The sequence below is a fragment of the Lampris incognitus genome, chromosome 17, assembly GCF_029633865.1.
Source record: "Lampris incognitus isolate fLamInc1 chromosome 17, fLamInc1.hap2, whole genome shotgun sequence".
Lineage (NCBI taxonomy): Eukaryota > Metazoa > Chordata > Actinopteri > Lampriformes > Lampridae > Lampris > Lampris incognitus.
Window position 1 is genome coordinate 39,454,071 of NC_079227.1, and position 72,089 is coordinate 39,526,159.

At 44.8% G+C, this 72,089-nt stretch overlaps 2 protein-coding genes across 2 annotated transcripts; both read right to left on the reverse strand.

The window, feature by feature from the left end:
* Positions 1-17,967: 17,967 nt before the first annotated feature.
* Positions 17,968-25,025, reverse strand: LOC130128000 (H-2 class II histocompatibility antigen, E-S beta chain-like). The gene is made up of 6 exons (XM_056297711.1): positions 24,965-25,025; positions 24,564-24,836; positions 19,331-19,544; positions 18,636-18,703; positions 18,415-18,528; positions 17,968-17,993 (listed from the first exon to the last, which is right to left on the reverse strand). The coding sequence occupies exons 1-6, from the start codon at positions 25,023-25,025 to the stop codon at positions 17,968-17,970; spliced, it is 756 nt and encodes a 251-aa protein (XP_056153686.1).
* Positions 25,026-44,139: 19,114 nt separating this feature from the next.
* LOC130128004 (HLA class II histocompatibility antigen, DQ beta 1 chain-like) lies at positions 44,140-52,353 on the reverse strand (the record flags this gene model as incomplete). Its single annotated transcript, XM_056297715.1, has 5 exons — positions 44,140-44,165; positions 44,637-44,750; positions 44,858-44,925; positions 45,989-46,202; positions 52,068-52,353. Coding segments are annotated over 5 exons (708 nt in total), but the record flags the coding sequence as incomplete, so codon positions are not given.
* Positions 52,354-72,089: the final 19,736 nt, after the last annotated feature.

Consider the following 72,089-nt stretch of genomic DNA (forward strand, 5'->3'; position numbering starts at 1 on the left):
TACCAATCACAATGACTGTCAGTCAGAGTGACTATCAATCACAATGACTGTCAGTCACAATGGCTATCAATCACAATGACTATCAGTCTTAATGGCTGTCGGTCACAGTGACAATAAATCACAATGGCTACCAATCACAATGGCTACCAATCACAGTGGCTATCAATCACAATGACTATCAATCACAATGGCTACCAATCACAATGACTATCAATCACAATGGCTACCAATCACAATGGCTACCAATCACAGTGGCTATCAATCAGAATGACTGTCAGTCAGAGTGACTATCCATCATAATGACTATCAGTCACAATGACTATCAGTCACAGCGGCTACCAATCACAATGGCTATCACTCACAATGAATATCAATCACAATGGCAGCTTGTCCTTGTTTGGACATTCTGTCCTCTGGGGTATGGTGTGTAGATTGATGAGAAAAAAAAACAATTGAATCCATTTTGGAATAAGGCTGTAACATAGCAAAATGTGGGGAAAGTGACGGGGTGTGAATACTTTCCGGATGCACTGTATGTGTGTGTGTGTGTGTGTGTGTGTGTGTGTGTGTGTGTGTGTGTGTGTGTGCGTGTGTGTGCGTGTATATATATATATATATATATATATATTTATATATATATAATCACAGCAAGAAGGTCCTGGGTTCGAGCCCCGGGGTAGTCCAACCTTGGGGGTGGTCCCGGGTCGTCCTCTGTGTGGAGTTTGCATGTTCTCCCCGTGTCTACGTGGGTTTCCTCCCACTAGGGGTGGGACGATACACTGGGCTCATGATTACGATACTGCCCCGATACTTTGCCCACGATTATGATTAAATCCCCATACAGCGATTCTCGATGCATCGTGATTTAATTAATCTATGGTACGTCACAATATCTGTGTAACTGGAGAAACAATACCAGTAAAAAGGCAAAAACCAGGAATGACGTCTTTATTCACTGCATAGTCACTCACTGTGTCAGTTTCCCAGAATGACCAATAAAATAAAACGAAAGGCTGAACTGCCAGAAAGCAGATCAGTTCTGTGTACATTAGGTACTTTACACAACACACAAAACCCCAAAACACATGAAAGCAAAAACACAAGCTGCAGTGCATAACCAGCTTACCCAGCATGGCTCTATGCTGCATTACTTTATGGAAACCTGAACTCATTTCAGCTCCTAAACCTGCAGGTCCTTCTTCAGGAACAGCAGCTGATCAGCATGCTCAGGGGGGAGCGCCCTCCTCTGGGCGGGGATGATGTCACCAGCAGGGGAAAAGACTCTTTCTGCAGGACACTAGTCCCCGGGACACACACATGCTTTTGTGCCAGCTTGGCTAGAAGTGGGTACCCTTGTGCCGGAGATTTCCACCAATCCGGCGGATCTTCTGTCAGTGGTAGAGGTGGAGCTTCTTGGTCCTGCCCGGCCTCCTTTCCAGCTATGGAAGTAGCCGACAGCAAGGGAGCTCTGGTGGTCTTGACCGTCTGCCCGAGGAGGTCAGATAGTGCCGAGTTCCTCTTCTTTGGTGTGTGTGCAGTGGAAGGATCGTTCCCATCGTCATCACAGGTGTCGTCACTCTGCTCAGAGCTTCCTCCCTCAGTAGTGCTCTCTTCAGGACTATTCACCATCCCCAAGTCTGCATCCTGTCAGAAAATAAATCAGTGGCAAACCTTTCACTTTATTATTTAAACACATGTTCAGTCTTCACATCAAGTCAACCATTACCATTCATTTCAAATGTCCACACATGTCTTTTTGCACATGAAGAGGACATATGGATGGCGTCTCTAGCAACAGCCTGACGGTTTAAAGTCACAACTGAAACTAAGAATTCAGATGAGCTACTACTGTTGACAAGACGTACTGACCTTCAGAGCAGCAGCCTTTGACACCACCTTGGCATCCGTCTCCTGCATGACTTGTGGTGACAGGAAGAGCAGAGTTTAAACCTGGGGTACAAGGCTGACGAGACATCCAGGTTGTTCTTCTCCTCTGCGGAGTCATATCTCTTGGACAGGTCTTGATGGGTGGTGTTCTTTATCTCTCTGACAAGAGGGGGATCCTCAGTGGCTCCGACTGTGTCCCCCAGAAGTTGGGCCTGAAGCGGAGCGATGACAGAAATGGTCGGGTTCTTCTCCTCGCACATGATGCTTGCTGCAGCCAGCATCGGCTTGAGGGCTTGCACAACCTCTTCAGCATTTGTGACGTCTGTCTCAGTCAAGGTGCAAATGTCAGAGACGCTCTTTCTCATCTTTAATGAAAGAACGTGACAGAATGGAAAGTTCACTAAAAACATTCATTTAATGTATATTTTGTGAATGAGATATAGCCTAAAATATTAATGAATGTGCCACGGTGCTCTGCTCCTGCAGTACTTTAAAAGTAGGATGGGAATTATATAAATATTCAACTTGCCGAAGCTTTAATGCAGTAACATTATGAATTAATATTTTAGGCTAGGCTATTATATCATTCACAACCTCGTTATTAAAATATAATCCATATGACACATACAAACACATCAGATACATACAGACCTGAATACACTTAATCAGTAACAATGTAGTATCACCACGTAGGCCTACCTCGGGAGGTAGGAGGGCAGCACAGACAGCAGGCTGCTGCTGGAGGAACCGGGACAGCGTCTCATAGGCGCTGCGCCATCGGACGGCACCATGTGTGATGAGCTTGGGTGGAGGAGGCTCAAGCATCCTCTGCTTTCTCTTCAGTGCATCGGCGGCTGTGGTGCTTCTGTGGAAGGAGGCGGAAATCCTCCGGACCTTCGCAAGCAGTCGAGCTACAGCTGTCAGTTTCAGGGCAGGCTGCGATGCGAGGTTCAGTATATGCGCCCAACACCGGATGTGCTGATATCCAGTCAGCTCAACAGCTACAGTCATATGCAGTGCATTGTGGGTAACGACCACGGGGTCTTTTCAGTAAGCTTCCTCCCCTCTGTAGCCTTCTGCAACACACTGCCATATGAGCACCGGTGTGGCTCTCGTTCATCAGCCTGGTCTGAAGGACGTAACGTCTCCTCTCCCACCCCTTGTCAGTAGAATGAGCGGTGAAGGTCACATAGGCCTCGGTGGTCCTTGAAGTCCCCCCACCGCAGGTGGGTGCAGCCCTCTCAGCCGACTGAAGTGCGTCCTCCACCTCTGCTCTCGTCTCTGCACACTTGGCTGGAGCAGCTGTGTGGGTGGAGTATCTTCCAGACGGCATCTCGGACCTTGGTTCTGGTGTTTTAACCACGTGGTGAAAACCTGGATTTCCCACCACGCTGTACGGCCGAAGGTCCTTGCAAGTGAACCCAGCGACGGACTTGGTGATGCTCGTCGCCCTCGGCGAGGTAAAGGGAAACCGGGACTTGGACGTATTTTCCGGTGCTGCGGGACTACTTCCGGCCGGGGTGTCCTGTTTCTTGGGGGGCTCGGGATGATGGCGAAGCAGGTGGGTGTGGAGGTTGGTGGTGTTCCCAGTGTGCTTGAGTTTTACAAGACGGTTTCTGCAGATTACATGTTCTTGTCTAGTTTGTCCTTCCCCTCGTCACTGTCGTGGGACCCAAAGTGGCCCAGACTGTGGACTTGTAACGAGCCGGTGCGTCTCTGCTTGGCTTTTCTCTCCCGCTATCAGCCATCTGAGCTGGCTTCTTCACGCACGGCTCGCGCGCATGCTTCCTCCGTTCACCTACTTCCGTTCACGGATTTGACCCTCGTTCATTTGATTAGCGCCACCACGAGGAGTCTTGAAATAGTGACTTTGGTAAGATAAATGGTAGCAGGCGGGGGACTCCAGCTAAACGCTTGCATGTTTTAACAACAACATCCATCTCTGACGTCAGTGAATCGATTACGCATCGCGCGAGGAAGTATCGCGATGCGTTGCCGCATCGATATGTTGTCCCACCCCCCTACCCCCCACAGTCCAAAGACATGTAGGGCAGGTGACTCGGCCGTAATACATTGTCCCTAGATACGTGTGTGTGTGTGTGTGTGTGTGTGTGTGTGTGTGTGTGTGTGTGTGTGTGTGTGTGTGGGCCCTGTGATGGCCTGGCGGCCTGTCCAGGGTGTCTCCCCGTCTGCCAGCCAATGACTGCTGGGATAGGTTCCAGCATCCCCGCGACCCTGAGAGCAGGATACGCGGTTTGGATGATGGATGGATGATGGATGGATGGATGGATGGATGATGGATGGATGGATGGATGGATGGATGGATGGATGGATGATGGATGGATGGATGATGGATGGATGGATGATGGATGGATGGATGATGGATGGATGATGGATGATGGATGGATATTTCAGAAATGGGAATGAGTCCCCACTCCTCCTATCTCTAGTGTCTGTTTTCGTCTCTATATTACCGTATTGGTCTGAATATAAGAGATGTTTTGTTTTTTTGTTGGATTTTTTTTTCTGGAAATACGTCTGAAAAGTAGGGTCGTCTTATTTGAGGTCTGGACTTTTAAATGTCAGTATACATTCACAACAGCAGGTGGCGCCAAATATTTGTAAAAGAAGTGTTTCGATTCTTGCTGAAGCAATCCAGCCCGTTTTTGTTTTTTAATTCTGATTTGTTTCAAGAATGTTCTACAGTTCGACTTGACCTGGATGGTTATTGCAGTTATTGGACCTTTGATAGGCTACATGGTGGTTTTCTTCACTATGAGATGGAGAGTCTAATTGGTATTGGAAACACCAATAGACTACACGTTATTTTAATTTGTATGGTTGTTAAAAACATCAGCCTACCTGGTTTTATTCAATGGTTTGACATTATTTTCAAATAAAATCAATTTCTTTATGAAAAAAATGTTGGTTCTCAAAAAGTATTTTTCCAAAAATGAATCTTGAAAAGTGTGTGTGTGTGGGGGGGTCAGTTTATAATCAGGGTCGTTTTATTTTTGGGTTAACACGGTACACTCCCTGTCTTTAACAGGACAAGAGTCAGATGGACAGGCTGGACTGTCTTCATGCAGGTCTGTAGAGTCAGATGGACAGGCTGGACTGTGTTCCTGCAGGTCTGTAGAGTCAGATGGACAGGCTGGACCCTTTTCCTGTAGGTCTGTAGAGTCAGTTGAACAGGCTGGACCCTGTTCCTGCAGGTCTGTAGAGTCAGTTGGACAGGCTGGACTGTGTTCCTGCAGGTCTGTAGAGTCAGTTGAACAGGCTGGACTGTGTTCCTGCAGGTCTGTAGAGTCAGATGGACAGGCTGAACCGTGTTTGTGCAGGTCTGTAGAGTCAGTTGGACAGGCTGGACTGTGTTCCTGCAGGTCTGTAGAGTCAGATGGACAGGATGGACCGTGTCCCTGCAGGTCTGTAGAGTCAGTTGAACAGGCTGGACTGTGTTCCTGCAGGTCTGTAGAGTCACATGGACAGGATGGACCGTGTCCCTGCAGGTCTGTAGAGTCAGATCAACAGGCTGGACTGTGTTCCTGCAGGTCTGTAGAGTCAGTTAGACAGGCTGGACTGTGTTCCTGCAGGTCTGTAGAGTCAGATGGACAGGCTGGACCGTGTTCCCGCAGGTCTGTAGAGTCAGATGGACAGGCTGGACTGTATTCCTGCAGGTCTGTAGAGTCAGATGGACAGGCTGGACTGTATTCCTGCAGGTCTGTAGAGTCAGATGGACAGGCTGGACTGTGTTCCTGCAGGTCTGTAGAGTCAGATGGACAGGCTGGACCATGTTCCTGCAGGTCTGTAGAGTCAGATGGGCAGGCTGGACTGTGTTCCTGCAGGTCTGTAGAGTCAGATGGACAGGCTGGACCCTGTTCCTGCTGGTCTGTAGAGTCAGATGGACAGGCCGGACCATGTCCCTGCAGGTCTGTAGAGTCAGATGGACAGGCTGGACCATGTTTGTGCAGGTCTGTAGAGTCACAGTATAAGAGTTGACTGTTCTTGCTGTCGGGAGCAGATAAGTGTCTAATGGTTGACCTCATTTCAGCCGCTGCTGGCATCATTCTGTGGTAACATGGTAATCTAGGGTAGCATCCCATCAAGCATTGCCTGTCTATGCAGACAGTCTTCTACCTGTAGGTAATTATAACAAGATGTTGTATATTGACCCACATTCAATATACATATTGTAAAGACTTGGAGGTACTGTGTGATACAGCCTACATTGTTGCACAGCCTCATTAGCAGGCACTCCCAATTTTAAAAACAACTCAAATTTAGCCAAGAAATGATTTGGGGAATTCTTTCTAGGAAGTTTGAACTTTGATGATGTAGAGTGTGAAGAAGGTCCTCTGCCTCCCAGACGTCCATCTTTAACCTCTCTCTTCTCTCCCTCTTTCTGCCCAGGTGAAAAACATTTTGTAAGTTGTCATCTTTTGTTTTTAATGTGCTACGCTTATTTCAAGTCTGTGCTCGTGGTCCACAGATAAGTCTCAGACTTGGCTGATCACCGCAGCATCACCAGCAGCAGCAGGAGAACAACTGTGATTTTTACAATGATTAAACCCTGAAAAACGTTTAAAACTATCAAACGCTGAATCAGTTCCTCTGGACACCTTTATCGACCGATACGTTTCATCATCTAGTACCTGTCAGACATCTGTCAATAACATCTGTCAGACATCTGTCAGACATCTGTCGATAACATCTGTCAGACATCTGTCAGTAACATCTGTCAGTAACATCTGTCAATTGCACCTGTCAATTACACCTGTCAGACATCTGTCAGACATCTGTCAATAACATCTGTCAGTAACATCTGTCAAACATCTGTCCATAACATCTGTCTATAGTAAACGCTGCGTCCAGATGGACTGATTCAACCTTCTGTGGTTTTCTAAGCTGGGTTGCTGCGCATGCGTCAAGACGTTTAACACACAAAGCAGAACATGTCAGAACTCTTCATGAAAGCTCTTTCAGTCCGCAAGCAAACAGCGTCGCTGTTCTCATTTGTTCGTGTGTCTGAGTAGTTGGTCTGTTGTCGTTTCCCTCCTGTTGTGTTTGTTCTTGGCTCTTTTCATACGGAGTAGTTTTTCCTCTGGTGTATTTATTTCATAGTTTTGATATTTCCATGTTATTGAGCTAAAAACATTGATGTAAATGTGACTTGTACAGTTGTGTTTTTTGCCACATGGTGTCCAGTTGTGATACGGCTCTACTGTGATGGAGGACACACACCAGCTCGTGCCTGTAACTTTGGGAAGTGTTGCTGAGCTCTACTGTCCTCATGCCATAAAATACTTTGTATGAAAATGAACTGCCAAACTATTGTAAAGACGGTGTAAAGTTGTATTATGTGAAGACAAGAAGACCTATAAGGCTTATACACTTCAGCATCTTATTAAAACGGTATTCACTGTAAAGTTAAGGCATTTATACAACATCATGTCATTTATTTAAGAAACCTGTCTTGTTTCTCTTTGGTTAAAAAGTTACCATAGTGAACTTTTGGAGTAAATGATACAACAATGAAACACTATGTTGTGTACATATATACATATATACATTCACTGAGGTATTTTTTAAAACATGACTTGCTTCAATTTCAGATTTTAAGGTGCAAGTGTTACATGCTTTGTACATTGAAGTTCTAAAGGGTTTTACATTTTCCATTAAAATGGATTTATCAACCTTGTGGTTGCTGTGGTTTGCATACCGGCCAGTCAGGGACTGTGTCTCACTTGTCCCAAACCCGAGGAATGGATGTGTACTAACGAGTCAGAGGCTTTGGTACAGTGCAGAGTGCAGTACACTGCTGAGCTGATTTCTATACATGACTAGAGTGCTACAAAGGAAGGGACAGGGGTTAGCTTAGCCTGTTAAATTGCTAACTATGCATTATATACTACATAGCTGATGTTCGAGCTGTACTTTTACTGCTCACCCTTATTACAGCCGGGCAGCAAAAGTGAGCCGGGTGTCTTTGTCCAGTTAGTTTTTCCCACTCCTGCGGAATCCCAAGATGTGTTCTCAGGTTAACTGGCAGATTGAATCTCTCTCACACTTCCTGGGTCTTCCTCGAAGTGGACCCCTACATGGAATGCCGTTTCCAATTCAAACTGGCTACTGACCACCACCTTCCCGAGTAACCGAGTTCTACCATGCTGGGAAAACCCTCCTTCCTGCCGCTGGGATCCATCAGCCCAGAGTTTTGCTTTGAGACCGTCACAGTCAGATGTAATGCATCGCTGTAACCGCTAGTAGGCGTTTCTTGTATTTTGGGGGCGTGTCTTGTACGTTACGCCCCTGTCCTTCAGTCCGCAGACGTGCTGTTGGGTTATTAAGCTCTGCTGGGCGTCCAGCACACGTCTATCTGTCGTCCTTTTGATGGTACTGAGTAAAACTCGTGTTCGCGAGTATTCTCTCGCAGTACTAGAGCGCCACTTCGTTACCCTGCGTCGTATTGGCTACTGTGAAAGAAGTCTGCGTTTTTATTCAACAGTACCTGTCTGCGGACTGCCAGACAGCGACGTAGATCGAAACCGGTCTCTGCAGGACCGAATCGACGACCCCGAGATCGGTTCTCGAGGTCGTCGATTCGGTCCTGCAGAGACCGGTTTTGGGTTCGGAGCATTCTGATGGTGGATTCAGCTGCAGTTAAACGTTCAAAGTTGTCACTGGTTACAGACTCCACAGAGGCAAGGCGATTTCGGACTCTCAAAGCCAAACCCAAACCTGTGGTCTCCAGAGCTAGAAAGCTGGTGCTAGTCTCATCTAGACAACCAGAGGGGTCTTCATGTGTGGGAGGATTGGCTGGGCCAGGAGCAGACCACCCTCACCTCCTCTCTCACCCGGAAGCTGACCGGGACACCATGGAGACCACCCTCACACAGACACAGCTCCTACAGCCACGTTATGTGGCGGGTTGCTCTTTGTTCTGTCCAGCCGGGAGGTTGTCTTCCCGTGGAGCATACCCCGGGCCCCTGGACCCGGTACCACGGGAGTGGGGGTGTTACTCAGCCCGCCTGGAGGAGGGGGAGGAGCAGGTGGTGACAATATCTGGAGGGAAAAACTTTCAGAGAGAAACTGCACAACACTGAAAACACTGTCATTCTAGGATTCTGAAGATTCGTAGTCAACGTGATTCAGTGTTCTTCAGATACTTCCGCTATGATCCAGGTTGGTATCCGTTTGTTTCTTATGAAGTAAAAAATCAAAGAAAACTGTACAGAAGAAGGCTCACAACCATTCTAGATTTCAATTCCTCATTCCCACTACCCCTCTTTTTACACAAGAACAGAACACATTGTGTCAACCCATTTAACCATGAAGGAGAAGAGAAATAAATGAAATTATGACATGATCAGTTTGTATGTTAGTTGTTAGTAAACCAAAAACAATTTCATGCAGTCAAATGAATCGGACTTTCATTTCATCCAAGCTGTTTACAAATGTTCTGAAGTCTGTAATGTTGTACTTATCTGAAATAAATTCTCTCTAAAACTAAAACAGATGAGGGATGATAAAGATAGTTGTTGTCTCAGATCCTGAACGTCCAAATAAAACCTAAATTAATAAAACCATAAGGTATCTTGTAAACCATTGAAACAATGAGCTGTTTGAAGACAAGAAACAAATGCCCCCCACCTTAACTAAATGAAACAACAAGAAGCCCCTTTCAAGGCCCCAAAAAGAGGGGGGTGGGGTTTCAAAGAAAAGAAACGCTCAATTAACAATACAAAGAAATTGATGTAATCAGTTAAAACCAAATAAATCAAACCAAAAATGAGTCTTATGAGGAGGTTTAAACTCATGGTAAAAAATAACATTAACATAGCCGTAGCATAGACCTTTAAAACGCAGGACTCGGTAGGTTTCATTCATATTCAAATAAAATGTAATCGTCCTCCACACAAGAAATTGTCAAAGAAATGAATACCCTCTTTAAAAAAAAGAACAACATCCTAAAATTCACACCTTAGTGTTGAAAAACTAAACAAGTTCAATTTAACACAGAGGAAAGTCAACATAAAGACAAATGAACCAATGGGTGTCTTCAAATGGAAAGAGAAACAACAACAGCTTAAAACAACATAACTGTGGTTTACACTGTCCCTGTTACTCTCAAGGCAACCCCCCCATCCCCCTTAAGGTGTGAAGTGGGTAGGCAGTTGGTTCCCACCAGTTATTCTTTAAAAAGAATCCCAGTAACAGAAAGAAAAACAGAATAGGTAAAATTAAAAATATTGCAGCTGTGGCGTTGGACATAACAGAGTTCTGCTTAACAGTTCAGGAAATGAAGCAGGGACAGGAAATCCTTCGGTTTAGGGGAATCCTAAAGGAAGTGAGGACAGGATCAATTTAATGTGAAAAATACACCACAAAAACTTTTCAATGCAACAAAAACAAAAAACAACAACCAAATGGGTATATCACATTTTATATGAGGTACCTCAGAAAGAAAAGAAATAGATTTCTTGAAAGGATTTAAACAATTAATGCTTCAGGTTAGTGACTTTCTAAAGCCAGTTGTTTGTCACACAAGAACAAAAGCCGGGTTGGGTCTGATAAGGATGCTAAACGAGGTGGTCTCTGAAGACTCCTCTCACACCCCAGTTGTCAGGAAAACAAAGGTTTGGAAAAGCCAAAACAAAACCTCCCCCAGCTTTTATATCCCCATTTAAGCCCCTCTCAAGGACTTGCAACTTCTAAACAACACAAAATGGCCAGACGGACACACACCACAAAACAAACTATGAACACACACACAGGCAAGTCATGTCAAACACAAAAGCCAGTCAGGGTCCGTCAAGGTGCGGTTTGGTACCAATGGTTTCGTGTCATAGTCCTCTGTAGCTTTTCTCTTTCCCTACTTTCACACTCTTTCTTTTCCGAGTATTCAACATTATTCCGACCAGTACATCTATTTGTTCCCGTAAGGACTTCCACCGGTGCTTCTCTTCACCCTTTTCACCCGCCACAAATACCTTCCCAACGGAACGGCATCCTCCGCCTTTCTCTCTCTCTCCTTATAATAGCTTCTCCTAACCTCCTTTGTTCTTCCTCCCTTCGTCTCGCCTTTGCCTTGGGACCCTCATTCTTTTGTTTCGTCATCATTTGTATCAGTATGTCGCTCTGCTTCTGCAGGGACTTCCACTGCGGTCCGCTCCCGCTTTTTTCTCCTTCTTCTTTTTCCATTCTACCCTTTACGTCTCCTGTCTATCTGTTAGGGACTCCAACCCTCTATTTTATTTAATCTATCTTTTAGGGACTCCAACCCTTACTCTTATGTAATCTATTGTTCAGGGACTCCAACCCTTACTCTATTTAACCAATTGTTCAGGGACTCCAACCCTTACTCTATTTAACCAATTGTTCAGGGACTCCAACCCTTACTCTATTTAACCAATTGTTCAGGGACTCCAACCCTTACTCCATTTAACCAATTGTTCAGGGACTCCAACCCTTACTCTATTTAACCAATTGTTCAGGGACTCCAACCCTTACTCTATTTAACCTATTGTTCAGGGACTCCAACCATTACTCTATTTAACCAATTGTTCAGGGACTCCAACCATTACTCTATTTAACCAACTGTTCAGGGACTCCAACCCTTACTGTATTTAACCAAATGTTCAGGGACTCCAACCATTACTCTATTTAACCAATTGTTCAGGGACTACAACCCTTACTGTATTTAACCAATTGTTCAGGGACTCCAACCCTTACTCTATTTAACCAATTGTTCAGGGACTCCAACCCTTACTCTATTTAACCAATTGTTCAGGGACTCCAACCCTTACTGTATTTAACCAATTGTTCAGGGACTCCAACCCTTACTCTATTTAACCAATTGTTCAGGGACTCCAACCCTTACTGTTATTTATTCTATTGTTCAGGGACTCCAACCCTTACTGTATTTAACCAATTGTTCAGGGACTCCAACCCTTACTGTATTTAACCAATTGTTCAGGGACTCCAACCCTTACTCTATCTAACCAATTGTTCAGGGACTCCAACCCTTACTCTATACTCCAACCCTTACTCTTATTTAATCTATTGTTCAGGGACTCCAACCCTTAATGTATTTAACCAATTGTTCAGGGACTCCAACCCTTACTGTATTTAACCAATTGTTCAGGGACTCTAACCCTTACTCTATTCAACCAATTGTTCAGGGACTCCAACCCTTACTCTATTTAACCAATTGTTCAGGGACTCCAACCCTTACTCTATTTAACCAATTGTTCAGGGACTCCAACCCTTACTCTATTTAACCAATTGTTCAGGGACTCCAACCCTTACTCTATTTAACCTATTGTTCAGGGACTCCAACCCTTACTCTATTTAACCAATTGTTCAGGGACTCCAACCATTACTCTATTTATCCAATTGTTCAGGGACTCCAACCCTTACTGTATTTAACCAAATGTTCAGGGACTCCAACCATTACTCTATTTAACCAATTGTTCAGGGACTACAACCCTTACTGTATTTAACCAATTGTTCAGGGACTCCAACCCTTACTCAATTTAACCAATTGTTCAGGGACTCCAACCCTTACTCTATTTAACCAATTGTTCAGGGACTCCAAACCTTACTCTATATAACCAATTGTTCAGGGACTCCAACCCTTACTCTATTTAACCAATTGTTCAGGGACTCCAACCCTTACTGTTATTTATTCTATTGTTCAGGGACTCCAACCCTTACTGTATTTAACCAATTGTTCAGGGACTCCAACCCTTACTGTATTTAACCAATTGTTCAGGGACTCCAACCCTTACTCTATTTAACCAATTGTTCAGGGACTCCAACCCTTACTCTATACTCCAACCCTTACTCTTATTTAATCTATTGTTCAGGGACTCCAACCCTTAATGTATTTAACCAATTGTTCAGGGACTCCAACCCTTACTGTATTTAACCAATTGTTCAGGGACTCCAACCCTTACTCTATTTAACCAATTGTTCAGGGACTCCAACCCTTACTCTATTTAACCAATTGTTCAGGGACTCCAACCCTTACTGTATTTATCCAATTGTTCAGGGACTCCAACCCTTACTCTATTTAACCAATTGTTCAGGGACTCCAACCCTTATTCTATTTAACCAATTGTTCAGGGACTCCAACCCTTACTGTATTTAACCAATTGTTCAGGGACTCCAACCCTTACTCTATTTAACCAATTGTTCAGGGACTCCAACCATTACTGTATTTAACCAAATGTTCAGGGACTCCAACACTTACTGTATTTAACCAAATGTTCAGGGACTCCAACCATTACTCTATTTAACCAATTGTTCAGGGACTCCAACCCTTACTCTATTGAACCAATTGTTCAGGGACTCCAACCCTTACTCTATTTAACCAATTGTTCAGGGACTCCAACCCTTACTCTATTTAACCAATTGTTCAGGGACTCCAACCCTTACTGTTATTTATTCTATTGTTCAGGGACTCCAACCCTTACTCTATTTAACCAATTGTTCAGGGACTCCAACCCTTACTGTATTTAACCAATTGTTCAGGGACTCCAACCCTTACTCTATTTAACCAATTGTTCAGGGACTCCAACCCTTACTCTATACTCCAACCCTTACTCTTATTTAATCTATTGTTCAGGGACTCCAAACCTTAATGTATTTAACCAATTGTTCAGGGACTCCAACCCTTACTGTATTTAACCAATTGTTCAGGGACTCCAACCCTTACTCTATTTAACCAATTGTTCAGGGACTCCAACCCTTACTCTATTTAACCAATTGTTCAGGGACTCCAACCCTTACTCTATTTAACCAATTGTTCAGGGACTCCAACCCTTACTGTATTTAACCAATTGTTCAAGGACTCCAACCCTTACTGTATTTAACCAATTGTTCAGGGACTCCAACCCTTACTGTATTTAACCAATTGTTCAGGGACTCCAACCCTTACTCTATTTAACCAATTGTTCAGGGACTCCAACCCTTACTCTATTTAACCAATTGTTCAGGGACTCCAACCCTTACTGTATTTAACCAATTGTTCAGGGACTCCAACCCTTACTGAGCTCTAAGCTTCCCTCCTTTGGGGGTCCTCAATTCCTCGGGAGAGTTTCCCAGCCTTAATCTCACCCCCTCGTCAGAGAGTGAGTGGGTGCGCCACTACCTAGGATCTTAGACAGAGGACTCCAACCTCTTCTACCGATTATCTCCTTTTTACTCTTACCGTAGGGGACTCCAACCCCTCCTTTTTTATTAAACTGGTCGCCTTCTCCTTCCCGAGCTTAGTACAATTTAGTAATTCAGTCCAATATGCAGATTTCGTTAAAACAGGTTCTGCTTACATTATTCGTGTTGTGGGTCGACCCCAAGCTCGGGAGGTGTCGGCGGGCAGCCACACTATCCAATTAGGACTGCTTCTTCACATCCCGGACGAAGCCCCCAATTTGTTGAGAAATCACCTTCGTGGTCCTCGTCCTCGGGTCCGTTGATGTGAAGAAAACAGCCACACGTCTTAGGAGATTAAACTGATTTTATTGAGTACAGATCTGGAGACACACTGCCAATCCGTCGTGTGTGTCTGACTTCTTTGTGTGCCCTGGTGGGTTATATAGACCCCCTTGCTTCTCCTTTACGACACCTCTGGTCTTGATTATCCTATCAATAGAACCTTTTGGTGGTTGAGCTTTAAGAAGTGCTCATCCTGTTTCAACCTACTGAGCTTAGCAGGGGGTCCTCCTCGTACCAGACACGGTGTCTCTCCCAAGACCCCAGGGGAGGGCAAACCCCTCCCCTACCCACATTCTTGTGGGAGACCTGCAATATATTTGTCTACATGAAGGTGTCTTCTTCACCCTCTGTTCTGGTTACATACATTGGTTACATACAGAGTAATACAAAATACACTCGGATTATATTTAATATCAATCAACACCCCGCTGAACAACCTTTCTTTTCTGGGTCTAATATGTTTCTTGTTAATGTATGACGTCAGCGGACAGAGATTCTTTTTTTCCCCTTTTCCTCCCCAATTGTACCTGGCCAGTCACTCCACTCTTCCGAGCCGTCCCGGTCTCTGGTCCACCCCCTCTGCTGATCCGGGAGGGCTGCAGACTACCACGTCTCCTCCCATACATGTGGAGTCACCAGCCGCTTCTTTTCACCTGACTGTGAGGAGTTTCACCAGGGGGACGGAGCGCGTGGGAGGATCACGCTATTCTCCCCAGTCCCCCCCCCCCGAACAGGCACCTTGACCGACCAGAGGAGGCACTAGTGCTGCGAGCAGGACACATACCGACATCCGGCTTCCCACCCGCAGACACGTGTCTGTAGGGACGCCCGACCAAAGCGGACAGAGATTTTAAATGAGACAACACTTCAGCTTGTTTGAGCACATGGCTCATCCACGCACATTGCAGCTAGTGACAGTAGTGTCGCCACCTGGCGGAGGTAAACTAGGATGCATACCGAGTTTGAATAGTAGCGGTGTACACCCAAAATGCCCTTGTAAAACATTGATAAGAAGAATAAAAGTTAAAAAACAAAACAGGAGTCCCAGAGTCTCAACTGCCCAGTGCTACACACTGAAAAAAGTAAAACATGGCTGTTTTTTCTGATTGTGAAAACTTAAAAATATTAGATTGTTTATTTGACCTAAATGTTGTGATTTAAGCTTATGGATCAACTTTTTTTTTTTTGTTTGATTCAATATAAAATGTCGAAATGCCCTTTTTTATATTGAGCGTGTTTCGCGCATGCGCCTTCTCTGCTCGGCCCGTCAGGCTGTAGCACGTGTCTTTCCATCCGTCATTTCAATAAGAAGAAGAGGAAGAGGAAGAAGAAGCAGCGAGTGCCTTTCTTGCCGAGGTGAAGAGACTTGAAACTGGTAAGGGAGGTATACGAAACTAAACACGTAAACATTAACCTTCACTCTTGTCTAAAATGTATAGCTCATACAGTTTGTAGTAGATATAACCTGCAGTATCCGAAGGAGGTAAAAGTACTTTTGAAGTCATTCAGAAGGTGTTCATGGGCCTAGATGCAACAAAAATGACGCTCAAAGTTGAACGTTTGTGCAACCTTCTACACAGCCAGTATTGAAACCAAGCTTTGCTGAGGATTTACAATAATGCTGGTGACCCTTGTCCTTTAGGTGGTACTGTAATTAATCCAGTCTGTGGACTGCAGTTTTCCTCATACCAAACCTGATCAGTTAATGAGCTGTTTAAGAGTCAAATGCATTTGACTGGTAGCACCAATCGAATGCAAATGTCATGCTCATACACCCATACACACTTGTGTCTGTTCTGATTTGCTTGACTTGCGGTCATTAAAAGCTTACTTGTTAACTCTGAAAGGGTGTCTAAGAAGTCCATTATTTAACCACGTCACAATATATTTTTTGAATCTAATATTAGCTATTTTTTTTAATTGAGGTAATTTAAAATAATCAGATTTCTCTAACCTTTTAACCTATAAAAATCAATTGAATAGAGTAAATATTTCAGGTTGAGGAGAATGTATTATTTACATTGAGATAATGAAGGCAATCTGTTTTTTTCCAATTGGCTCAAGTTAAAGTAATTAGCTTGCCTGAAGTTAAAAGAGAAGTTTGCTTGGATTTAAAAAGATTAAATTAGGCTGAGTGTTTTTTTTAGGTTGAGCCAATGTCAAATAGTTTGTGTGATGGATTATTCTAATTTGACTAGGTTAAACCAACAAATTACTTTTTTCAGTGCAGAGTCTCCACTACCCAGCACCACGCTATGGAGACCTTTCCGGTTCCAGAGTGGTCGGCCTCTCCCTGCCGACGACCAGTCTGTTCCCGAGCCGTCGGCTGCCTCTGCTGACCACCTGTCTTTGCCGGCGATTGCCCTGATCTTTATCCGCCTTTGACGACGGTACCCCGAGCAGCCCTGCGCCTCCGAAGCAAGTTCCCTGAGCGGTCCCGCCTCTGACCTTTCTACGTCGCCGATCTCCCGAGCGGTGGTCCCGTCCATGCCGCCGAGCTCCCGAGCAGCTGACCAATCCACATCACAGGCCTCCAAGTCATCCACATGTCCATCCGCCGGGGCTGCTCCCTTCAGTCCTGCATTCTGGTCACCCTCCAGATCAGTTGTGTCCATCGGTCCAGCCCTCGGGCCATCTGCCTAAGATCTCTGGCCCCATTCATCCACTCCCAGATCCCTTGGTCCTGAAGCCCTACCCCAGACCCCCTCCGCCCACCCTGTTTGGGGCTCATGCTCCGTTTGTTTGGGATGTCTGGAATCCGTCCACTGAAGGAGGGGGGGGGTGGTCCTGTCATGGTTGTGTGGTCTGGGTCATCAAAGCTCCCCATTCCCTGACTAGCATTTCTGTTCCTACCCTGTCCTGCCCTGCTCACCTGCGCCCCGTTTACCTGGTGGGCTGCCCAGCAGGTATATTCCCCTGGGTTGCCCCGACTCTTTGTCGGATGGTTGTGTTTAACCTTTGGTGGCCGGATGCTGCACCTCTCGTCTCAAGTCTTCCTTGCTGCCTGAATCTACGTTGCTGTTTTGTAAGTCTGTTTGCCTTATTAGAACATTGTTCTAGCCCAGTCTGTCTCCGCTGTCTGCATCCTGGTCCTCAGTTCCTGCTACTAGCATGACACTTAGTATGTTGGTGATGTACATTGGAAACCATTAATGTTGAAAAACAGAAATATGAATCTGAATTTGAGCTCTGACCTTTCCTAAAAAACCAAAAAGCCACATGTTCACTGAAGTTAAAACAAAACACAACATAATGTTTGTGGTGGTTTATTTTAGAAAGAACAATTTGAATTGGAGAAACAGCAACAGACGACTGGTGATTTAAAAAGGAGCATTAAAATGATTTCCCTGTAATATAGGTCAGGGGAATGTTGTCGGTTGATTTTGATACAAAGTTGTGTTACAGGAGGTGAAGCATTGGGTCACATCAGAATCTGTAGAGCATTAGTAAGAATACGAGCAGGAGGCAATGAGATCCAGCAGGGGGCAGCACTGACAACCTGGGAGAAAACCTTCAGGTGAAAGCAACACACACTGAACTGCCACCAAAAAAACCAACGAGGAAGAAGCGTCACTTCCTGCTTCAGCTGGTTGGAACCAGAACACGCCCTGTTAAAAAAGACCAACGATAAGAAAAGTGGTGAAGAGTGAAGAGACTGAAATACAACCAAACAAGTCTGGCCCACTTCAAGTACTGATGACACACAACTTAACTATTGTTTCTTCAACTATCTATAAGTACTAATGTGTACAGTGTACTGTACATGTGTACTGATATGTATAGTATACTGTCTATATGTATAGTGTATGGTCTATATATACTGATATAGTGTAGTGATATAGAGTGTACTGTTTATATGTGTTTGTATTATAATGTAGTGATGTAGTGTAGTGTGTATATGTAGTGATATTATAGTGTAGTGTGTATATGTAGTGGTATTATAGTGTAGTGGTATTATAGTGTAGTGTGTATATGTGGACTGATGTGAACCAGTGTAAACCTGGTCTGGACTGATCTAGTGTTACTGACCTCTGGCCTTCCTCTTGTAGTAGATCAGACCTGCCAAAGACAAAATCAAACCCAGAAGCAGACCTGACGCTCCGATGGCGATCTTGTTTCTGTCTGATTGTGACATGGAGGGATCTGGAAAGACAGACACATGTCTCTATCTATAGACACATCTGCATGTTGACCTGTCTCTCTATGTCTTCATCACCTATCCATGGACAGAGACACACATAGATACTCACTCCAGTCCACTTTCTTAGGAGAGGGGAAACTGGCGTGTTCCACCATGCAGGTGATCTTCTCTCCAGATCTGAGACGAAATAAGTGAAGAAGAAGAAAACACACAGGAAATAAACAACATATCAACAATAAATAAGACGTGATGTGATTGGATGAGGTAAGTCTGAACTTTCCCGTCTGTCTGCACAGAAACTAGTCGAGTCTGATACTAAACATCAGCCCAGTTTAAAACACGGTATTAATACACAATAAATACTCAGTCGTCCATCTGGGATCTCACCTGTAAAGAGCCACGCATCCCACCTTAAATATACAGCTGGTGTCTAAAGAGCAGACACAGAGGAGACACGTTCCACCTTAAACATACAGCTGGTGTCTACAGAGCAGACACTGAGGAGACACGTTCCACCTTAAACATACAGCTGGTGTCTACAGAGCAGACACTGAGGAGACACGTTCCGCCTTAAACTTACAGCTGGTGTCTACAGAGCAGACACTGAGGAGACACGTTCCACCTTAAACATACAGCTGGTGTCTACAGAGCAGACACTGAGGAGACACGTTCCACCTTAAACCATCACTTTGTTCTTTGTTGTCCAGTCATTGTGTGTGTGTGTGTAAATGTGATTGTATAGTGTTAAAGTGTTATGTATGTATTTGGACCGGTCCATTCGGTACTGAGTCTAAGTGTTCTGACCTGGGCGTGTACTCCAGGTGGGAGTGGATCTGGTAGTACCAATCACCATTTGCCAGCTCATCGGTGGAAGTGACGTCAGAGGTCACCGGCTGTCCGTCTCTCAGCCAGGTGACACTGATGTATTTGGGGTAGAAGTTGTAGACACTGCACATCAGCATGGCCGGATGTCGACCACTAGGGGGCGTCACTGAATTCAGTCTCACAGTGGGCTCAGCTGGTAAAGAATAATAATTATTAATATTATTATCGTTATTATCATCATCATCATCATCATCAGGGCTTGAAATTAACTTTTTGAATCAACGTCAAATGTCTAGAGTTGCTAATCCTCAGAGTATATAATGTTTGGGGCCACATGGTGGCGCAGTGGTCAGCGCAGTCGCCTCACAGCAGAAAGGTCGTGGGTTGGAATCCCGGGGTAGTCCAACCTTGGGGGTTGTACTGATGTGTCGTAGGTTAGTTTACATTATTACGACAGCGGCCCCCAGAGGAGTTACCATAAACTGATTTACGGCAGTGCCTAGCAGAGCTGGAATAAAGCATGTTAAACGGCTCTTCTGCGGTGAGTCGCCTCAGTCCAGCCCTCCGCATTGAGGACTAGACTCTGTTATAGGCGGACCTCAAACAGGACTCATGAAAACCCGAAACGTTACTGTAACATGAGACTCATCCTAGATCTGCTGGATGATGCAGATGCAGTAAATTCTGAAGCACTTATTTTGTTCCTAGACTTCTATGAGGCCTTTGACGGGATTGAACTCACGGTTCTGTTACAGTCCGTCGAGGCGTTGGGCTTTGGGAATAACTTTGTTGGCATTGTCAATATGTTTTACAAAGATATGAATAGTTCTGTTATGATGAACTTTAACAGCTGTAAAAGAGTCCAGATGAACAGAGGGCTCCGCCAAGGCTGCCCTGTTCCTCCTCCCTTATTTATTTGAGGGGCTGAATTCTTATCAGTTAATATCGTGAATGATGGACGTTTGGAAGGAATGTCGGGTTTTGGTGGAGAGTTAAAAATCTCACAACTGGCAGACGACACCACTTTGTTTTGAAGGACAAGAAGCACGTGAGGAACTCTGTTACCTCAGGTAACCAATGCTCCTGGGCCTCGGACCTGCGACTAAATGTGTGCACATGTGGAATGTCGTCTGTGTGTGGTTGTAGCGATTGTGTAGTTGGAAACATCCGGTAAAAGAGTCCGTTAAGTATTTGGGAATATACACAACTACACATCTTACAGCTAGACAACATCTCCATTTCTCCAACAGATTAAAAAGACCAAGTCTGTCTTCAGGATTGGTCTTGGAAGGGGTTTATCTATTTTAGGAGGAGTTCTCCTCTCCAAAGAAGAGGGCCTGTCTCGCTTTGTGGGTCCATCTGTGTCTCTATTGGTTTATGGTTCTACCGCCACAGAAGCAAATAGAACTTTCTTAAATGTCATTTGGAAGAATAAACCACACCAGCTTAAAACATGTGTCCTGTCCAGCAGTGAAGCAGAAGGAGGTCTGGAAGTTCTAGATTCCGTTGATTCTGGTAACACAACACACAAACACGCTCACACTTGTTGTGTGATGGTGAAATGTCCCATAAGTGTTGGACTGGTGTGGAATCTCGTGACTATGTCCCTCCTTTAACATGAGACACGTGATCTGGTGCTGTCTTCATCCAGAAGATGTGCTCTTCAACACCTGATTAATTGTGTTACTGTAGATGCAACATGTGTACTCACAAACAGGAGTTGTGTAAATCACTACCTAAGATCCCTGCTTGTCTCCAAGAAGTGAATCTTTCCTTAAGCCTCTCAGCCTTGAAACAACAACACAAGTAACGAGCTGCTGACCTACTACCACACTTGTGTCCTGACAGCCGTCTGTTACTTTACATGTGTACACGTGTACTCCCCTTCTGTTTTGTTGTGTGTCTGTTCTTTGTTTGTATTATGTTGTTACCATTTATTAGGGGTCCCAGCCCCAGGGGCTGGGGACCCCTATTGTTTCTGCTCAGTTCTTTATTTTTATTTTATTTTATTGTTATTTTTCCGTTGGTAAAAGTGGTACTGCAGCCTACACCGTAACAGATTCTACAAAACCGTTTGGAGGCCTGGTACAGAACTTCACACTTACCCCAGAGGCAAAAGATGACACATGTCAACCAGTTGGTGGCGCTATTTTGAAGGTCAAGGCATTTTGGCGTGTAACTCCCAAACCGTACATCGGACATGCAAAACATTTACATGCACAAATTCACTGAGCATAGCTGAATCACGTGGTATAGGCCACGCCCATTTCTGCTGTAATTTCATTTCGTAAATTTGCGAAAATAGCCAAAACTACTTGCTCGAACTCCTCCTAGGCCGTGCGATCGATTTACACGAAACGTTGCACACATCATCTACAGTCACTCAAGGCAAAAAAGTTATCGAAAGAATTTTGATCCGTTGCTCGGTTTTGATTTGACAGATCAATGAACCTTGACTGCAAAACGGTGATTTTCCATGACGGTGCCATAACTCATCAATGCATTGACATAACAACTTGAAATTTTAGATGTATGTCACCTATTGCCAAAAGATCCTAACTCATGAAGTGCGATTTATTTGCCCAGTAGGGGGCGCTATAAATTGGAGAAGTTTATATCTCATAATTGGCAACATGGAGTTGGATGAAATTTGGGGTGCACAATCTAGGACCATACTGGAGTTGATACCTGCAATTTGGTCATGATTGTAAAAGTGGGCGTGGTTTATGACAAAAATGTTAATTTCACCTGCGAAACTTCAAAAATGCCCCAAAATGTCCCCCAAATCCCCTGCACATCCTACAGAGCTGAGATGTTGTGAGCAGATCCAGTAAGTGATGCCAACACTTTGCTGCACTGCAACATAGGGTCAATTCAGAAGTCCGTCACTCTATATTTTTCAAAATATGAAAAATCATAAAGCATAAATATTTCCGCACAGATTCATTCAATTGCTACCAACATCGCCACTGACATTCTGGAGAATGAACACATCAAGGGGGTCAAAGGTCATTCTAATCGGTCAAAACATGCATCCACACCAATGTACAATATATGCCTGTACAGTGTACAATATACCTAATATTTTTTATCTTCACACATATTTGATCAAACTATTCCAAAATATCTGACAGGACACGTGACACTACCAGCATGACGTGTGAATGTGTTCAGATGTTTATCAGCGACGGTTTTTGTGTTATAAGCGTTTAAAGTATAAGGGACAACATGCAGCTCTTTAGCAGCAGCTATGCTATTGGTTCAAGGTGGCGGATCTTGTTCACAGCAACTCCGATTAACACGAAACTTGGTCCACCAATAAGTCATGACGCCCTGAGGTTCTGTGCATTATTTATTGTTAATTGGCCACTAGGTGGCGCTATGCTGCAAAATCATGACATGCGCTAAAATTATATATCCAAACTACTTGTAGCCTGTCAGTGTGATCAAACTGAAGCTTTGCAGCTAGCAGCTATGTACTCTTGTGAGCACCCTTCAGTAAAGGACATTTTATAATGCAAACCATTATCAGCCCAAGTCCACTCTACTGCCCTTTGACACGGCTACACAACGCACTACAGGAGTATAACTACACATTTCTTTCAGAATCAGCAAACAAGTCACAGAATGACCCATAGCAGCTGTAAGATAAGCCTCTGCTTCCACATCTCTGGCTCAGACACCGCCATTAGCTGCGTCTGTTAAGAACTAATCTCAGTTTCCTGATGACGCCTTCACGCATTCACTGCATAGATGCTGAACTCAGATGCAGCATACTCATGCTTCATTATATCCTCCTACTCCCACTTCAGCAGGTTTAATTAAAACACAAATAAGTTCCCTGAAGCTCAGAACAAGGTTTCCAGCAGGCTGCATCTCTCCCACTTTACTGAATAACTCACTGCAAGGCTGCCAAGAAACCCTCTGAAGTTAGTGGAAGACAACCTCTTCGCTCCTGTCAGCCCCACACTTGCCTCGTCCATGGGAGGGAACACTAGAATTGTACTTCTCCTAAAACATATACTACACGCTCTTCCACTGTTAGTACTCAGTACTTAACACTCCACATTGTTGACAAGTATGTACAGCCTAATACTACTCATTTCCCCACCTCATCCCTACATGTCATTATATTCTTTTAGACACATATGTTGTTTTTCTTCCAGCCCCAACCCACACGATGTTAATAACCTGTTCCGGGTTCATCAATAATCATTTGTTGACGTCATAGATGATCAATAGTTGTGCGCTGTGTTCACAACCATCCTCATACACCATCTTGACGGACAGCTTTACGACCACCGTCGCTCTTTAAGACTGAGACTTGCATCCGTCTAATAAGCAAACAGCTCAACTAGCGAGGCTCCTACAGACAGCCAGACCCGACTTACATACATGGGGGCTTGGAGCCCGTTAATACCTGCTGGCAGCGCTGCTTTATGTCGGGGACTGTCTCACACCCTGATTGGGTTCTTCTGACGTAGTTGTGTAATGATACTGAACCTGATGTGTGTCCGTAATACTACACACCTGTTTTATGTACCATGTTCTATTGTTCAATAATACACACACACACACACACACACACACACACACGCACACACACACACACGCGCGAGCGGTGAAAAACACACACGGACACACGCGCGCACACACACGGACACACGCGCACACACAACTCACAAACGCGCGCCCATTCACACAGACACATATACATACATGCACTACTAGTAGTGTTAGTAACAGTAGTAGTAATAGTCATAATATTAGTACTACTAATAGTAGTTGTAACAGTAGTAGTAATATTCATTATAATAGTACTACTAATAGTAGTAGTAATACTCGTAATAATAGTGTTACTAATAGTAGTAATAATAGTCATTATAATAGTACTACTAATAGTAGTAGTAATACTCGTAATAATAGTATTACTAATAGTAGTAATAATAGTCATTATAATAGTACTACTAATAGTAGTAGTAACAGTAGTAGTAATATTCATAATAATAGTACTACTAATAGTAGTAGTAACAGTAGTAGTAATATTCATAATAATAGTACTACTAATAGTAGTAGTAACAGTAGTAGTAATAGTCATAATAATAGTACTACTAATAGTAGTAGTAACAGTAGTAGTAATAGTCATAATAATAGTACTACTAATAGTAGTAGTAACAGTAGTAGTAATAGTCATCATAGCAGAGCAGCTCACCTGTCTTATCCAGTATTTTTCGATACCGTATCTCTATATTATATTTGCAGTACGTCTCTTTCTGAGCTCTCCAGTCTGCCAGATCTGCAGGATCGTTGTTCCAGAGCTCTGCATTATAGATACCATGATCAGTGTATCCAACCCACTTCCCCACAGTGCTGTTAAACCTGATATCTTCTATCTTATTGAAATAATAAGAGTGTATGTACTCTATGTCAGGAAGCTCAGAGGAGGTGAACACACATGTGTCCAGGTTATAATGCAAAAACGCATCTGGAACAGAAAGAGAAACAGGTTCAAGTTACTTAGTTGAATTGTTTTAAAGACAATAATTAAAACCTCTTTTCTAACAACACAGCAGAGTCCATCCAACAGAGACTGATTTACATATTTTATCTCACCTGCTCCATAGAAACCCACGACCAGGAGGGAGCAACACACAACAAGGCAGCATGAAGCCATGTGTCTGTCTTGCTGATGAACACAATAAACTGTCCTCCTTTACAGACTGACTGGTGTGGACTGTCCCCTGGACATAAACCAGTCCACCACCCAATCACCTCACTGGGCTGGCTAGCTCTCCCAACATCAGCCAATAGAAAAAACAGAGGCCTGCCACGTCATCTGTTACCAGGTAGAGGGTAGAGTCTAATGCTGGAAAGGGACAGAAACTCACAGGTTCGAGCCTGTTCGGGGACTGAGAAGCTTTGGCCGGTGACAGAATGACAAGAGGACATGTGTTGTTAGTATAGCGCCCCCTAGCTGCAGGACACTCAACATGTAGACAATACACACTCAATATGTACACAATACACACTCAACATGTACACAATACACACTCAACATGTACAAGAACACAAACACACACACACACACACACACACATATATACATATGTGTGTGTGTGTGTGTGTGAGTTACGGGTAATGTGAAAAACCGGGTAGTGCCCCCCCCCCCCGCTTGGATGGTTAATGTGGATGGAAGGAAGGTGCAACTCCTCTTGGTAGGATATTTGCATATGTAAATCAGCAGCAGCCTTCAGCCTAATGAGTCATGAAGTGAGGCCATGTGAGGAACCACAAGTTGTGCTAAATGAAAGAACAGACGTTGGCGATATCATTCTGTCTTTAGATCAACGTCCCCCACTTGTATAACGAGGCTATTAGCATCAAAGAACACTCACATGAGCCTCCTCCTCCTCCTGCTCCTCCTCCTCCTCCTCCTCCTCCTCCTCTCTATCTGCTCCCTGATATGAAGGAGTAGCCTACACATTTGACTAGGCTGGACAGAAACATCAGTGTCGGCCATCTCCCATCAGGCTGCTATTGCCTACTCTCACTGGAGACATGCGTCATCCAACCAACCCCAAATGGCGCCCCTCCGTGGACAGACTGGTAAATAACACTTTATGGAAGAGGGGTACTGGCGGGGGGTACCGAGACTAGATGGTATGAAACCAGAACCACATCCGTTTATAAGCCCAGTATGTAGGAGCGGAAGCAGCGACAACATATGTCCACATGCACTTCCTGTCTGCCAACCAGGCGAGACACATGAATGAACAGGCCGCACCTTTCACATGCACGTTTACACAACCACCAGAAAAGACCAACATGTGTCCTCCCCCCTCCCCCCTCCCTCCTCCCTCCCCCCTCCTCCCCCCTCCTCCTCCCTCCTCCCTCCTCCCTCACCTGGCTAATATGCTGCTAGTAGCCTACACCTTTCCTCCATCATGTCCTCATCTAACCCAGGATATGGGAGGGAGCAAACACGTTGTCCATGTAGACTAGACTCGCTGCTGTGCAGGTAAACCACACACACACACACACACACACACACACACACACACACACACACACACACACACACACACACACACACACCCACACACAAGCCAAGCGCGAAGCAAGCCCAATAATAAAAGCGATGCATCAGTTTGACGCTGAATGGCGGAAATAGGTATAAATGTCCCAAACTCTGAGAGGGATTTATTCATGACGTCATGGACAACAGGGGGGACACGACACTGTTTTAGGAGAAGTCAAAGAGGGAGGGGCCTCAGTACGTTACTACAGCACGGCTCTTTACACAGTACTTCCTGATCTGCGTCACATAACGCAATGGCGGCTCATCAGTGTGTGTGTGTGTGTGTGTACATATATGTATATGTGTGTGTGTGTATTTATATATGTGTGTGTGTGTATATATATGTGTTTGTGTGTGTGTGTGTATATATGTGTGTGTGTGTGTGTGTGTGTGTGTGATGGCAGCTCTCGGGGCCACATGTGTAGTTCGTTTTGTGTTAATGTTGTGTGTTGAGGCAGCAGTGCTGGGGCGTCGCTGCTGCAGGACTTCTTGTCAGGCTGAACAGCAGAGGGCGCTCCACAGAGCAGCTGTTAAATACAGGGCTGCCCGCTGGACTCTACCAACTACCCTCCATGTCATGGGGGGGTATTCTTAATGTAGATGTGTTGTGTGTGTGTTTAGAAGGTTGTGTTGTGGTTGTGTTGCCTTGGTTACTATCTAAATGTTAACTTGTTGAAGAATTGTGCTGTGTTGTGTTATTTGTAGTTTAGTTTGTAGAGTGTTGTTTGTGTGTTGCCCTTGTGTGTCAGAATGGTGAGACCAGCCAGTACATGTGCGCCCCCTTGTGTTCAGGTTGTTGGGTCAGTTTGGTGTAGTGAGTTTGTCATGTTCAGTGTGTTACTTGGGCAAGATGTGAGTGAAGATGTGTTTAGTTGACCTGTTGTGTGGAATGTGTGTGTTCACTAAACAACTGGTGAGCACAGCAGCAACACCTCATTGTGTAACATCAGAGGATTCATCTATGGAGCACGTGGAGAGAAGATATGAAGATGTGTGCACCACTAAGTAAGTTTAATATAACACAATGAACAGATGTAGGATGGAGCAACAAGAGGTGGGTGGAGCAACATGACATGACACATGACGTGTCAGGTGGGTAAATAAAACTTTATCTGAATAAGTGACCCGTGACTCCTCGTGTCTACCAGCAGCAGACGATGCTGGATCAGCGGACTTTGCATCTGATCCGAGGAGCTGCTGGACGCGAGCCTGCAGATTGTGGAGGACCACAGATATTAAGAAGTGAGTTGTGGACTCGGGCCTCGTGCAGCGGTGTGAGCAGGTATCAGTACCTGATACAGGAGCCGTGTGGGATCCCTATATCCTGCACAGCATTTCTACGTCATACGTCATACGTCACCAGCATGAATGTTAGCAGCACATAAGCCCTGCTAGTTGGGTGTGAGATGGAAGAGAAGGAAGAATTCTGGAGGGAGTTGGATGACGTGGTGGAGAGGGTACCCAAGGAGGAGGGAGTGGTGATTGGAGCAGACTTCAGAAGGCATGTTGGTGAAGGGAACAGAGGTGATGAGGAGGTGATGGGTAGGTATGGTGTCAAGGAGAGGAATGTGGAAGGACAGATGGAGGTGGATTTTGTGAAAAGGATGGAGGTGGCTGTGGTGAATACATATTTCAGGAAGAGGGAGGAGCACAGGGTGACGTACAAGAGTGGAGGAAAGTGCACACAGGTGGACTATATCTGATGTAGGAGGCGAGATCTGAAAGGGGTTGGAGACTGCAAGGTGGTTGTGGAGTACAACATGTACTGCATATGCCCTCCGTATGTACTCTGTAGTTTTCTACTTCTCTGTGTGTATGAAACTTCCCACTCAATGCAGACACACATATACATTGTTCTTATGTGGGCCCCCATGGGGTCACATAGCCACGTCATCATGATTGCTTCCCCTTTGCCGCGTCCCAGACACTGGGACAGCAAAGGTAAGAGTAATGGACCTACAGACACTCACCAGGCACAGAACCTGATTAACTCAGATGTTTTCCTGCATAGCTTTGTCAGACTACACCTTGGTTAGTGCAGGAAACATAGGGTATGACGCGACGGACTGTGCTATAAAAACCACTACCTCCAGCTCAGGGCAGAGCATATCCTCACAGACGAACCTCTGTGTGGCCTTATGTCTCTCCATCTGCAGATGCAATAAAGATTCTCTGTTTGCTCCAATGTTTGTGGGGTGATTGTTCTCCCCAGAGGTTGCTGGGGCAAGAGCCCATTTAAGGATAAAGGAAAATCCACAACAAATTTGGTGTCAGAAGTGGGATCTCACGTCGCCCGCCAGACGGACAACCGGCTGACTGGTCATCTCGGGACGAGGACACAGTCACCCATCTCCCAATAACCTCAGCAGGTTTGAGGAGAAGAAAGGGAGAGGCGGGTGGTCCGTTTGGTCGGTGTCGCTGAGACCCCTCAGCAAAACCCGGGGAGATTCATCACACGGGTAAGCAGGATTCTTTAAAGGAGGAAATGATCATTTAAAACGCGGACTATTGAAACCAGATGAGGTCGTGCACTGACAATTAGGCGGCTGTTCACCCTCGGTCTCGCACTAATAGAAGTGGTCACCTGGTAGGATTAAGTGAACCTAGAAGAGAAGAAACAGGGAAACAAGGGCAGTAAACTGGCCCCGATAGATATGGAGGGTCCTATCTATCAGATAATGATAAGGAAATATGGTGAAGACTCGGTAAAACATGTTTTAGACTGGATACAGGGTCATGGGTTTCCTGTTGAAGGAACTTTGAGCAAGAATAAACTAATGAAAGTCCGACAGTCCATGGAAAAGGGAAAAGCGAAGGTCTTGGAAAGGAAACAGATTCCTACAACATGGTTAGAGTATATGGCAGAGCAAGAAAGAATTTTGGGAATGTGGGAGAAAGAGTTTGAAAGGAGGGAAAGAAAAAAGCTACAGAGGACTATGACGCGCAACGACGACTCAGACAAAGACCCGTTCTCTCTCACACCTCTCCTAATCCATCTATCTCACACCTCTCCTAATCCATCTATCTCACACCTCTCCTAATCCACCTCTGACACCCACCCCTCCACCATACTCACATGGCAGCCAGCCTCTCTCTCCTTTGTCTTCCTTATATCCGCAGCTTACAGCGATGTCTCTGGGAAACCCCTCCGACGGCTCCAGGTGCGTCCAGCAACCCGTCCAACAACGCGGCGCCAAGAGACCGATCCTGGGACCACCACCTACACCCCAACCGCCACCAATTCTCTCTCCCCCGTCCCCAGTGAGGGGACCATGGGAAACTCACCTCTGCAACCATTTCCTGGCCGGCCTGCAGGACGGAGTTAGGAAAGCCATAGAAACACACTGCGTAGGATACGGAAAGAGACGACTGGAAGACTTGCTGAGACATGCTGATCATGCTCACGATCAGATACAGAAAAAGGCAGAAGAACAGAAGGCAAGGCAGGCTCAGGACAAACATCGTGCCTCTCTCTCTCCTCCATGGTGCTGCAGCGGCTTCAACCCCACCAACCTGGGCAACAGGGCAGACCCGGGGACCGTTCACGACGTCAGAACACGTGGCAACACGTCCAGCCCAGCGGCCCCCAACTGGGTGAGGACTGCTGCTTCACATGTGGCCAGCCTGGTCACTGGGCTAAAGACTGTCCACTCCATCGAGGGTGCAACCAAGGGCGTGGCAGAGGCCGAGGATGGGGTCAGAGCAGACCACAGGGTGGAAGGGGACGGAGCAACGGACCTTACGACCAGCGGGCCCCACGGGGAGGCTCATACCGGGGCTCGGACTGACAGGCGACACGGGAGGAGGAGGAGGGGGTCCTGGACACATCTGCTGCCACATCAGGTCGTATGACTGCACAGACACAACCACATGCACTGATTAGCAATGAAGACTCTGCTTTGCTGTTAGCTTCCCCAGTTGGACAGCATGTCTCTCATGAGCCAGCTTTCTGAAAACTGCCAATGATAACCCTGCGTCTTGCAAATGCTGAGCTGCCTTTCTTGTTGGACACGGGAGCCACACGAACGGTGGTGAGAACCGCCGATGGCCCGTCCACGGTACCACGGAGCGGCCAAACGGTCCTCTCCACTGTTGCGAGTGGTACGTGTGTCGCGGAACCATTATCCGTCCCTGTGCGCCTCGCTTGCCTGGACGACAGCTCATCGACAAAATTGCCTGTTTAGATTTCTGATAACTGCCCATTTAATTAGCTGGGCAGAGATGGCATGATCCAACTGGGCATCTCTGTTGTTTCCACCCCATCAGGGCTGCACATCACTTCGTTACCAGCAGCGAATAGTTTTCTGCATATGTAACCTGCACGACAGGGGAATGGGCCTATGCTTGCGCAGGGACAGTTTACAGTCTAATGTCTAAGTTCAGTGGAGATTGGTGTAGGTTTTTTTCTAGACCAGATTCTACTACTCACCCCAAAGACAACACACACACTCGTGGGTATAGTTTACAATAAAAAAACAATTTATTTCAACAGTTCAAAGTAAAGTTATTTCAATAGCAATACTAAATTAGATGTGTTATATATATATATATATATATATATATATATAATATATATAATATATATATATATATATATATATATATATATATATATATATATATATATATATATATATATATACACTACCGTTCAAAAGTTTGGGGTCACATTGAAATGTCCATATTTTTGAAGGAAAAGCACTGTACTTTTCAATGAAGATAACTTTAAACTAGTCTTAACTTTAAAGAAATACACTCTATACATTGCTAATGTGGTAAATGACTATTCTAGCTGCAAATGTCTGGTTTTTGGTGCAATATCTACATAGGTGTATAGAGGCCCATTTCAAGCAACTATCACTCCAGTGTTCTAATGGTACAATGTGTTTGCTCATTGGCTCAGAAGGCTAATTGATGATTAGAAAACCCTTGTGCAATCATGTTCACACATCTGAAAACAGTTTAGCTCGTTACAGAAGCTACAAAACTGACCTTCCTTTGAGCAGATTGAGTTTCTGGAGCATCACATTTGTGGGGTCAATTAAACGCTCAAAATGGCCAGAGAAAGAGAACTTTCATCTGAAACTCGACAGTCTATTCTTGTTCTTAGAAATGAAGGCTATTCCATGCGAGAAATTGCAAAGAAATTGAAGATTTCCTACAACGGTGTGTACTACTCCCTTCAGAGGACAGCACAAACAGGCTCTAAACAGAGTAGAAAAAGAAGTGGGAGGCCGCGTTGCACAACTGAGCAAGAAGATAAGTACATTAGAGTCTCTAGTTTGAGAAACAGACGCCTCACAGGTCCCCAACTGGCATCTTCATTAAATAGTACCCGCAAAACACCAGTGTCAACATCTACAGTGAAGAGGCGGCTGCGGGATTCTGGGCTTCAGGGCAGAGTGGCAAAGAAAAAGCCATATCTGAGACTGACCAATAAAAGAAAAAGATTAAGATGGGCAAAAGAACACAGACATTGGACAGAGGAAGACTGGAAAAAAGTGTTGTGGACAGATGAATCCAAGTTTGAGGTGTTTGGATCACAAAGAAGAACGTTTGTGAGACGCAGAACAAATGAAAAGATGCTGGAAGAATGCCTGACGCCATCTGTTAAGCATGGTGGAGGTAATGTGATGGTCTGGGGTTGCTTTGGTGCTGGTAAGGTGGGAGATTTGTACAGGGTAAAAGGGATTCTGAATAAGGAAGGCTATCACTCCATTTTGCAACGCCATGCCATACCCAGTGGACAGCGCTTGATTGGAGCCAATTTCATCCTACAACAGGACAATGACCCTAAACACACCTCCAAATTGTGCAAGAACTATTTAGAGCAGAAGCAGGCAGCTGGTATTCTATCGGTAATGGAGTGGCCAGCGCAGTCACCAGATCTGAACCCCATTGGGCTGTTGTGGGAGCAGCTTGACCGTATGGTACGCAAGAAGTGCCCATCCAACCAATCCAACTTGTGGGAGCTGCTTCTGGAAGCGTGGGGTGCAATTTCTCCAGATTGCCTCAACAAATTAACAGCTAGAATGCCAAAGGTCTGCAATGCTGTAATTGCTGCAAATGGAGGATTCTTTGACGAAAGCAAAGTTTGATGTAAAAAAAATCTTATTTCAAATACAAATCATTATTTCAAACCTTGTCAATGTCTTGACTCTATTTTCTATTCATTTCACAACATATGGTGGTGAATAAGTGTGACTTTTCATGGAAAACACAAAATTGTTTGGGTGACCCCAAACTTTTGAACGGTAGTGTATATATATATATATATATATATATATATATATATATTACTCTATTATACTTTTTAAAAGTTCTTCCTAATATTCTATTTATTGTCTATATCTATCTATATTCTATTTTATACCCTTCTAATACATTACTTATGCAGCCATATTCTACACTAGCAAATTAAAGAAAATAATCCAAAATAAAGTATGAGTGCACTCAAAGAAAATAATAAAGAAAAGAAAAGGGGGAATGATTCAGTCTTCCAATCTGTGCAAGGTGCAATGTCCAGATCCTACCACAATCACAGGGGCAAGTTAATGTAGAGGCGATGATGATGAATCCAAATCCAGGGCGATGATGGGGGCAATCCAAAGGGGGTATCCAAGGGTTCCAAACGGTGTAGCAAGGGGGGTTGTTCGGGGTACTAAAAAACCAGTCTGCACAAAATTGTACAGATTCCTTATTAATTGCAATCTCTATCAAACAATTACAAACAAAATAAAAATACCCAAATCTAGAGTCAATTCTCAGAATTAAATCATTTCCTACATATAACTAATATGCGGCTGAATGACAACAGCCTATCGCTGTAAGAACAGTTAAAACAATGTCATCGCAGCCAGGCTGCGGCACTATCAACGTGAATTCACGTCTAGCTGGCTGCTATGGGTTCCATGGATGCCATGTAGCCCGAGTCGGCTCGGTGGCTAGTGGCAACTGGAGCTTACAGTTTTTTTAACAACAAGCATATTATTATATTAAAATGTCTAACATTCCTACATCAAATAAACCCTATGGACCGGGTGTCCTGACTGGTTTTAAAGCTCTGAATCACATGGGAACTGCTAAGGATCATAGATATACGTTTTAGCTGGGTTAGCTTAGCTTAGCAACCATTGGAAAATTGTCAGTCTTTAGATTTCAAGATTTTAAACTCTTATCTCACCAGGATTCCAGCAGCGTACAACACACAAGAGAAAGGAGTCTTCCTTCTTCCCTCAACAGGAGATCATCTGTCTTTGGATAAAATCAAGATATCCTACGTAAATGGCTATGATTACATGGAACACAGAAAGCTGTTTACTTTTTAGCTTTGGCTAGCGGCTCACCAAGGAAGCTTCGTGGGAGGGATCTTTTTTGTCGTAGTTCAAATGTCCTGTAGCTCAAATATCCGTAGTTCAAATATCAATAATTCAAGTATCCATAGTCAAAGTTGTCCGTATTTCTAAATATCCGTATTTCTCTTCTCTATTGTTGACGGTTGTTCGTATGGTTTAAACTCTGTAGCTCGTGTGCCTCCTAGAGGCTACTCGTGGAACTTACATACGTCACAGGGTAAATGTAATCATGTGGGTTACACATACACATAACCCCGCCCTCCCTCTACGGGTCTACATGTGGGCTCCTACCGCCTCCCAATACACACGGTGGCTCTGCTCCCTTGCTCACACACCACAACAGGGGGCGCATCGACCTACATGACAGCGGACAACCTACACTGCACCGCTCATGTCACCCTCACATCCGACTCGAACTACGAACGGCGCTGGCGCAGCCAGGGAACACTAGAGCAGGGGATGAATTACGACATTTCTACTGGGCATCAGAATGGGGTTTCCTCACGTGCGCATTAGACACCGACCAGACTGCGCTGTTTTCGGTTGATGACGAGGTCTCGCACGTCTCCTTGGTAAAACCACGGGGTTCCCAGTGGAAAGATACGGGTCCACTCGCGCGACAAGCTTCTCTGGCGTCAGATTGGCTTCACGCGACTGGTCCCTGTTGCATTGTTCATATTTATGTCACGGATGTCTAGCTACATACTTGTTTAGTATGTTAATATACTTTTGTAGAGTTAGACTGCAGGAGCAAACATTTAGACGTCCAGTCGTACTTGGTGGGGCAGGAAGAGAACTTTATTGCACATGCGCAGAAGTCATACACACACACATGGATACCCGCAAGGACCAAAATAGCTGCTTATAGCGCAGTAAATAATACAGTGGCTGACTGGCTGTATATGTGAGACTGCACATTATGTTCAACACCCTCACTCAGGCTCACCTTTACAGACTTACATGAAAAGAAAAACAGGTTTTCCTTAAATGTGTTTGGTACCCCAAATACAGCTCTATAAAAATAATCCACATCTTGCTCGTCAGTACATTCTGCTTTACACTGGTATTCTTCAAGATATTTTGGGGTCTTCCTCTCTCTAGTTGGGTAGCGGTTTCTGCCCTCACTATCCCCATGGTTATTAGAAAGTGTACCACTTTCACCTCCTGTACCTGTAATCTGGGGCTGCTCATCAGTCCTAACTGCTACTACATCAGGCTCGTATGAGTCTATATCCTCATAGCTGTCTCCATCGTTGTGTGGACCTGTTTGTGTCTGGCAGTCTCTGTTGCTCTTCTGTATGAACTTAACTAATCTATGCTTTGACACTTTTCCTGTTTTTGGATAATATACATTGTATGCAGGGCTGTATTTATCATATCCTATGAAAATGCCCTTCTCGCACCTTGGATCCAGTTTCTTTTTGTCTTGTCTATAGGCATAGCACTCAGTGCCAAAAACCATCATATGGGAAATATCTGGTGTTTTCCCTGTGAAAGCACTGTATGGGGTTTGCTTTAATCGCTTACAATAGCACCTGTTGCGTATCTGTGCAGCTGTCCGCACCGCAAACCTCCATAGCTGTTTTGGCATCTTACTTTCTAGCAGCATACATCGTGCCATGTCAAATAATGTTCTCCAGTTTCGTTCTGCCGTGCCGTTCTGATGCGGCGAGTAGGGGGCACTAGTTTGGTGACTAATTTTATTTTCTCTCAGCAGATCTTGGAAACATCCTCCAGTGAACTCGGTACCATTGTCAGACCTAATGGTTTTCACCTGCCCAAAGGAGGCAGTGTCAGCTAAGAATTTTTCGGTAGCCTTAGCTGTATCACTCTTTGACCTCATGAAATATGTCCATGTCATACTGCTATAGTCATCTGTGAAAGCTATGGTGTATTTATACCCATGTTTATCAGTAGGCTCGATCGGGCCGCACAGATCTGTATGGACTAGTTCAAGTATTCCTTTAGCTTTGCTATCAGCCTGTCTATTTCTAGACTCCACACATTTTCCTTGTGTACATGTTTCACAGTTGAAGTTAGATTTGTCATTTTTCCCCTTAATCATCATTCCTTCAACTACACCTTCTAGTCTTGAAACATCATCTAAGTTACAATGACCAAGGATTCTGTGCCACGTTTCCATATCATGACATCCTTTGTATCCGTCAACATTATCATCAGTATTATTAGCTGTAGACAAATAATACAGTTTCCCAAATACTTCAATGTTAAACTTGGTACCCTCGTTTTTATACCCCATCCAATTTTCACCTTCCTTGAAGTGGATTTCTGCTCCGTTACTTGAGGCTGCTTTAACGGAAAAAATGTCCTGAGGAAACGTCGGGATATACAGGGCCCTCTTCAGTCGTGCCGTCACCTTTCTTCCTTCGCTGTCAATTAAGGTGACTTCAGCTTCTCCTCTGGCCTTGGCAACTCCGGTAGCCTTTGTCCCGTCTGCAAGTTCAATCACGTGACTCTTGGGCTTAAAGCCTTTATCGACTGTTTTGGACTTTGTAAAGTCATTTATCATGTGTGACGTCGCGCCACAGTCGACCATCAAACCTCTGTTGTTGACAGTCCGCCTCACCGGCCTGGTGTCCTCTTTCATCTTGAAGCAATATGACCTGCCTTCCCGGTCATCGGCGTCCGCCTCTATTTCTCGGTGGGTGCCGTCTGTCTCTCGGTGCGCTCCCCAGCGTCCGTCCTGGTCCCCCGCTGCACCCTGCTCTGCTCCGGTCACTCCCGCGATGGCGTCTCGCTGCTTCCCCCGGCCTCGCGCGTCTCTCCTGCTTCCGCTCGTCTTGGTTCAGGCATGCTCGTACATGTTCGAGACATATGCCCTTTTTTGTGGCATCTGAAGCACTCAATTTCGGCCATGCTCTTTCTCTCTCTACCTCTTCCACGAGAGGTGGTGGCTGCTGTGACAGCTCTTATCACACTGTCCCCGTCATCATCATTACTCGGCTTGTACCTTCCTGTGTCTTCAAAGCTCCTTAGTTTTGCCTTAAATTCACTGAATGTCAGGCTGTCACTACTCTGAGTAATATGAACCACGAACGGTTTGAAGGAGTCCGGCAGTCCTTTCACTACCATTCCCACTTGCAACCCGTCACTTATGTTCTCGTCGGCTCCTTTCAACGACGAGAATATTGTCTCTGCACGAACAATATACTCCGTGACGGTCTCGTTGCTTTCCATGCGAAGAGCTGAGAGTTCACAATATAAACTCACCACGCGCGGTTTCCCTTTGCCCGCGTAATGTTGCCGAAGTATCTTCAATGCCGCCCTACCGTCGGCTGCTGCATCCCGCATAATTAGTGACAAGCTCTTGTTGTCTAAAACTTGCACCAGCTCCGCGTACGCTTCTCTGTTTTTCTTGACGTCTGCTTCTCTCAACTGGACAGCATTTTCGCCCGCAGCGATAACTGGCACGTTCAGTAGAGTCTCGCTGAGTCCTCTCAACTCCATGTGGGCTAGGAAGCGAGTTTCCCATAACTCGTATCCTCTCTCGTCGCCGTCGAACAAAAGTCTATTAAATCGCTGACTAGACATGGCACTGGGCCCATAACCTGTTGCATTGTTCATATTTATGTCACGGATGTCTAGCTACATACTTGTTTGGTATGTTAATATACTTTTGTAGAGTTAGACTGCAGGAGCAAACATTAGACGTCCAGTCGTACTTGGTGGGGCAGGAAGAGAACTTTATTGCACATGCGCAGAAGTCATACACACACACACACACACACACATATGGATACCCGCAAGGACCAAAATAGCTGCTTATAGCGCAGTAAATATTACAGTGGCTGACTGGCTGTATATGTGAGACTGTACATTATGTTCAACACAGGACGTGACGCAATGAAGCCAGTGTGTGTGTTTATAAGACCTCTCCCTTCCCCCCAAACACTGGCGCGATACGCAGTTATTTAAAACAGTTCTAGAGTGGAAGCTGTCCTGTGACGTGTGCCGTGCGAGCCTCGTCAGAGATGCTGCTGTGCCATCATCACGTGACGAGAGCTGCCCACCCGCCACCTTGTGGCCCTGCAACACAACGGCGGGCGGCGGCCTAGTGACCCATCACAAGGCACAGGGAAGGTTGGGTTTCATTATCTTGTTTTAACACATACTTTAATCTTTGTGTATTAAAGTTGCTTTGTTCTTTGTTCTTACTTTCTCTGTTCTGTAAAGTGTCTTTGAGCGCTGTGTAAAGCGCTCTATAAATATAATGTATTATTATTATTATTATTATTATTATTATTATAAGGTGCTGAGAGCTGCAGAGAGGGAGCACGAGAAAGAAACTCTGCAGAACAGGTCTCTTTCAAGGGTTTTAGGGGTTTCATGTCAAACTTTAATTAGCATATTTTATTCTTTCCCCTACATTGTTATGCTACATTGTTTATATATTTATATCTCTTTAAAATATATATGTATATCTGTATTTATGTTTTATTATTACATCATACCATTGGATATAATTACGATATTATTACAGTATTATACCACTTTATTATACACACACACACACTGTATACTTCCTACCCTCACATGTAAATATTTTGTGTTGTTGTCAGTGTTTACGTTTGTCCATTGTGTGTAATGTACTGGTCACCTATGTAAGCAACTTTGTACATGTGTAAATATGGTTTGGGGCGGGGATTTATATATATTTTCATTTTATCTGATATATAACATATATTGTTGTTATATATACTGTAGATATATAATGTGTTCATATATTGTTTATATATTTATATAGCCAAATCATATATTGTTTCTTCAACCTATTAAAATAGCTGACTTTACTGCCACTATCTGCTTCTGCCTCTCTATCATATTTTAGTTGTGTGTGTGTGTGTGTGTGTGTGTGTGTGTGTGTGTGTGTGTGTGTGTATGTATGTATGTATATATATACATTTATATTTATAGTGAGTGTTTTGCTAAATACCGTATTGTTCCGAATATAAGACGACCCTGATTATAAGACGACCCCCCCCCCCCTTTTCAAGACTCATTTTTGGAAAAATACTTTTTGAAGAGCAAATATTGGTTTTATAAAGAACAACATTATAACCCAGCCACTGAGGATGCACAAGCCAGTGCATCCTTAGTGCCGGTCCCAAGCCCGGACAAATGGGGAGGGTTTCGTCAGGAAGGGCATCCGGCATAAAATCTTTGCCAAATCAAATATGCGGATCATAAATAAGACTTACATACCGGATCGGTCGCGGCCCGGGTTACCAACGACCGCCACCGGTACTGTTAACCAGCAGGGTGTCGGTGGAAACTATGCTACTGTTGGGCGAAGGAGAAGGAGAGGGGGAAAGCATGTCCAGAGACAGCTAGAGAGGAGGAAGGGTAGGCATGTGGAGGTGAGAGTCGGAACTTTGAATGTTGGCACTATGACTGGTAAAGGGAGAGAGCTGGCTGACATGATGGAAAGAAGAAAGGTAGGCATACTGTGTGTGCAAGAGACCAGGTGGAAGGGGAGCAAGGCCAGGAGTATCGGAGGTGGGTTCAAACTCTTCTACCATGATGTGAATGGGAGGAGTAATGGGGTAGGGGTAATTCTGAAGGAAGAGTATGTCAAGAGCGTGCTGGAGGTGAAGAGAGTGTCAGACAGAGTGATGAGTATGAAGCCGGAAATTGAAGGTTTATTGCTGAATGTTATCAGCGCATATGCCCCGCAAGTTGGGTGTGAGATGGATGAAAAAGAAGAATTCTGGAGTGAGTTGGACGACATGGTGGAGAGGGTACCCAAGGAGGAGAGAGTGGTGATTGGAGCCGACTTCAATGGACATGTTGGTGAAGGGAACAGAGGTGATGAGGAGGTGATGGGAAGGTATGGTGTCAAGGAGAGGAATGTGGAAGGACAGATGGAGGTTGATTTTGTGAAAAGGATGGAAATGGCTGTGGTGAATACATATTTCAAGAAGAGGGAGGAACACAGGGTGACATACAAGAGTGGAGGAAAGTGCACACAGGTGGAATACATCTTATGTAGAAGGTGTGATCTAAAAGGGGTTGGAGACTGCAAGGTGGTGACAGGGGAGAACGTAGCTAGGCAGCATCGGATGGTGGTCTGTAGGATGACTTTGGAGACCAAGAAGAGGAAGCGAGTGAAGACACAGCCGAAGATCAAATGGTGGAAGTTGAAGAAGGAAGACTGTTGTGTGGAGTTCAGGCAGGAGTTAAGACAGGCACTGGATGGTAGTGAAGAGTTGCCAGATGGCTGGACAACCACTGCAGAAATAGTGAGGGAGACAGCTAGGAAGGTACTTGGTGTGTCATCAGGACAGAGGAAGGAAGACAAGGAGACTTGGTGGTGGGATGAGGAAGTACAGCAAAGTATACAGAAGAAGAGGTTGGCAAAGAAGAAGTGGGATAGTAAGAGAGATGAAGAAAGTAGACAGGAGTACAAGGAGATGCAGCGTAAAGCAAAGAGAGAGGTGGCAAAGGCAAAGGAAAAGGTGTATGGTGAGTTGTATGACAGATTAGACACTAAGGAAGGAGAAAAGGACTTGTACCGATTGGCTAGACAGAGGGACCAAGCTGCAAAGGATGTGCAGCAAGTTAGGGCGATCAAGGATAGAGATGGAAATGTGCTGACAAGCGAGGAGAGTGTGCTAAGAAGGTGGAAGGAATACTTTGAGGGGCTGATGAATGAAGAAAATGAGAGAGAGAGAAGGTTGGATGATGTAGGGATAGTGAATCAGGAAGTTCAGCGGATTAGCAAGGAGGAAGTGAGGGCAGCTATGAAGAGGATGAAGAGTGGAAAGGCAGTTGGTCCCGATGACATACCTGTGGAGGCATGGAGATGTTTAGGAGAGATGGCAGTGGAGTTTTTAACTAGATTGTTTAACACAATCCTGGAAAGTGAGAGGATACCTGAGGAGTGGAGAAGAAGCATACTGGTACCGATTTTCAAGAACAAGGGCGATGTGCAGAACTGTAGCAACTACAGAGGTGTAAAGTTGATCAGCCACAGCATGAAGATTTGGGAAAGAGTAATAGAAGCTAGGTTAAGAGGAGAGGTGGTGATCAGCAGCAGCAGTATGGTTTCATGCCACGAAAGAGCACCACAGATGCGATGTTTGCTTTGAGAATGTTGATTGAGAAGTATAGAGAAGGCCAGAAAGAGTTGCATTGTGTCTTTGTAGATTTAGAGAAAGTTTATGACAGAGTGCCGAGAGAGGAGGTGTGGTATTGTATGAGGAAGTCAGGAGTTGCAGAGAAGTATGTAGGAGTGGTGCAGGATACGTATGAGGGAAGTGTGACAATGGTGAGGTGTGCGGTTGGAATGACAGATGGGTTCAAGGTGGAGGTGGGATTACATCAAGGATCGGCTCTGAGCCCTTTCTTGTTTGCAATGGTGATGGACAGGTTGACGGACAAGATCAGGCAGGAGTCTCCATGGACGATGATGTTCGCAGATGACGTTGTGATCTGTAGCGAGAGTAGGGTGCAGGTTGAGGAGAGCCTGGAGAGGTGGAGGTATGCACTGGAGAGAAGAGGAATGAAAGTCAGTAGGAGCAAGACGGAATACCTATGCGTGAATGAGAGGGAGGACAGTGGAATGGTCAGGGTGCAAGGAGTGGAGGTGACAAAGGCATTTGAGTTTAAATACTTGGGGTCAACTGTCCAAAGTAACGGGGAGTGCAGTAGAGAGGTGAAGAAGAGAGTGCAGGCAGGGTGGAGTGGGTGGAGAAGTGTGTCAGGAGTGATTTGCGACAGAAGGGTACCAGCAAGAGTTAAAGGCAAGGTTTACAAGATGGTTGTGAGACCAGCTATGTTATATGGTTTGGAGACAGTGGCGCTGATGAAAAGACAGGAGGAGGAGCTGGAGGTGGCAGAGTTGAAGATGCTAAGATTTTCATTGGGAGTGATGAAGAAGGACAGGATTAGGAACGATTATATTAGAGGGACAGCTCAGGTTGGACGGTTTGGAGACAAAGCAAGAGAGGCAAGATTGAGATGGTGTGGACATGTGTGGAGGAGAGATGCTGGGTATATTGGGAGAAGGATGCTGAATATGGAGCTGCCAGGGAAGAGGAGAAGAGGAAGGCCAAAGAGGAGGTTTATGGATGTGGTGAGGGGGGACATGCAGGTGGCTGGTGTGACAGAGGAAGACGCAGAAGACAGGAAGAGATGGAAACGGATGATCCGCTGTGGCGCCCCCTAACGGGAGCAGCCGAAACTAGTAGTAGTAGTAGTAGATAAAGAAAAAAAATTATATTTGAAAATAATGATAATAAATACACATTGAATAAAACAATGTAGTCTGTTTAACAGCTTTTAAATAAAATTATGATTTCAATATATTTTAGATGAAATTGTCACATTTAAATAAAAAAATGTAAATACATTTGTAAATGAATGACTTATGGTATTTAAATAGCATACAAATGAAAATAAACTGTAGTCTATTGAGACTATCCATCTCATAGCGAAAAAATAACCATTTCAACATTTCAATACCTGCATTAACCATCGAGGTGGTCTAATTTTAGAACGGTCTTGAAACAAATCTGACTGAGTGAGAATGTATATTGACATTCAAAAGTCTAGACCTCGAATGTAAGACGACCCCCCCTTTTTCATACGTATTTCCAGGGTAAAAACCCCGTCTTATATTCTGAACAATACGGTAGCTACCTATCATACATCACATATATCATATATCAGAATATTCTATTACTGTCAAGCCAACTATGAACATTAAAATACGTCAAACCATGTGTCCTGTATCATAGCTACATGTATGACGTTTTCAGCAACAAAAAAGGCGTGGAAATCAGTTTGGTATTCAGCGAGTTATGATTGATTAACTGCGCTGACAGTTCATTGCGCCTGCCAAACACATTACACTTAGTGGAGCAGGTGACCGGTCCAAGATGGCGGCCCCACGGCTCGTCAGCGCCAATAGGCAGCAGCGGTCGATGCGGCGTCTACTCTTTATACACTCACTGGCCACTTTATTAGGTACACCTTGCTAGTACCGGGTTGGACCCCCTTTTGCCTTCAGAACTGCCTTAATCCTTCGTGGCATAGATTCAACAAGGTACTGGAAACATTCCTCAGAGAGTTTGGTCCATATTGACATGATAGCATCACGCAGTTGCTGCAGATTTGTCGGCTGCAGATCCATGATGCGACTCTCCCGGTCCACCACATCCCAAAGATGCTCTATTGGATTGAGATCTGGTGACTGTGGAAGCCATTTGAGTACAGTGAACTCATTGTCATGTTCAAGAAACCAGTCTGAGATGATTCGAGCTTTATGACATGGCGCATTATCCTGCTGGAAGTAGCCATCAGAAGATGGGAACACTGTGGTCATAAAGGGATGGACATGGTCAGCAACAATACTCAGGTAGGCTGTGGCGTTGACACGATGCTCAATTGGTACTACGGGGCCCAAAGTGTGCCAAGAAAATATCCCCCACACCATTACACCACCACCACCAGCCTGAACTGTTGATACAAGGCAGGATGGATCCATGCTTTCATGTTGTTGACGCCAAATTCTGACCCTACCATCCGAATGTCGCAGCAGAAATCGAGACTCATCAGACCAGGCAACGTTTTTCCAATCTTCTATTGTCCAATTTTGGTGAGCCTGTGCGTATTGTAGCCTCAGTTCCCTGTTCTTAGCTGACAGGAGTGGCACCCGGTGTGGTCTTCTGCTGCTGTAGCCCATCTGCCTCAAGGTTCGACGTGTTGTGCGTTCAGAGATGCTCTTCTGCATACCTCGGTTGTAATGAGTGGTTATTTGAGTTATTGTTGCCTTTCTATCAGCTCGAACCAGTCTGGCCATTCTCCTCTGACCTCTGGCACCAACAAGGCATTTTTGCCCACAGAACTGCCACTCACTGGATATTTTCTCTTTTTCGGACTATTCTCTGTAAACCCTAGAGATGGTTGTGCGTGAAAATCCCAGTAGATCAGCAGTTTCTGAAATACTCAGACCAGCCCTTCTGGCACCAACAACCATGCCACGTTCAAAGTCACTTAAATCACCTTTCTTCCCCATTCTGATGCTCGGTTTGAACTGCAGCAGATCGTCTTGACCATGTCTACATGCCTAAATGCATTGAGTTGCTGCCATGTGATTGGCTGATTAGAAATTTGCGTTACCGAGCAGTTGGAAAGGTGTGCCTAATAAAGTGGCCGGTGAGTGTATGTCTATGACATCAGAATCTGTAGAGCATTAGTAAGAATACGAGCAGGAGGCAATGAGATCCAGCAGGGGGCAGCACTGACATTCTGGGAGAAAACCTTCAGGTGGAAGCAACACACACTGGACTGCCACCAAAACAACCAACGAGGAAGAAGCGTCACTTCCTGCTTCAGCTGGTTGGAATCAGAAAACGCCCTGTTAAAAAAGACCAAAGATAAGAAAAGTGGTGAAGAGTGAAGAGACTGAAATACAACCAAACAAGTCTGGCCCACTTCAAGTACTGATGACACCCAACTTAACTATTGTTTCTTCAACTATCTATAAGTACTAATGTGTACAGTGTACTGTACATGTGTACTGATGTGTATAGTGTACTGTATATATGTACAGTGTACTGTCTATAAGTACTGATATGTATAGTGTACTGTCTATGTATATGTATAGTGTATGGTCTATATGTACTGCTATAGTGTAGTGATATAGAGTGTACTGTTTATATATGTTTGTATTATAATGTAGTATATGTAGTGGTATTATAGTGTACTGTGTATATGTAGTGATATTATAGTGTAGTGTGTATATGTAGTGGTATTATAGTGTAGTGTGTATATGTGGACTGATGTGAACCAGTGTAAACCTGGTCTGGACTGATCTTGTGTTACTGACCTCTGGCCTTCCTCTTGTAGTAGATCAGACCTGCCAAAGACAAAATCAAACCCAGAAGCAGACCCGACGCTCCGGTGGCGATCTTGTTTCTGTCTGATTGTGGCATGGAGGGATCTGGAGAGACAGACACATGTCTCTATCTATAGACACATCTGCATGTTGACCTGTCTCTCTATGTCTTCATCACCTATCCATGGACAGAGACACACATAGATACTCACTCCAGTCCACTTTCTTAGGAGAGGGGAAACTGGCGTGTTCCACCATGCAGGTGATCTTCTCTCCAGACCTGAGATGAAATAAGTGAAGAAGAAGAAAACACAGGAAATAAACAACATATCAACAATAAATAAGACGTGATGTGATTGGATGAGGTAAGTCTGTACTTTCCTGTCTGTCTGCACAGAAACTAGTCGAGTCTGATACTAAACATCAGCCCAGTTTAAAAGACGGTATTAATACACAATAAATACTCAGTCGTCCATCTGGGATCTCACCTGTAAAGAGCCATGCATCCCACCTTAAATATACAGCTGGTGTCTACAGAGCAGACACAGAGGAGACACGTTCCACCTTAAACATGCAGCTGGTGTCTACAGAGCAGACACTGAGGAGACACGTTCCACCTTAAACATACAGCTGGTGTCTACAGAGCAGACACTGAGGAGACACGTTCCACCTTAAACTTACAGCTGGTGTCTACAGAGCAGAAACTGAGGAGACACGTTCCACCTTAAACATACAGCTGGTGTCTACAGAGCAGACACTGAGGAGACACGTTCCACCTTAAACATACAGCTGGTGTCTACAGAGCAGACACTGAGGAGACACGTTCCACCTTAAACTTACAGCTGGTGTCTACAGAGCAGAAACTGAGGAGACACGTTCCACCTTAAACATACAGCTGGTGTCTACAGAGCAGACACTGAGGAGACACGTTCCACCTTAAACTTACAGCTGGTGTCTACAGAGCAGACACTGAGGAGACACGTTCCACCTTAAACATACAGCTGGTGTCTACAGAGCAGACACTGAGGAGACACGTTCCACCTTAAACATACAGCTGGTGTCTACAGAGCAGACACTGAGGAGACACGTTCCACCTTAAACATACAGCTGGTGTCTACAGAGCAGACACTGAGGAGACACGTTCCAATGCTCAACCATCACTTTCTGCTTTGTTGTCCAATCATTGTGTGTGTGTGTGTGTGTGTGTGTGTGTGTGTGTGTGTGTGTGTGTGTGTGTGTGTGTGTGTGTGTGTGTGTGTAAATATGAGTGTATATATATATAGTTAAAGTATGGTGTATGTATTTGGACCGGTCCATTCGGTACTGAGTCTAAGTGTTCTGACCTGGGCGTGTACTCCAGGTAGGAGTGGATCTGGTAGTACCAATCACCATTTGCCAGCTCATCGGTGGAAGTGACGTCAGAGGTCCCTGGCTGTCCGTCTCTCAGCCAGGTGACACTGATGTATTTGGGGTAGAAGTTGTAGACACTGCACATCAGCATGGCCGGATGTCGGCCACTATGGGGCCTCACTGAAGTCAGTCTCACACTGGGCTCAGCTGGTAAAGAATAATAATAATAATTATCATCATCATCGTTATCATCATCATCATCAGGGCTTGAAATTAACTGTCTGAATCAACGTCAAATGTGTAGAGTTGCTAATCCTCAGAGTATATAATGTTTGGGGCCACATGGTGGCGCAGTGGTCAGCGCGGTCACCTCACAGCAGATAGGTCGTAGGTTGGAATCCCGGGTTAGTCCAACCTTGGCGGTTGTACTGATGTGTCGTAGGTTAGTTTACATTATTACGACAGCGGCCCCCAGAGGAGTTACCATAAACTGATTTACGGCAGTGCCTAGCAGAGCTGGAATAAAGCATGTTAAACGGCTCTTCTGCGATGAGTCGCCTCAGTCCAGCCCTCCGCATTGAGGACTAGACTCTGTTATAGCCGGACCTCAAACAGGACTCATGAAAACCCGGCACGTTACTGTAACATGAGACTCATCCTAGATCTGCTGGATTATGCAGATGCAGTAAATCCTGAAGCACTTATTTTGTTCCTAGACTTCTATGAGGCCTTTGACGTGATTGAACTCACGGTGCTGTTACAGTCCGTCGAGGCGTTGGGCTTTGGGAATAACTTTGTTGGCATTGTCAATATGTTTTACAAAGATATGAATAGTTCTGTTATGATGAACTTTAACAGCTGTAAAAGAGTCCAGATGAACAGAGGGCTCCGCCAAGGCTGCCCTGTTCCTCCTCCCTTATTTATTTGAGGGGCTGAATTCTTATCAGTTAATATCGTGAATGATGGACGTTTGGAAGGAATGTCGGGTTTTGGTGGAGAGTTAAAAATCTCACAACTGGCAGACGACACCACTTTGTTTTGAAGGACAAGAAGCACGTGAGGAACTCTGTTACCTCAGGTAACCAGTGTTCCAGGGCCTCGGACCTGCGACTAAATGTGTGCACATGTGGAATGTTGTCTGTGCGTGATTGTAGCGATTGTGTAGTTGGAAACATCCGGTAAAAGAGTCCGTTAAGTATTTGGGAATATATACAACTACACATCTTACAGCTAGACAACATCTCCATTTCTCCAACAGATTAAAAAGACCAAGTCTGTCTTCAGGATTGGTCTTGGAAGGGGTTTCTCTATTTTAGGAGGAGTTCTCCTCTCCAAAGCAGAGGGCCTGTCTCGCTTTGTGGGTCCATCTGTGTCTCTATTGGTTTATGGTTCTACAGCCACAGAAGCAAATAGAACTTTCTTAAATGTCATTTGGAAGAATAAACCACACCAGCTTAAAACATGTGTCCTGTCCAGCACTGAAGCAGAAGGAGGTCTGGAAGTTCTAGATTCCGTTGATTCTGGTAACACAACACACAAACACGCTCACACGTGTTGTCTGATGGTGAAATGTCCCACAAGTGGTGGACTGGTGTGGAGTCTCGTGACTCTGTCCCTCCTTTAACATGAGACACGTGACCTGGTGCTGTCTTCATCCAGAAGATGTGCTCTTCAACACCTGATTAATTGTGTTACTGTAGATGCAACATGTGTACTCACAAACAGGAGTTGTGTAAATCACTACCTAAGATCCCTGCTTGTCTCCAAGAAGTGAGTCTTTCCTTAAACCTCTCAGCCTTGAAACAACAACACAAGTAACGAGCTGCTGACCTACTACCACACTTGTGTCCTGACAGCCGTCTGTTACTTTACATGTGTACACGTGTACTCCCCTTCTGTTTTGTTGTGTGTCTGTTCTTTGTTTGTATGATGTTGTTACCATTTATTAGGGGTCCAAGCCCCAGGGGCTGGGGACCCCTATTGTTTCTGCTCAGGTTTTTATTTTTATTTTTCCGTTGGTAAAAGTGGTACTGCAGCCTACACCGTAACAGATTCTACAAAACCCTTTGGAGGCCTGGTACAGAACTTCGCACTTACCCCACTTGCAAAACATGACACATGTCAACCAGTTGGTGGTGCTATTTTGAAGGTCAAGGCGTTTTGGCGTGTAACTCCCAAATCGTACATCGGACATGCAAAACGTTTACATGTGCACATTCACTGAGCATAGCTGAGTCAAGTGGTATAGACCACGCCCATTTCTGCTGTAATTTCATTTCGCAAATTTGCGAAAATAGCCAAAACTACTTGTTCGAACTCCTCCAAGGCCGTGCGATCGATTTACACGAAACGTGGCACACATCATCTACAGTCACTCAAGGCAAAAATGGTGTCGAAAGAATTTTGATCCGTTGCTCGGTATTGATTTGACAGATCAATGAACCTTGACTGAAAAACGGTGATTTTCCATGATGGTGCCATAACTCATCAATGCATTGACATATCAACTTGAAATTTTAGACGTATGTCACGTATTGTCAAAAGATCCTAAATGATGAAGTGCGTTTCATTTGTCCAGTAGGGGGCGCTATAAATTGGAGAAGTTCCTATCTCATAATAGGCACTATGGATTTGGAGGAAATTTGGGGTGCGCAATCTAGGCTCATACTGGAGTTGATACATGCAATTTAGTCATAATTTTAAAAGTGGGCGTGGTTTATGACAAAAATTTAAATTTCACCTGCGAAACTTCAAAAATGCCCCAAAATGTCCCCCAAATCCCCTGCACATCCTACAGAGCTGAGATGTTGTGAGCAGATCCAGTAAGTGATGCCAACACTTTGCTGCACTGCAACATAGGGTCAATTCAGAAGTCCGTCACTCTATATTTTTCAAAATATGAAAAATCATAAAACATAAACATTTCTGCACAGATTCATTCAATTGCTACCAACATCGCCACAGATATTCTGGAGAAGGAACATATCAAGGGGGTCAAAGGTCATTCTAATCGGTCAAAACATGCATCCACACCAATGTACAATATATGCCTGTACAGTGTACAATATACCTAATATTTTTTATTTTCACACATATTTGATCAAACTATTCCAAAATATTTGAGAGGACACGTGACACTACCAGCATGACGTGTGAATGTGTTCAGATGTTTATCAGCGACGGTTTTTGTGTTATAAGCGTTTAAAGTATAAGGGACAACATGCAGCTCTTTAGCAGCAGCTATGCTGTTGGTTCAAGGTGGCGGATCTTGTTCACAGCAACTCCCATTAACACGAAACTTGGTCCACCAATAAGTCATGACGCCCTGAGGTTCTGTGCATTATTTACTGTTAATTGGCCACTAGGTGGCGCTATGCTGCAAAATCATGACATGCGCTAAAATTATATATCCAAACTACTTGTAGCCTGTCAGTGTGATCAAACTGAAGCTTTGCAGCTAGCAGCTATGTACTCTTGTGAGCACCCTTCAGTAAAGGACATTTTATACTGCAAACCATTATCAGCCCAAGTCCACTCTACTGCCCTTTGACACGGCTACACAACGCACTACAGGAGTATAACTACACATTTCTTTCAGAATCAGCAAACAAGTCACAGAATGACCCATAGCAGCTGTAAGATAAGCCTCTGCTTCCACATCTCTGGCTCAGACACCGCCATTAGCTGCGTCTGTTAAGAACTAATCTCAGTTTCCTGATGACGCCTTCACGCATCACTGCATAGATGCTGAACTCAGATGCAGCATACTCATGCTTCATTATCTCCTCCTACTCCCACTTCAGCAGGTTTAATTAAAACACAAATCAGTTCCCTGAAGCTCAGAACAAGGTTTCCAGCAGGCTGCATTTCTCCCACTTTACTGAATAACTCACTGCAAGGCTGCCAAGAAACCCTCTGAAGTTAGTGGAAGACAACCTCTTCGCTCCTGTCAGCCCCACACTTGCCTCGTCCATGGGAGGGAACACTAGAATTGTACTTCTCCTAAAACAGATACTACACGCTCTTCCACTGTTATTACTCAGTACTTAACAATCAACATTGTAGACAAGTATGTACAGCCTAATACTACTCATTTCCCCACCTCATCCCTACATGTCATTATATTCTTTTAGACACATATGTTGTTTTTCTTCCAGCCCCAACCCACACGATGTTAATAACCTGTTCCGGGTTCATCAATAATCCTTTGTTGACGTCATAGATGATCAATAGTTGTGCGCTGTGTTCACAACCATCCTCATACACCATCTTGACGGACAGCTTTACGACCACCGTCGCTCTTTAAGACTGAGACTTGCATCCGTCTAATAAGCAAACAGCTCAACTAGCGAGGCTCCTACAGACAGCCAGACCCGACTTACATACATGGGGGCTTGGAGCCCGTTAATACCTGCTGGCAGCGCTGCTTTATGTCGGGGACTGTCTCACACCCTGATTGGGTTCTTCTGACGTAGTTGTGTAATGATACTGAACCTGATGTGTGTCCGTAATACTACACACCTGTTTTATGTACCATGTTCTATTGTTCAATAATACACACACACACGCACACACACGCACACACACACACACAAAAACACACGCACACACACACACACACACACACACAGACACACATACAGACGCACACAGACAGACACACACACACACACACACACACACAGACACACACACAGAAACACGCACACAGACACACACACACACAGACACACACACAGACATACATACACATGCACACACACACACACACACACACAGACACACGCACACAGCACACACAGACACACGCGCATGCACACACACACGCACATATACACACACATAGACACACACACGCACACGCACACACACGCACAAACACACACAGACACAGACACACACACACACACTCACAGACACACACACACAAACACACACACAGACACACATACAGACACACACACACACACACACAGCCACACACAAAGACATACAGACACAAGCACACACACGCACACAGACACAGACACACACAGACATAGACACACACACACACACACACACACACACACACACACACACACAGAGACACACGCACACGCACACGCATATATACACACATAGACACACACACGCGCACACACACACACGCACGCACACACACACAGACACACACAAACACAAACACACAAACACACACAGACACACACACAAAAACACACACACAGACACACATACAGACACACACACACATACACTCACACACAGACACAGACACACACAAAGACATACAGACACACGCGCACACACACACACAGACTGACAGACACACGCACACACAGACACATGCACACAGACACACACGCACACGCACACAGACACACACGCACACACACGCACACACGCACGCGTGAACGTACACGCGCGCGCACGACACACAAACTCCGACGGGCGCGCACACAACTCACAAACACGCACACAGCGTGACAAACACACACAGACAGACGCGCGCACTTACACACAGATACACACAAACACACACACAGACGCACACATGGTGACAAACACACACACGCACGCACACACACACACGGTGACAAACACACACACAAACACACAAACGGACACGCGCGCTCGCAGACACCCGCGCGCACCGACACACAACTCAGAAGCGCGAGCACACACAACTGACAAACAGGCGCGCACACTTACATACGCGCGCGCACACACACACACACACAGACGCACACACGCAAACCCACACGCACACACACGGACACACGCGCGCGCACACAAAAACGCGCGCGCAGAGACTCGCGCGCACACCGATACACACAACTCGCAGACGCTCGCGCGCACACAACTCACAAACACGCGCGCTCACTTACACACACGGATACATGCATGCATAATAATAGTACTACTAATAGTAGTAGTAACAGTAGTAGTAATAGTCATAATTATAGTACTACTAATAGTAGTAGTAACAGTAGTAGTAATAGTCATAATAACAGTACTACTAATAGTAGTAGTAACAGTAGTAGTAATAGTCATCATAGCAGAGCAGCTCACCTGTCTTATCCAGTGTTTTTCGGTACTGTATCTTTATATTATGTTTGCAGTATCTCTCTTTCTCAGCTCTCCTTCGTGCCATCTCTGCAGGATCGTTGTTCCAGCGCTCTGCGTTATAGATACCAAACTTATCATATCCAACATACTTCCCCACAGTGCTGTTAAACCTCATAAATTCTATCTTATTGAAATACAGAGAGCGTATGTACTCTATGTCAGGAAGTTCAGAGGAGGTGTACACACATGTGTCCAGGTAATACCACAAAAACGCATCTGGAGCAGAAAGAGAAACAGGTTCAAGTTATTTAGTTGAATTGTTTTAAAGACAATAATTAAAACCTCTTTTCTAACAACACAGCAGAGTCCATCCAACAGAGACTGATTTACATATTTTATCTCACCTGCTCCATAGAAACCCACGACCAGGAGGGAGCAACACACAACAAGGCAGCATGAAGCCATGTGTCTGTCTTGCTGATGAACACAATAAACTGTCCTCCTTTACAGACTGACTGGTTTGGACTGCCCCCTGGACATAAACCAGTCCACCACCCAATCACCTCACTGGGCTGGCTAGCTCTCCCAACATCAGCCAATAGAAAAAACAGAGGCCTGTCACGTCATCTGTTACCAGGTAGAGGGTAGAGCCTAATGCTGGAAAGGGACAGAAAGTCACAGGTTCAAGCCTGTTCGGGGACTGAGAAGCTTTGGCCGGTGACAGAATGACAAGAGGACATGTGTTGTTAGTATAGCGCCCCCTAGCTGCAGGACACTCAACATGTACACAATACACACTAGACCAGTAGACAATACACACTCAACATGTACAAGAACACACACACACACAAATATATATATATATATATATATGTGTGTGTGTGTGTGTGTTTGTGTGTGTGTGTGTTACAGGTAATGTGAAAAACCGGGTAGTGTGCCACCCCCCGCTTGGATGGTTAATGTGGATGGAAGGAAGGTGCAACTCCTCTTGGTAGGATATTTGCATATGTAAATCAGCAGCAGCCTTCAGCCTAATGAGTCATGAAGTGAGGCCATGTGAGGAACCACAAGTTGTGCTAAATGAAAGAACAGACGTTGGCGATATCATTCTGTCTTTAGATCAACGTCCCCCCACTTGTATAACGAGGCTATTAGCATCAAAGAACACACACATGAGCCTCCTCCTCCTCCTCCTCCTCCTCCTCCTCTCTATCTGCTCCCTGATATGAAGGAGTAGCCTACACATTTGACAAGGGTGGACAGAAATATCAGTGTCGGCCATCTCCCATCAGGCTGCTATAACCTACTCTCACTGGAGACATGCGTCATCCAACCAACCCCAAATGGTGCCCCTCCGTGGACAGACTGGTAAATAACACTTTATGGAAGAGAGGTACTGGCGGGGGGTACCGAGACTAGATGATGTGAACCCAGAACCACATCCGTTTATAAGCCCAGTATGTAGGAGCGGAAGCAGCGACAACATATGTCCACATGCACTTCCTGTCTGCCAACCAGGCGAGACACATGAATGAACAGGCCGCACCTTTCACATGCACGTTTACACAACCACCAGAAAAGACCAACATGTGTCCTCCCCCCTCCCCCCTCCCTCCTCCCTCCTCCCTCCTCCCTCACCTGGCTAATATGCTGCTATTAGCCTACACCTTTCCTCCATCATGTCCTCATCTAACCCAGGATATGGGAGGGACTGTGCTATAAAAAACACTACCTCCAGCTCAGGGCAGAGCATATCCTCACAGACGAACCTCTGTGTGGCCTTATGTCTCTCCATCTGCAGATGCAATAAAGATTCTCTGTTTGCTCCAATGTTTGTGGGGTGATTGTTCTCCCCAGGGGATGCTGGGGCAAGAGCCCATTTAAGGATAAAGGAAAATCCACAACAAATTTGGTGTCAGAAGTGGGATCTCACGTCACCCGCCAGACGGACAACCGGCTGACTGATCATCTCGGGACGAGGACATAGTCACCCATCTCCCAATAACCTCAGCAGGTTTGAGGAGAAGAAAGGGAGAGGGCGGGTGGTCCGTTTGGTCGGTGTCGCTGAGACCCCTCAGCAAAACCCGGGGAGATTCATCACACGGGTAAGCAGGATTCTTTAAAGGAGGAAATGATCATTTAAAACGCGGACTATTGAAACCAGATGAGGTCGTGCACTGACAATTAGGCGGCTGTTCACCCTCGGTCTCGCACTAATAGAAGTGGTCACCTGGTAGGATCAAGTGAACCCAGAAGAGAAAAAACAGGGAAACAAGGGCAGGAAACTGGCCCCGATAGATATGGAGGGTCCTATCTATCAGATAATGATAAGGAAATATGGTGAAGACTCGGTAAAATATGTTTTAGACTGGATACAGGGTCATGGGTTTCCTGTTGAAGGAACTTTGAGCAAGAATAAACTAATGGAAGTCCGACAGTCCATGGAAAAGGGAAGAGCGAAGGTCTTGGAAAGGAAACAGATTTCTACAACATGGTTAGAGTATATGGCAGAGCAAGAACGAATTTTGGGAATGTGGGAGAAAGAGTGTGAAAGGAGGGAAAGAAAAAAGCTACAGAGGACTATGACGCGAAACCATTGGTACCAAACCGCACCTTGACAGACCCTGACTGGCTTTTGTGTTTGACATGACTTGTTTGTGTGTGTGTTCATAGTTTGTTCCGTGGTGTTTGTCCGTCTGGCCATTTTGTGTTGTTTAGAAGTTGCAAGTCCTTGAGAGTGGCTTAAATGGGGATATAAAAGCTGGGGGAGGTTTTGTTTTGGCTTTTCCAAACCTTTGTTTTCCTGACAATTGGGGTGTGAGAGGGGGTTTTCAGAGACCACCTCGTTTAGCATCCTTATCAGACCCAACCCGGCTTTGTTCCTGTTTGACAAACAACTGGCTTTAGAAAGTCACTAACCTGAAGCAATGATTATTCAAATCCTTTCAAGGAATCTATTTCTTTTCTTTCTGAGGTACCTCATATGAAATGTGATTTACCCATTTGTTTTTTTTTGGAGCATTGAAAAGTTTTTGTGGTGTATTTTTCACTTTAAATTGATCCTGTCCTCACTTCTTTTAGGATTCCCCAAAACCGAAGGATGTCGTGTCCCTATTTCATTTTCTGAACTGTTAAGCAGAACTCTGTTATGTCCAACGCCACGGTTGCAATATTTTTAATTTTACCTATTCTGTTTTTCTTTCTGCTACTGAGATTTTTTTTTTAAAGAATAACTGGTGGGACCCAACTGCCTACCCACTTCACGCCTTGGGGGGGGGGGGGGGTCTCCTTGAGAGTAACAGGGACAATGTAAACCACAGTTATGTTGTGTAAACTGTTGTTGTTTCTCTTTCCATTAGACGACACCCATTGGTTCATTTGTTTTTATGTTGACTTACCTCTGTGTTAAATTGGACTTGTTTTGTTTTTCAGCACTAAGGTGTGAGTTTTAGGATTTTTGTTTTTTAAAGAGGGGTAGTGGGAATGAGGAATTGAAATTCAGGATGGTTGTGAGCCTTCTTCTGTACATTTTTCTTTGATTTTTTTACTTCATAGAAAACAAACTGTTTTACGAATACAAACTTAGATCATAGCGGAAGTTTCTGAAGAACACTGAATCAAGTTGACTACGAATCTTCAGAATCCTAGAATGACAGTGTTTTCAGTGTTGTGCACTTTCACTCTGAAAGTTTTTCCCTCCAGAATTGTCCAACCGAAGGTCCATGCGCTGAAAACATTCCTCCAGAGTTACGCAGCCTGTCCAGAGCTGACACCACTTGCTCCTCCCCCTCCTCCAGACGGGCTGGGTAACACCCCAACTCCCATGGTACCGGGTCCAGGGCCCCGGGGTATGCTCCACGGAAAGACAACCTCCCAGCTGGACAGAACAAAGAGCAACCCGCCACATAACGCGGCTGTAGGAGCTGTGTCTGTGTGAGGGTGATCTCCAAGGTGTCCCGGTCTGCTCCTGGCCCAGCCAATCCTCCCACACATGAAGACCCTCTGGTTGTCTAGATGAGACTAGCACCAACCAACTCCCTAGCTCTGGAGACGACAGATTTGGGTTTGGCTTTGAGAGTCCGAAATCGCCTTGCCTCTGTGGAGTCTGTAACCAGTGACAACTTTGAACGTTTCACTGCAGCTGAATCCACCATCAGAATGCTCCGAACCCAAAACCTGTCTCTGCAGGACCGAATCGACGACCTCGAGAACCGATCTCAGAGGGCCAATCTCCATGTACTTAACATTCCTGAAGGCAGTGAGGCCGGTAGAGATCCGGTGCAGTTCATGTCGGAGATGCTGATGCAAATAATGAGTACTCGCCTAGCCATAGCAGCATCACTTTTCCTGGGTGTCCTGCTACTCCTCACCTGCTGCATTGTGCCCATAGTTCGGCGTTTGATAAACGGCCTCATTGCTACTCAGCTCATGTATTATCACCTCCTTGCCCAACAGGATGGGGACCCTGTTTCGTCTCCCCCCCCCACCACTGCTTTTCCCCTCTTCCCCGCCCCCTCAGAAGGACTTCAGTTCTGAATCCTCCTACACCTCCTCCGATGACAGTGACTCCCCCGTCTACATGATACTTTATGACGAACACTGGTTAACCCTTTCCATTCCGGTTGTTCTGATGCCCGTTTATTATTCCTGTGTATAGATGTTATGTGTGCTGATTTCCATTATTTTATGTTACCTCTGGGTGTTCAATGATGAACAAAAGGGGGGAATTGTGGAGTACAACATGTACTGCATACGCACTCCGTCTGTACTCTGTAGTTTTCTACTTCTCTGTGTGTATGAAACTTCTCACTCAATGCAGACACACATACCCATTGTTCTTATGCGCGCCTCCATGGGGTCACATAGCCACGTCATCATGATTGCGTCCCCTTTGCTGCGTCCCAGACACTGGGACAGCAAAGATAAGACTAATGGACCTACAGACACTCACCAGTCAAAGAACCTGATTAACTCAGATGGTTTCCTGCATAGCTTTGTCAGACGACACCTTAGTTAATGCAGGAAACATAGGGTATGACGCAACGGACTGTGCTATAAAAACCACTACCTCCAGATCAGAAGCAGAGCATATTCTCGCAGACTAATATCTCTGTGGCCTTATGTCTCTCCATCTGCAGATGCAATAAAGATTCTGTGTTTGCTCCAATGCTTGTCCGATGATTATTCTCCCCAGGGGTTGCTGGGGCAAGAGCCCATTTAAGGATAAAGGAAAATCCACGACACTGATCACCGCAGCATCACCAGCAGCAGGCAGGAGCAGGAGAACAACTGTGATTTTTACAATGATTAAATCCTGAAAAACGTTTAAAACTATCAAACGCTGAATCAGTTCCTCTGGACACGTTTATCGACCGATACGTTTCATCACCTAGTACCTGTCAGATATCTGTCAGACATCTGTCAATAACATCTATCAGACATCTGTCGATAACATCTGTCAGACATCTGTCGATAACATCTGTCAGACATCTGTCAAACATCTGTCGATAACATCTGTCAAACATCTGTCGATAACATCTGTCAGACATCTGTCGATAACATGTCAATAACATCTGTCAATAACATCTGTCGATAACATCTGTCAAACATCTGCCAGTAACATCTGTCGATAACATCTGTCAAACATCTGCCAGTAACATCTGTCAGACATCTGTCAATAACATCTGGCAATAACATCTGTCAATAAAATCTGTCAGTGACATGTTAATTACACCTGTCAAACATCTGTCCATAACATCTGTCTATAGTAAACGCTGCGTCCAGATGGACTGATTCAACCTTCTTTGGTTTTCTAAGCTGGGTTGCTGCGCATGCGTCAAGACGTTTAACACACAAAGCAGAACATGTCAGAACTCTTCATGAAAGCTCTTTCAGTCCGCAAGCAAACAGCGTCGCTGTTCTCATTTGTTCGTGTGTCTGAGTAGTTGGTCTGTTGTCGTTTCCCTCCTGTTGTGTTTGTTCTTGGCTCTTTTCATACGGAGTAGTTTTTCCTCTGGTGTATTTATTTCATAGTTTTGATATTTCCATGTTATTGAGCTAAAAACATTGATGTAAATGTGACTTGTACAGTTGTGTTTTTTGCCACATGGTGTTCAGTTGTGATACGGCTCTACTGTGATGGAGGACACACACCAGCTCATGCCTGTAACTTTGGGAAGTGTTGCTGAGCTCTACTGTCCTCATGCCATAAAATACTTTGTATGAAAATGAACTGCCAAACTATTGTAAAGACGGTGTAAAGTTGTATTATGTGAAGACAAGAAGACCTACAAGGCTTATACACTTCAGCATTTTATTAAAACGGTATTCACTGTAAAGTTAAGGCATTTATACAACATAATGTCATTTATTTAAGAAACCTGTCTTGTTTCTCTTTGGTTAAAAAGTTACCATAGTGAACTTTTGAAGTAAATGATACAACAATGAAAAACTATGTTGTGTACATATATACATATATACATTCACTGAGGTATTTTTTTAAAACATGGCTTGCTTCAATTTCAGATTTTAAGGTGCAAGTGTTACATGCTTTGTACATTGAAGTTCTAAAGGGTTTTACATTTTCCATTAAAATGGATTTATCAACCTTGTGGTTGCTGTGGTTTGCATACCGGCCAGTCAGGGACCGTGTCTAACTTGTCCCAAACCCGAGGAATGGATGTGTACTAACGAGTCAGAGGCTTTGGTACAGTGCAGAGTGCAGTACACTGCTGAGCTGATTTCTATACATGACTAGAGTGCTACAAAGGAAGGGACCGGGGTTAGCTTAGCCTGTTAAATTGCTAACTATGCATTATATACTACATAGCTGATGTTCGAGCTGTACTTTTACTGCTCACCCTTATTACAGCCGGGCAGCAAAAGTGAGCCGGGTGTCTTTGTCCAGTTAGTTTTTCTCACTCCTGCGGAATTCCAAGATGTGTTCTCAGGTTAACTGGCAGATTGAATCTCTCCCACACTTCCTGGGTCTTCCTCGAAGTGGACCCCTACATGGAATGCCGTTTCCAATTCAAACTGGCTACTGACCACCACCTTCCCGAGTAACCGAGTTCTACCCTGCTGGGAAAACCCTCCTTCCTGCCGCTGGGATCCATCAGCCCAGAGTTTTGCTTTGAGATCGTCACTGTCAGATGTAATGCATCGCTGTAACCGCTAGTAGGCGTTTCTTTTATTTTGGGGCGTGTCTTGTAATTTGGGGGCGCGTCTTGTACGTTACGCCCCTGTCCTTCAGTCCGCAGACGTGCTGTTGGGTTTTTAAGCTCTGCTGGGCGTCCAGCACAACGTCTGGACGGACGTCTATCTGTCGTCCTTTTGATGGTACTGAGTAAAATTCGTGTTCGCGAGTATTCTGTCGCAGTACTAGAGCGCCACTTCGTTACACTGCGTCGTATTGGCTACTGTGAAAGGAGTCTGCGTTTTTATTCAACAGTACCTGTCTGTGGACTGCCAGACAGGGATGTAAGGCACAAGACACGCCCCCTAAGTAAAAGGACCGCCCACTTGCCAGTTCGTGAAACCTTCACGTTACAGAAACCTTCACATCACGTTAAAAAGACCGGGCCGCTCCGTAAGCATTTCACTCCAGGGCAGAAAGTGTGGGGCATAAACCACTTGTCACCCCAACACAGATATTTCTGCCTCCTCCTCATCTAAAACCCAGACTGATGGGACATGTTGTGAAAGCAGGGAACAAAGACGGTGATGGACTTCACTATCTGAGACACATGTTTGCAAGAATACCTGGTGCCAAGATGAAGGAAGGCCTTTGTGTTGGTCCACAAGTCAGACAGGTCCTCAGTGACAGGGAGGTAGAAGATCTGCTAGTGGGCCAGGGAAAACAGCATGGAAGGCGTTTCAGGATGTTGTGGGGGATTTCCTTGGCAACTGCAGAGCACCAAACTCCACTGAGCTGCTGGACGACATGCTTAAAGCCCACAAAACCATGAAGTGACACAGGTCTATGAAAATTCCTGTTGTGCACCACACGTGGACTTCTTCCCTGCTGGACTTGGTGCAGTCAGTGAGGAACATGGTGAAAGGTTTCACCAGGACATTGGACCATGGAAAAGAGGCGTCACGACAACTGGAATCCATCAATGCTGGTGGACCACTGTTGGACACTGAGACGAGAGGCACCAGGTGCTGAGTACCAACGAAGATCCTCTGCAAAACGTTTTAAGCTCAGCTGAACTAACACCACGTGTCGGCACCATTATGTGATTACACGTTACATCCAATACAAGGTATTTTAATGTTCCTCCACCTTCCTACGTGATGCAGCTCATCTGAAATGATGAATGATGTCTGTGTTCAGCTTGACATTGTCCATCATTACCTCCCTTTTCCAGGAAGCGAGACGTCTGAAAACGTGTCCAGTGTTATCGCCGCCTATAGTCCCGTGTGTACCAGAGAGATCAGGCAGTAAATCAGATACCTCACGGAAGAAGGCCGGCTCATCAACAATCGGACCATAGGAGTGTAACGGGACATGATTAAATGTAGGCAGTTACCAAAACACATCTGCCGTCTGGCTCATTCACAGTACAGACACGTCTGAACGGAACCCCAGTCCTGCAAATCCAAATGGCCGCTCCCCGGGCTTTACTGGGGAACGTGGACTGGAAGATCTGGTTGGCCCCTGTTGAGAAATCACCTTCGTGGTCCTCGTCCTCGGGTCCGTTGATGTGAAGAAAACAGCCACCACGTCTTAGGAGATTAAAATGATTTTATTGAGTACAGATCTGGAGACACACTGCCAATCCGTCGTGTGTGTCTGACTTCTTTGTGTGCCCTGGTGGGTTATATAGACCCCCCTGCTTCTCCTTTACGACACCTCTGGTCTTGATTATCCTATCAATAGAACCTTTTGGTGGTTGAGCTTTAAGAAGTGTTCATCCTGTTTCAACCTACTGAGCTTAGCAGGGGGTCCTCCTCGTACCAGACACGGTGTCTCTCCCAAGGCCCCAGGGGAGGGCAACCCCCTCCCCTACCCACATTCTTGTGGGAGACCTGCAATATATTTGTCTACATGAAGGTGTCTTCTTCGCCCTCTGTTCTGGTTACATACATTGGTTACATACTGAGTAACACATTGGTTACATACTGAGTAATACAAAATACACTCGGATTATATTTAATATCAATCAACAATTCCCCCTTTTGATCTCCTCTAAGGAGATCACTAAAAGGCTTCTAACTGCTGATCTAAGGGGTTCAGGACAAACAGGGGCATCATAGGGAGCGGTAGTTCCCCGTCTTTATGCTCAATAGCCGTGATGATGAGCCGGTTTTCCAGGGAACGCAGGCAGGGTATGAAGCAACAACCGCAAGTAACTAGTATAGCCAGAAATATGGCGAGGGAAAGGAGGAAGGATATTACAACACCCTTCCACTTGCCAAATAGGGAAGCGAGCCATCTTTCAAACGGGTTGGCAATCCCAGAGTGCTCATGCATGGTTTGTGATAATGCCCTCAGACCCTCGAGGGCTCGTGTAACAGATCCATCTGGGGCGGTGTTATTGGGAATGAAAATACAACGCTGGTCCCCAAACATAGAGCAAACACCCCCTTTTTACCTCGTCCCTCTTTGCCCGGCTCTGGGTTAAACCAAAAGCCCAGACGCACACGGTCAGCCACATCACCACGGCCAGAGCCCCAACCGCAAATCGAGTTTCTACATGATGGTGAATTCTTTTGACCGTCATGGCGCAGGCTGCTGGGTCGCCGATCTGCTGGACCGTTCCTCCCGAATCAGCTTCTTCTAGCCGGGTTTGTGATCGTCCGGCCGGGCTCCTCTATGACCTAGGGGAGAGGTTACCAGCACTTTCACCCTGTTCCAAGCTAACAGTGTGTTTTGGTGTTTCGCTGGAATCTGGTCTCTCTTCCTGGGGGGACGTTGCCTCCTGTAGGCCCTCTGGTATAGCGTCTAGGGTCCGTCCGGGCTCCTCCGCGACAGCACACTGGCTCCAGTGGTACCAGACGTCTCCTTTCCCTTTCAGCCGGACTGCATGAGACGTCCTCTCTACCACCTCGTAGGGTCCGGTCCACCGGGGCTCCGCCCACTTCCGCTTAATGGGTCGCAACAGGATCCACCGCGCCTGGGGGAGGGTGGATTCCGGTGCTGGCGCGCGTCTTTCGCCAACCTGTCGGGAGAAATCTGAAACCAAAGCCTGTAATTCTTTAAAACATGTGCTTTTAGTTCCCCCCATTGATTCTAGTCCCTCCGTTGAGGCCGCCCCTGGCCCCGGAAACTGTCGCCCCGTCATTAATTCATATGGGGTGAACCCGGTCCTCTGATTGATTGATGACCTAATCGTCATTAGTGCCAAGGGAAGGGCCTCAACCCAATTCATTTTAGTTTGAGCACAAATTTTAGCCAGTTTTTGTTTGAGGTTGTGATTCATTCTTTCTACCTTGCCCTGGGACTGTGGATGGTATACGGTCCCAAAGGCGTGTTTCAGTCCTAATAGGCTGACACCAAATTGTGGATTTTCTTATCCTCTTAATGGGCTCTTGCCCCAGCAACCTCTGGGACGAACAATCATTGGACAAATATTGGAGCAAACAGAAAATCTCTAATGCATCTGCAGATGGAGAGTCATATAATCACAGAAGTCAGTCTGTGAGGATAAGCTCCGCCCCTATACTGGAGACAGGGGTTTTTATAGCACAGTCCGTCGTGTCATACCCTATGTTTCCTGCATTAACCAATGTGTTGTCTTACAAAGGAATGCAGGAAAACGTCAGTCATGTTCTGTGCCTGGTGAGTGTCTGTAGATTTATTCTTTTACTGCCCCAGGCCGGAGTGGCCCTCATGTTTTAGTGACCCCTAGTTGTTATCTTTACTGCCCAAGGCTGGGGAGGCCCTCATGTGTTAGTGACCATTTGTCGTCTGCAGTGTGCGGGATTTAGTGGCCATGTGTGTGTGTCTGCAGTGAATGAGAAGTTTCATACACACAGAGAATTGGAAAACTACAGAGTACCTACGGAGTGCACATGGAGTACTATTTGTACTCCACAATTCCCCCCTTTTGTTCATCATTGAACACCTAAAGGTAACATAGAAATAATATCAATCAGCACACATAACATGCATATACAGAAATGAGAAACAGCCATGAGAACAACCGGAATCGAAAGGGTTAACCAGTGTTCGTCATAAAGTATCATTCAGACGGGGGAGTCGCTGTCATTGGAGGAGGTGTAGGAGGATTCAGAAACGAAGTCCTTGTGGGGGGGCGAGGAAAATCAGTGGTGGAGAGGGGGAAGATGAAACAAGGTCCCCGTCCTGTTGGGCAAGGAGGTGATAATACACGAGCTGAGTAGCAATGGGCACGAACTATGGGCACGATGCAGCAGGTGAGGAGTAGCAGGACACCCAGGAAAAGTGGTGCTGCTTCGGCCAGGCGAGTAAAAGACATCAGGACCCATTATCTGCATCAGCATCTCCGACATGAACTGCACCGGATCTCTACCGACCGCACCACCTTCAGGAATGTTCAGTACATGGAGATTGACCCTCTGAGATCGGTTCTCGAGGTCGTCGATTCGGTCCTGCAGAGACAGGTTTTGGGTTCGGACCATTTTGATGGTGGACTCAGCTGCAGTTAAACGTTCAAAGTTGTCACTGGTTACAGACTCCACAGAGGCAAGGCGATTTCGGACTCTCAAAGCCAAACCCAAACCTGTGGTCTCCAGAGCTAGCTAGTTGGTGCTAGTCTCATCTAGACAACCAGAGGGTCTTCATGTTGGAGGATTGGCTGGGCCAGGAGCAGACCACCCTCACCTCCTCTCTCACCCGGAAGCTAACCGGGACACCATGGAGACCACCCTCACACCGACACAGCTCCTACAGCCACGTTATGTGGCGGGTTGCTCTTAGTTCTGTCCAGCCGGGAGGTTGTCTTCCCGTGGAGCGTACCCCGGGGCCCTGGACCCGGTACCACGGGAGTGGGGGTGTTTCCCAGCCCGTCTGGAGGAGGGGGAGGAGCAGGTGTTGACGATATCTGGAGGGAAAAACTTTCAGAGAGAAACTGCACAACACTGAAAACACTGTCATTCTAGGATTCTGAAGATTCGTAGTCAACGTGATTCAGTGTTCTTCAGATACTTCCGCTATGATCCAGGTTGGTATCCGTTTGTTTCTTATGAAGTAAAAAATCAAAGAAAACTGTACAGAAGAAGGCTCACAACCATTCTAGATTTCAATTCCTCATTCCCACTACCCCTCTTATTACACAAGAACAGAACACATTGTGTCAACCCATTTAACCATGAAGAACAAAAATGAAATTATGATATGATCAGTTTGTATGTTAGTTGTTAGTAAACCAAAAACAATTTCATGCAGTCGAATGAATCGGACTTTCATTTCATCCAAGCTGTTTACAAATGTTCTGAAGTCTGTAATGTTGTACTTATCTGAAATAAATTCTCTAAATCTAAAACAGATGAGGGATGATAAAGATAGTTGTTGTCTCAGATCCTGAACGTTCAAATAAACCCTAAATTAATAAAATCATAAGGTATCTTGTAAACCATTGAAACAATGAGCTGTTTGAAGACAAGAAACAAATGCCCCCCACCTTAACCAAATGAAACAACAAGAAGCCCCTTTCAAGGCCCCAAAAAGAGGGAGGGGGTTTCAAAGGAAAGAAATGCTCAATTAACAATACAAAGAAATTGATGTAATCAGTTAAAACCAAATAAATCAAACCAAAAATGAGTCTTATGAGGAGGCTCAAACTCATGGTAAAAAATAACATAAACATAGCCATAGCATAGACCTTTAAAACACAGGACTCAGTAGGTTTCATTCATATTCAAATAAAATGTAATCGTCCTCCTCACAAGAAACTGTCAAAGAAATGAATACCCTCTTTAAAAAAAAAGAACAACATCCTAAAACTCACACCTTAGTGTTGAAAAACAAAACAAGTTCAATTTAACACAGAGGAAAGTCAACATAAAGACAAATGAACCAATGGGTGTCTTCTAATGGAAAGAAAAACAACAACAGCTTAAAACAACATAACTGTGGTTTACACTGTCCCTGTTACTCTCAAGGCAACCCCCCCCATCCATCCCCCCAGTGAAGTGGGTAGGCAGTTGGTTCCCACCAGTTATTCTTTAAAACAAATCCCAGTAACAGAAAGAAAAACAGAATAGGTAAAATTAAAAATATTGCAGCTGTGGCGTTGGACATAACAGAGTTCTGCTTAACAGTTCAGGAAATGAAGCAGGGACAGGGAATCCTTCGGTTTAGGGGAATCCTAAAAGAAGTGAGGACAGGATCAAGTTAATGTGAAAAATACACCACAAATACTTTTCAATGCAACAAAAACAAAAAACAAAAAACCAAATGGATATATCACATTTTATATGAGGTACCTCAGAAAGAAAAGAAATAGACTTTTTGAAAGGATTTAAATAATTAATGCTTCAGGTTGGTGACTTTCTAAACCCAGTTGTTTGTCACACAAGAACAAAAGCCGGGTTGGGTCTGATAAGGATGCTAAACGAGGTGGTCTCTGAAAACCCCCTCTCACACCCCAATTGTCAGGAAAACAAAGGTTTGGAAAAGCCGAAACAAAACCTCCCCCAGCTTTTATATCCCCATTTAAGCCCCTCTCAAGGACTTGCAACTTCTAAACAACACAAAATGGCCAGACGGACAAACACCAGGGAACAAATTATGAACACACACACAGACAAGTCATGTCAAACACAAAAGCCAGTCAGGGTCCGTCAAGGTGCGGTTTGGTACCAATGGTTTCGTGTCATAGTCCTCTGTAGCTTTTCTCTTTCCCTACTTTCACACTCTTTCTTTTCCGAGTATTCAACATTATTCCGACCAGTACATCTATTTGTTCCCGTAAGGACTTCCACCGGGGCTTCTCTTCACCCTTTTCACCCGCCACAAATACCTTCCCAACGGAACGGCATCCTCCGCATTTCTCTCTCTCCCCTTATAATAGCTTCCCCTAACCTCCTTTGTTCTTCCTCCCTTCGTCTCGCCTTTGCCTTGGGACCCTCATTTTTTTGGTTCGTCATCATTTGTATCAGTATGTCGCTCTGCTTCTGCAGGGACTTCCACTGCGGTCCGCCACCCCTTTTTTCTCCTTCTTCTTTTTCCATTCTACCTTTTACGTCTCCTGTCTATCTGTTAGGGACTCCAACCCTCTATTTTATTTAATCTATCCTTTAGGGACTCCAACCCTTACTCTTATTTAATCTATTGTTCAGGGACTCCAACCCTTACTCTATTTAATCAATTGTTCAGGGACTCCAACCCTTACTCTATTTAACCAATTGTTCAGGGACTCCAACCCTTATTGTATTTAACCAATTGTTCAGGGACTCCAACCCTTACTCTATTTAACCAATTGTTCAGGGACTCCAACCCTTACTGTATTTAATCTATTATTCAGGGACTCCAACCCTTACTGTATTTAACCAATTGTTCAGGGACTCCAACCCTTACTCTATTTAACCTATTGTTCAGGGACTCCAACCCTTACTCTATTTAACCAATTGTTCAGGGACTCCAACACTTACTCTATTTAACCAATTGTTCAGGGACTCCAACCCTTACTCTATTTAACCAGTTGTTCAGGGACTCCAACCCTTACTCTATTTAACCAATTGTTCAGGGACTCCAAACCTTACTCTATTTAACCTATTGTTCAGGGACTCCAACCCTTACTCTATTTAACCAATTGTTCAGGGACTCCAACACTTACTCTATTTAACCAATTGTTCAGGGACTCCAACCCTTACTCTATTTAACCAGTTGTTCAGGGACTCCAACCCTTACTCTATTTAACCAATTGTTCAGGGACTCCAACCCTTACTCTATTTAACCAGTTGTTCAGGGACTCAAAGCCTTACTGTATTTAACCAGTTGTTCAGGGACTCCAACCCTTGCTGTATTTAACCAGTTGTTCAGGGGCTCCAACCCTTAGTCTATTTAACCAATTGTTCAGGGACTCCAACCCTTACTGTATTTAACCAATTGTTCAGGGACTCCAACCCTTACTGTATTTAACTAATTGTTCAGGGGCTCCAACCCTTAGTCTATTTAACCAATTGTTCAGGGACTCCAACACTTACTCTATTTAACCAATTGTTCAGGAACTCCAACCCTTACTCTATTTAACCAATTGTTCAGGGACTCCAACCCTTATTGTATTTAACTAATTGTTCAGGGACTCCAACCCTTACTGTATTTAACCAATTGTTCAGGGACTCCAACCCTTACTGTATTTAACCAATTGTTCAGGGACTCCAACCCTTACTGTATTTAACCAATTGTTCAGGGACTCCAACCCTTACTGTATTTAACCAATTGTTCAGAGACTCCAACCCTTACTCTATTTAACCAATTGTTCAGGGACTCCAAACCTTACTCTATTTAACCTATTGTTCAGGGACTCCAACCCTTACTCTATTTAACCAATTGTTCAGGGACTCCAACACTTACTCTATTTAACCAATTGTTCAGGGACTCCAACCCTTACTCTATTTAACCAGTTGTTCAGGGACTCCAACCCTTACTCTATTTAACCAATTGTTCAGGGACTCCAACCCTTACTCTATTTAACCAGTTGTTCAGGGACTCCAAGCCTTACTGTATTTAACCAGTTGTTCAGGGACTCCAACCCTTGCTGTATTTAACCAGTTGTTCAGGGGCTCCAACCCTTAGTCTATTTAACCAATTGTTCAGGGACTCCAACCCTTACTGTATTTAACCAATTGTTCAGGGACTCCAACCCTTACTGTATTTAACTAATTGTTCAGGGACTCCAACCCTTACTCTATTTAACCAATTGTTCAGGAACTCCAACCCTTACTCTATTTAACCAATTGTTCAGGGACTCCAACCCTTATTGTATTTAACTAATTGTTCAGGGACTCCAACCCTTACTGTATTTAACCAATTGTTCAGGGACTCCAACCCTTACTGTATTTAACCAATTGTTCAGGGACTCCAACCCTTACTGTATTTAACCAATTGTTCAGGGACTCCAAACCTTACTGTATTTAACCAATTGTTCAGGGACTCCAACCCTTACTCTATTTAACCAGAAGTTCAGGGACTCCAACCCTTACTCTATTTAACCAATTGTTCAGGGACTCCAAACCTTACTCTATTTAACCTATTGTTCAGGGACTCCAACCCTTACTCTATTTAACCAATTGTTCAGGGACTCCAACACTTACTCTATTTAACCAATTGTTCAGGGACTCCAACCCTTACTCTATTTAACCAGTTGTTCAGGGACTCCAACCCTTACTCTATTTAACCAATTGTTCAGGGACTCCAACCCTTACTCTATTTAACCAGTTGTTCAGGGACTCCAAGCCTTACTGTATTTAACCAATTGTTCAGGGACTCCAACCCTTGCTGTATTTAACCAGTTGTTCAGGGGCTCCAACCCTTAGTCTATTTAACCAATTGTTCAGGGACTCCAACCCTTACTCTATTTAACCAATTGTTCAGGGACTCCAACCCTTACTCTATTTAACCAATTGTTCAGGGACTCCAACCCTTACTGTATTTAACCAATTGTTCAGGGACTCCAACCCTTACTGTATTTAACCAATTGTTCAGGGACTCCAACCCTTACTCTATTTAACCAATTGTTCAGGGACTCCAACCCTTATTGTATTTAACTAATTGTTCAGGGACTCCAACCCTTACTGTATTTAACCAATTGTTCAGGGACTCCAACCCTTACTGTATTTAACCAATTGTTCAGGGACTCCAACCCTTACTGTATTTAACCAATTGTTCAGGGACTCCAACCCTTACTGAGCTCTAAGCTTCCCTCCTTTGGGGGTCCTCAATTCCCCGGGAGAGTTTTCCCAGCCTTAACCTCACCCCCTCGTCAGAGAGTGAGTGGGTGCGCCATTACCTAGGATCTTAGACAGAGGACTCCAACCTCTTCTACCGATTATCTCCTTTTTACTCTTACCACAGGGGACTCCAACCCCTCCTTTTTTGTTAAACTGGTCGCCTTCTCCTTCCCGAGCTTAGTACAATTTAGTAATTCAGTCCAATATGCAGATTTCGTTAAAACAGGTTCTGCTTACCTTATTCGTGTTGTGGGTCGACCCCAAGCTCGGGAGGTGTCGGCGGGCCGCCACACTATCCAATTAGGACTGCTTCTTCACATCCCGGACGAAGCCCCCAATTTGTTGAGAAATCACCTTCGTGGTCCTCGTCCTCGGGTCCGTTGATGTGAAGAAAACAGCCACACGTCTTAGGAGATTAAACTGATTTTATTGAGTACAGATCTGGAGACACACTGCCAATCCGTCGTGTGTGTCTGACTTCTTTGTGTGCCCTGGTGGGTTATATAGACCCCCCTGCTTCTCCTTTACAACACCTCTGGTCTTGATTATCCTATCAATAGAACCTTTTGGTGGTTGAGCTTTAAGAAGTGCTCATCCTGTTTCAACCTACTGAGCTTAGCAGGGGGTCCTCCTCGTACCAGACACGGTGTCTCTCCCAAGGCCCCATGGGAGGGCAACCCCCTCCCCTACCCACATTCTTGTGGGAGACCTGCAATATATTTGTCTACATGAAGGTGTCTTCCTCACCCTCTGTTCTGGTTACATACATTGGTTACATACAGAGTAATACAAATACACTCGGATTATATTTAATATCAATCAACACCCCGCTGAGCAACCTTTCTTTTCTGGGTCTAATATGTTTCTTGTTAATGTATGACGTCAGCGGACAGAGATTCTTTTTTATCCCCTTTTCCTCCCCAATTGTACCTGACCAGTCACCCCACTCTTCCAAGCCGTCCGGGTCTCTGGTCCACCCCCTCTGCTGATCCGGGAGGGCTGCAGACTACCACGTCTCCTCCCATACATGTGGAGTCACCAGCCGCTTCTTTTCACATGACGGTGAGGAGTTTCACCAGGGGGACGGAGCGCGTGGGAGGATCACGCTATTCTCCCCAGTCCCCCCCCCTCGAACAGGCACCTCGACCGACCAGAGGAGGCGCTAGTGCTGCGAGCAGGACACATACCCACATCCGGCTTCCCACCCGCAGACACGTGTCTGTAGGGACGCCCGACCAAAGCGGACAGAGATTTTAAATGAGACAACACTTCAGCTTGTTTGAGCACATGGCTCATCCACGCACATTGCAGCTAGTGAAAGTAGTGTCGCCACCTGGCGGAGGTAAACTAGGATGCATATCGAGTTTGAATAGTAGCGGTGTACACCCAAAATGCCCTAGTAAAACATTGATAAGAAGAATAAAAGTTAAAAAACAAAACAGGAGTCCCAGAGTCTCAACTGCCCAGTGCTACACACTGAAAAAAGTAAAACATGGCTGTTGTTCCTGTGATGCATTTTTTCTGATTGTGAAAACCTAAAAATATTAGATTGTTTATTTGACCTGAATGTTGTGATTTAAGCTTATGGATCAACTTATTTTTTTTTGTTTGATTCAATATAAAATGTCGAAATGCCCTTTTTTAGATTGAGCGTGTTTCGCGCATGCGCCTTCTCTGCTCGGCCCGTCAGGCTGTAGCACGTGTCTTTCCATCCGTCATTTCAATAAGAAGAAGAAGAAGAAGAAGAAGAAGAAGAAGAAGAAGCAGCGAGTGCCTTTCTTGCCGAGGTGAAGAGACTTGAAACTGGTAAGGGAGGTATACGAAACTAAACACGTTAACATTAACCTTCACTCTTGTGGAAAATGTATAGCTCATACAGTTTGTAGTAGATATAACCTGCAGTATCCGAAGGAGGTAAAAGTACTTTTGAAGTCATTCAGAAGGTGTTCATGGGCCTAGATGCAACAAAATGACGCTCAAAGTTGAACGTTTGTGCAACCTTCTACACAGCCAGTATTGAAACCAAGCTTTGCTGAGGATTCACAATAATGCTGGTGACCCTTGTCCTTTAGGGGGTACTGTAATTAATCCAGTCTGGGGACTGCAGTTTTCCTCATACCAAACCTGATCAGTTAATGAGCTGTTTAAGAGTCAAATGCATTTGACTGGTAGCACCAATCAAATGCAAATGTCATGCTCATGTTTTTTTTTATTTAATGAGATGCTGCTTTATGACTGTTTTTAAGTGTTTCCTACTGTGTTGACTACATGTCATGATCAATTTAATCCATTCATACATTGATACATATTCATACATTAATTCATACATTAAGCCATGCATACGTTAATTACTTCCTGTATCAAATATAGACACTCCTGCACAGAAACGTTCAAAACACAAATATTGAATTTTTGTCATTGTTGAGGGAAAATATATTGGAAATAAAAATATATATCTGCAACTGTCTGTGTGATCTCGGTCATTTATCAATCATGTTTTAATTACAGCTTAGAATTTATAAGTAATGGCAAATTAACTCATTTTTAAAAAAATGAGTTAATCTAAAACAATATTGAGGCGAATTCCACTAGTGTTTCTGCTCCGAGGTTCATTCACATATTACCCACAATGCAACTGAGCTGTCGATGTTTTGGTTATGTTGTGGGATATGGACCATGTTAAAAACGGACATATCTGTTACAGACAGCGGTGATGTGGTGGAAGGTGATCGGGACGTTATGAGAGAAGCTAGATTAGATAACATGCTACTTCCCACCATGAGGGTAAAGAGTAGGCAAATAGATAGGGTCGCTTCGATGGCCAAGAAAGGGGGCGGAGCTAAGACCCATACACACTTGTGTCTGTTCTGATTTGCTTGACTTGCGGTCATTAACAGCTTACTTGTTAACTCTGAAAGGGTGTCTAAGAAGTCCATTATTTAACCACGTCACAATATATTTTTTGAATCTAATATTAGCTATTTTTTTAAATTGAGGTAATTTAAAATAATCAGAGTTCTCTAACCTTTTAATCTATAAAAATCAATTGAATAGAGTAAATATTTCAGGTTGAAGAGAATGGATTATTTACATTGAGATAATGAAGGCAATCTGTTTTTTTTTCAATTGGCTCAAGTTAAAGTAATT

Excerpts from the sequence above, each read along its gene's own strand:
- LOC130128000 (XM_056297711.1), bottom strand. The coding sequence starts at position 25,025 with ATGGCTTCATGCTGCCTTGTTGTGTGTTGCTCCCTCCTGGTCGTGGGT. Across the intron at positions 18,704-19,330 it reads CACCTGGAGTACACGCCCAG|ATCTGGAGAGAAGATCACCT; the intron begins GTCAGAACACTT and ends ATTTCGTCTCAG. Across the intron at positions 17,994-18,414 it reads CTACAAGAGGAAGGCCAGAG|GGCGTGTTCTGGTTCCAACC; the intron begins GTCAGTAACACT and ends CTTTTTTAACAG.